The following is a 62,480-nucleotide window of genomic DNA, read 5'->3' on the forward strand; positions in this document are numbered from 1 at the left end:
TTGAATAAAAGCAGCGTGCAGTCAAGGCCGAGGGTTACAGTGATTTCCGAGCAGCTGAGAGGCGTTGTGAGGCAAGACGCAGAGTGGGACGGCCCCCTGCCAGACGGCTGCACCAATCGTGTCCATCGGATAGGGATTAAGTGTCACACTGAGCTCCCCTCTCACACTCCGGACCACATCATAACTTTTGCGAAGTGGAAAGGCGTCACTCCTCCCTCGTTTAACGTTAGACACGGCAGCAGAAGCGACGAGGACGCGGCACGGCCAAATGGAGAAATCCAAAAACTTTCGCATTGACGCGCTTTTAGCAGTCGATACGCCAAAAGTGCAGACCTCTCCGCTTGCGCTGGTCACTTCTCTGTCCTCCTCCTCTTCCATTTCGTCGTCCGGAAGTGTAACAGCTCGGGACTTGACCACCAGTGCCGAGTCTTTGCGCACCGAGACGCCGTCTCCGCCAAGGATTTCCTCTTGCGGCTTGATTCCTAAACCGGGTTTCCTGAATAGCCCGCACAGCATGGTTGGATTACATCCGCAGAGTACCGCAGGGATCCCGCCACAGGCTCTCTATGGCCATCCTATGTATACCTACTCCGCAGCAGCTCTCACAGGCCAACACCCTGCCCTGTCCTATTCCTATCCACACGGGTCCCATCACCACCACACCAGCGATCCCATAAAACTCACAGCCAGCACCTTCCAGCTGGACCACTGGCTCCGGGTCTCCACGGCAGGCATGATGCTCCCCAAAATGTCTGACTTTAATTGTGAGTACAAAATAGCATGGCACTGCTTGTAGCCTACATTATTACGGTCAAAATCTCTGATGTGATGATGCTACCCTGAATGTCTGATTTTAATTGTACTTTATTCCCCTGTTATTACATTACAAAGTCACATTAGAGGCTTTATAGTCATGACCAAATCTAAAAAATATGTATATGATGACAACCAAAATGTGAAATTTTGGGAAATGAATTGTCACTGTTAGACATTGCCAAACACAGACCGGCATGATATTATTTTATATATTTAATCGTTTATTTTTTGTCTAAAATTGTGTCTGTGGTGTAGATTTTATGTGCACAGCTTGAAGCCTATTATTGTCTCTTATTTGTCTGAAATAGGGGGAAAACTGTCAGAGTGATGTTTTTTCTGAGAGGAACTAAAATGGACAGATAATGGACAGTGGGAAAGTGGCAGAGGAGTGTGAAACCCACAGTCGACATACTATTTGCTCTCCAGATACTGCCTTTTTGTTTCTGTTCGTTTTAACAGATTTGTTCAAAACGAAGCGGCAAATAGCTTCTTTAAGGGCATATTTAGGATACTTTGTTGCTTAGGTATGACACATGGAAAAATAATTATAGCCTACAAAAGAAGACTGTTATTGGGAATATTATTTTCCCTTGGACTTGAATTTTGAAAAAGTTTATACTTTATAAAACACCTGCGAAACAGACGTTTTATCTTGTTTTCTTTATTATTAAAATGGGCCCATATTCTTCAACCTAAAAAAAGATATGTTAGGAAACAGGGGGGATAGGCCTAATTTAAAATCTGGTTGCAGGACATGGAGAATTGATGCTGGTTTCGTTTTCAGCTCAGGCGCAGTCCAACCTGCTTGGGAAGTGCAGGAGACCTAGAACTGCATTCACAAGTCAGCAGCTGCTGGAGCTGGAGCATCAGTTCAAACTGAACAAGTATCTGTCAAGACCAAAGCGCTTTGAAGTGGCCACATCCCTTATGCTGACGGAAACTCAGGTAATACTGCATGTTTGCATAAAGCCCTCTTATTGATTCTGCTACATAAAGTTTTCAACACGCGCGCGCACTGTCCATTTTAAAAGTTTGATCTCGTTCATGTTCAGTTAAAACAAGTGAGAAAATAGAGACTGAGATAAATTCCACAATTCCACTTGTTTCCAATGCAGTTAGTTGTGTCAGGAATTTTCAGGAAACAATGTCAGTAAAATCAAAATTAAGGATGATCAGTGACATCTACGAAATGACACTGGAGTCAGGAAAATCAGGCTAAACTTTTTTCCATTTTCCCACTTGATAGTCAAAAGGATTTTAAAACTCTATATTAAAAATATGATCAATATATTTGCAGCATTGTAGCAGTGGGAGTGTGTGAGTGTGACTGTTACACCAGTGGTCAGTGTCAGGTGGTTAATGACCTTTACGCAGCCCTTGCGCATGGCCCGTAGCCATTTCGCCAATTTCTTTGTATGTTTGGATAAATTAAACATGGGATTTCTTTATTTTCAGGTTAAAATCTGGTTCCAGAACAGACGCATGAAGTGGAAGAGAAGTAAGAAGGCCAAGGAGCAGGCCGCCCAGGAGGCCGAGAAGCAGAAAGGCACCAAGAACGGCCAAGAGAAATCTGACGGACTCGAACAGACGGATTATCACAATAAGACGGACTCCAAAAACGGCAGAATAAGAGACTTCAGGGACAGTGACGATGATGAAGGCGATAACTTCCTGTACAACTCGTCAGACTGCTCGTCAGACGACGAGAGGAATCACACCAGTGACATAAGTCCACAGCCTTGAAACACAAGAAAGGGAAAGGGGGTATATTCTCCATCAGTGGTGACCATGGGGATTTTCTCTAAAATGCAGTTGCATGTAATCCAACCTCTACATGGAATTAATCGTATTTTTTGTAATGATCTAAAAAGGAAAACAGGCTATAGGTCAAGAATAGTTCTGGGTGTATGATTGTGTGATCATCGTGCCATACCAAAACAAGCAATAAAGCAGGTTTAAGTTTTATAATGTATCATTCAACAGTAGCCTATATCTGTGACATTGGTGACATTGCATGGTTTATATGCAAATGCTGTAAACTGGCTCAGGACACTGCAATCCTTCTCGCTGTGATGGTTAAGATTATCTCCAATAATATTTTCAATGTTACTGTATGACCATTATAGCCTACTATAAATAGTCAGCTCCACACTCCCATTTGTCTTAGGCCTATTTTGTTGAACTCTTGTGGTGTTATATCGGTAGCCTATAATTGTGTCATATCACGCTGAAAAAAAAAATGTCATGTTTATTTTTCTATGCTGTATTTATAAAATGGTTATAACAGTGCATGATAAATTATTGTCCGGCGTCTCTATTGGTGCAGACGATGTGAAATAAAATGTTTTTTTTTAATATAAAATCCAGGAGTTATTTTCAGTGTCATTCGGCATATAACGCTCTAGTGTTTCAGCTTTGATCCGAACAGAGGGCTGTGTTTTTCTCCTTGCTCTGACAGGTCGGGTCATGGGAATTACTGTTAATAGCGCTGTCGGATCTGTGCAAACGTGCAGTGAGAGCAAACAACAAGCAGGGAGTCAGACGATGGAAACATTTCACACCACACTAGCAATGGGCTCGTATTAATAAACCTTTGAAACGGGTTGTCAATCGACCGCTTGTCTGCTCAAGCACTATTTTCAGGGGTTGAAATCATTTAATTCAGCTGACACTAAATGCAAATCTGCAAGACGACTTTTAGGGCGATTTTAGTCGACATTATTTAAATGTTAGGCTATTTTAGAGGCAAAATTATTGAAAACCGAAAAAATGGCTGCTAGTAGGGTTATGAGTTGTTTTTCTGTGTGGATTGATACTGGATTATTTACTGTTCTGCCGTCGCATGTATTAATTGACGGATGGGATCCAGGTTTTAGTCCATATATGGGCATACACCGGAAAAATTCACCCTTTAAAAGATGTTTATTTCAAAATCAGGCAGATCATAAGCAATCTTGAGGCACGCATGTGAGGATGAGAGATACCAAAGTTTCACGTTTGATTTTAAAATGAAAGACATCGGCAATGGTGATTCCCAGTGTTTTTAGACATGCATTACCATGAGGCTATAAAGTCACAGTGTAACCTAACTCTAAGGTGAATTTCCTCAAATGCAAAACAAACATCCCATTAGTTGCACTTCCTATCTCTGACACACAACATTTGTATGAATCAGAGCAGGCATTTATCAGTTCATACAATTTGGCCATCTTTCAGTTTATAAGCTTTTGATTAAGTCTGCTTATGGTAGTGATTGGCAGTACAGGCTCACTTCTACAAGTCATTTGCACACAGAGATGGGACCGGTGACACAGACTGGAAGCACAGTCCACAAAATGGCCTGATAAGCTGAGACTTATTGTTCATTATGGACTTTTTTTTTTTTTTTTTTTTTTTTTTTTTGTGGTTTCCCACAGTCATCAGCGTTTAACTATTGCAGACTGAATATACGCCGTTTGTCACAGAATTACTGACAAATCTGTTGGTTATCTCAGTTGTTTGCTTTACCTCAGCAGACTAAATCAAAGTTCAGTTGAGGGTCAAGCCCAGCCAGAGCAGAGCAGGTGAGGCTGATGGCACCTGTCTGGTTCACATGCTGACTGAGGGCCATGATCTCATGATTTCAACTCACATATTCTATCTTTTGTCTCACTCACTCTATAACTGGATGCTTTTTGACTCAAATTATATAACATATACTCAAGCCCATGCAGCATGTATTTCACTGCCCTTGTGATGGAGAGATCTCTCATTTTTCATCAATACAAATACAGAATCTAGAAACAGAGGTGAGGCTTGTAGTGTATAATGATGTACGTCTCCTCTGGCTGACCTTTGTGGCCGATCCTTGCCCTCTGACCGCTCTCCACCCTCAGATTGATGCAAGCTGCACAAATGCAGCTAATTAATAAGAGCAAGTATCAAATGTAACAGAATGACTCTGCTATGCTAACCATGCAGGCGGACACTGGTGTCAGCTAGCACACAGAATAGCCTGGACTCAAAGCCCTGGGTCATTTCATTGTAGCATGTAAACAACCGTGAACAGCACCAACCCCTATTCTCTTTGCTCTTGTTTACACTGCGCTCACAGTAGCCACCTGGAAAAAACACAAAATATGATGAAATGATAACAACACACCAATAATTACTGATCAACCATGTTTAGGCCAGAGAAGTCTTCATTATCACATGGTTTAGTCTGTGTCAGAGCATAAATATGCTCAGCAAGGCTTAGATGAATGGTCCCAGGTATGTGAACTGTGCTGAATTAACTATTGCTGTACACTGCCTCCAAGAGGGCGGTTTCTGAAAAGCACAAAGCGCAGCACGAGACACTTCAAAGAAATAAGAAAGGCCTTAGGACAAAACAATTTCCCTCCACAAAGAGTCAAATGACTAGGCAAAAAGTCTGAGATTTATTGCTGCCTTTATGACAACAACTTCAATACTGAAAAAATGTGTCATTTATTTGTTACAGTTAAAGCCTTTTTATGATACATGTACAATACTTTTCAGCATTTGATCCCTGAAAAATGTACAAATATACAAATACCAGCATGGCAGATGTATTTGGCATATTTGAAACAGAATTATCACTGTCATTAAACTGTCTTACCGATTTTGTCATTAATTATTATTACACAATAATGAAACCCTTGCACCAATATGCATTGCATTTAACCTCATCTAAATATAAAATAATATACATAGTGATGAGTCTGGTATTTCTTTGAAGGCATCTGTGCGATCTTCCAGATTTGAAAATCTCCATAACAAATGTATCAATGACGTTCAAAACATTTTTTTCTTCTCCAAGTAAACAGTAGACTTGTGTTCTTTGTATTCACAGTCATTTCACTCCAACAAGCCTTCTCTTGTTCCACAGTTTTGTTTCATAGTATTTCTTCTGGGGTGTGAGTGTGTGTGTTTTTTTTTTACAGTTTGAGCTTGGCCTCTTTGGCCTCCATGGCTCTGGTGGCGACCTGGGCGCGCTCGGACAGCAGCGCTGCTTGCTCAGCTGCTCCCTGCGCCTGGGCATTCTTCAGCAGGAAGTGGCTGATGAAAAGCTTCAAGCCCTCCCTCAGCATTCCTAGCTTGGGAATTCCTGAAATCCTGGTGGATGAGAGACAATGAGGGACATTGATTCCAGATTTTCACATGGTGGCAAGCGCTAAGGAGGAGTGGTTTTACAAGAAGTGGGCTAATAGACCAGAGGTTAACATTTGTGAAAAATGAAAGAGGAGAAAAGGTGGAAGACACTGTGTTAACTCTGTGTTTCAATGTTTAAGCTCCAAAGCCTGGGTACTAAGCATACCCAGGGCCAGGCCATATGGACAAAATCACATATCATGAAATATTTACCATGGTACTGATACTGTAACAACACAGCACTGAACTATTGGCACATTAATAAGATACACACACAACAGATTTTTAATAAACAATCATTAATAATGTGGATAATGTGAATAATGTGGATCCATTTCATATTTACTATCTGCATATTTCATATTGTTAGATGTTTATTATTATTATTATTATTTACTGTATATAGTCTTTATTGTATATATTTTTGCATTTATTCTATTAAATTTTATTTAATTTAATTTTATTTCATGTTTCCATTGCTACTGTAATGTAAGAATTTCCCAGTTTGGGATCAATAAAGTACATCTATCTATCTATCTATCTATCTATCTATATGATGACCAGGTTCAGAATATTGCATCCCTTTAAGTAATGCAGCCTTGAAAGCCAAAAAGCAGGAAAAGACAACATTTATGACACATTAAGACATTGCAATATCCAAAATTCCTAACAATTTATAGCTTCATATCATAATATCAATATAATAATATACTGTCCAGCCCTATACTAACCTTCCAAATATGCTGGCTAAGTCCTCGGGCTCGGTTTCCTTTAGTAGTTTGGTCAGCACCTGGCGCAAGAAACGCACCTTGGGCTTATCCAGTTCCCCAAACTCTATTACCTGCACAGAGAAAAGCAGATGCAAACTGAGGAGACTGCAACTGAATGTTCTTCATTATTTAATCAAATTAATAGCATCAAACATAAATGTCAGACAGTGAGTGCTACCTGGTGAAATCACAGGTCACTTACTTTGAGTATGGAGAGAGAGTGGCACTTCCTCTGGAGGAAGCGGGTAACAAGCTGCACCAGGTTGCTGAAGGTGCTGCTGGGAAGAGTTGACAGTTCCTTGAACTTGTCCCACAGGCTGAACTGGAACGTCATCTAGGGAAGTACAGAGTGGGATCAAGGGACTGTTTTGTTGCTAATACACAAAATATATAATATCAACTTGAATGTTACAACACTGAATGGCATTTCACATTGATTATTCTCAAGAAGGGAAGCAAAAACAACAGCAATTAACGTCTCTACGCAGGTAGCCCTCTCATCCAGGTCCAGTTTACATGTGAAAGGCAAACATTCCCACCAGCTCTTTCATGAGGACAATGGTTATCAGTTTCTGATATAGACCACTGGCCTACATGGCAGCGAAGGAGGAAGTGGTGGTGGTGTCACCCCCCATTGTTTGTAGTCACAGTTTGAGTCAAATAACATTGGAGGTGAGAGGTGTGAGAGACTCTCACACTGCAGAGGTGAACTGCAGGCCACAGGCAGGTCACACACAGTTTAAGAAGCTGGGTGGTCACATGCAACACGAGGCTGGCATGATGAAATGTACTGCAACTTGGCTTTTCTAACTTAAAATAGCACAATCAGTATTTATTGAATTTGCGTCAAATGTGCAACATTTATGGAAACGATAATAAAATCACTGCCTTTACTCTGTTTATGAGAATTATTTGATTTGGCTGTTTACATACGGATGCTGAGGAAAAAGCTTATTCTATCAAAATTCTTGTTTAATGCAATCTTGCACACTATGATTACTGACTCAATAGATCAGCTGACTCCATCACCACATGCTATATGTAACTTTCTCTGTCATTGTTCCCATGTAACTGCACCTTTCAGTGCAGAGAACTGAGGGGCATAATGACTTGATTTAAATTACCAAGAAACAAACAAGAAAACTCAGTTAGCCATAGTTACAAGTGAGCGTGTTATAGATACAGACAACAAGATGTTCCACTTTGATAAGCAATTTTTTTAAATTGCAAATTTGGTATAATGATTTTTAAAAGAGGTTTATATAAAAATGCACTATGTCGTAATTAAATGAACTTGAGTAGTTGCACATGTCTGTCTTTATTATAAAATACTTAAATAACTTGTATGAGGTGAGAAAATCTAACGAGACTGCAACAAGTCTGAGTAGTGTGATGTTTTAAGTAGCCCAAAGTTACACAGGATATTTTATTTGTAAATCCCTGCCATGGTTTACCAAGTGTTTAGTATTTTTTTTCTAACTCTTTAAGACTTTCAGGATAACAGCATAATGTATTGTTTAGATATATCAAGCAATCATTCAGGACAGTAAGTATTTATTGCATGCACTGAAATTGTTGTGGCGCTCCTGTAAACTTTTATGGGATGGGGGATCGTGTATTTCAGTGAATGATACTGTATTGATGAGCCAGGACTAAAGTAAAGTTTGTATTGGCAAGATTGAGAGGATAGTTTTTTTTAATATTTTTGGAATTGTCTTTACGGTCATTAGAGAGGTTTAAATGGAGAAAGACAAGAAAGACTAGGTAATAAGGGGGTGATATAAATACAGGTCCTGGGCCAGGTGTGAACTCGGGATGTTGCAATAACATGGCGTCTGCCTTAGACCACTGAGCCGCTACCATGGCCAGGAAAGCAGTTATTTTTTAAATTTTTAGTCATATAAATGAGCAGCTTTTACTTGAAGACATTCAATGTGTCCAAATTTATGAACTTTTTTTGCACAATCTGGTACAAAAGAGGGCAATGGAAAAAGAGGAGCAGAGATGAGAGAAAGTAGAAGACTGATGATATAATACAGGCCTCTACCATATATAATGTCATATAAATATATCTCAATTCTAGGTTTCTAGGGGAAACCCTGTGTGATGCTAATTTATTGTTGACATGTTTCCGGTTTGCTGCTGGGAGTACCTGGAAGCGGCGATCGTGGGAGCAGAATTTCTCTCCCAGGACAGCGTAGAAAGGATTGAAGGTTTTCTCCTGCAGACAGCAGTCCATCAGAACATGGACAATCTCTCTCTCCTGCTGGTCCTTCAGGCCCATCCTTCACACCGAGCAACACAGAGAAGATCTTTAGTTTGCATCGACGCATTGCTATTGGAATATGTGGAATCAAAACATTGCTTTGAATAAATCACCATGCTTTATTGCCCTCTTCCTGTCTTTTGGGTGAACAAATTAATTATACAGAGGTTACATCCATTTAAACTTGACAGAACAAACCTTAAGAGCTTCTCAAAGGCGTCCAGGTAGTCCTCGCTGGTCATAATCACACAGAAGATGTTTCTCCTGACCTCTGTGTTCATCCTCTGTTTCCTGGCCAGGTCCAACACTTTAGCACTGAACTGAAGGGACACCAAAAGGAATAAAATCAAACAATGACATCAGTAAGACGTCAAAAGGTGGTATTATGAGTAAGAATAATACCATAGACTCATAATAGATATCAACTACTGATAATGAATTGGCAAATGCAGTGTACAAAGTGTGCTGTCTACAAAAAGATTTGGACTTTGGAGGGAAAAAAAAAGTTAAAACAGTAGATATAGGGATGTGTCCTCAGCATTATATTTGTCTATTGGGAGTACTCTAAGGATGATTTATGTAAAGTGGCAACCAATTTCAGTGCAAGTAGGTTTCAACACAGGCATGTGTGAAAATTACTAAAGAAAATTATTATTTTTTTTAATATACTATTATGTAATATACTAATATATAATTTTCTGAGCTATTTATCAATTCACTTAAGGAAAAACCCTCTTTATTTATTTATTTATTTATTTTTTTTTTTTTTAAATTGCACACTGCTGGGAGTTTGAAACAGGCTGTATAGCAGACAAAATGGCACACAAGCTTCATCAGTGTCTGCAATGCTAATGTCCTCTGTGGCTCCAGTGCTGTACCTTTCCCTCAGTGGTGCTCTGTTGTGAGGTCGTGTTCTCTTGGTTGCTGATCATGGGCGCTCCGCTCCAGGAGGAGCCGACGATCCACCAGCGGCCCACCTGATCCGCTGCCAGCAGATTCTCCAGAGAGACCCTCAGTTTCAAGTCACTTCCTCCCGCACTCTGGTGGATCTGAGTTACACATTCACCAGGAATTAGTCACACATGCAATTTTTAGGCAATTACATACCTTACCATATTAGGTAAAACATGTGATAATGATAGGAACACAGAATAAGCAACCCCAAAGAAGCATACGACTGTGTCATACAGTCATAATTCACAACAGTTAAAAATGGTCATTTTAAAGGGGCTAGCTCTACTACGATGGACCCTGAGTCTGCAAGGGTGTGACTCTGGGGCCCCCTGGTGGTACAGAGCGAAACTTCCTTTTATTCACTCCAAGGGCAGGGGGAAAAAAGTTACTTGGAGATAAAATATCATGCCATGCCCAGTATTGAATCAACAAACCTCTCTAGTAACATAACTCTGATAAAGAGATCCAAGTTATATATATATATATATATATATATATATATATATATATATATATATATATATATATATATATATATATATATATATATATATATATATTTTTTAAAAAAAAAAAAAAAAAAAAAAAAACACTTACCAGAGTTCTTTGCAGCTTCCTCAGTCTCTCCACGGGCTCTGGATCATAGCCTGGAATCTTCCGCATATCATTATTTTTCAAAGCCAGCATGGTTTCCAACATGAAACGCACCTGTGGACATGTTTGCATGTGATCTAAAGTGAGATTATCCTCCAAAACTGATAGAGTGTATTGAGATTTAAATTACACAATGCAGATTATATGTTGCACTAGTTAAGAACATTTCCTAAATTACCCCAAAAATCCCTGTATTTGCATAAGTTATCAGTGCCATACCCTGGTTTGATCCTTAAACTGTGATCCCACTTCATTGGCTTTGCGCTGGGCGTCAGAAATGAGCTCCTTGAGAGCCAGAGCGTCGTCTTTCCGCAGGCCGAAGCCAACATTCCTCAGCACAAACAAAACCATCTCGATGTCCTTTTCTGTAAAAGCTGCCACCATCAGCTTTAGGATGTCAAAGATGAGGAGGGAATGCACCACCTGGAAGTTATAAAGGTGAGCCACAATGGCCACCAGGTTGTCACACTCTTTGCTCTCCCCTGGGTTCTTGTACACCTCGGCAAACCTTCGCACAACAGTTTCCAGGAAATGGGCTCCAACCTGCAATTTGATAAAATGTGAACATTTCAGATCTATGTTGCATTTGGAAATATGCAGGTTAATATATAGAGGAAAATGAAGAGGAAGAAGAGGAATAAACATGAAATATAACATTTACTTTAGGGTTAGAATGTATGGTCCTATAATGTGGTGTACAAACACTGGCACAATAATAACATAAAATATAAGCAAAAATATGATTTACCTTAGAAATTCTTTGACTGAGACTTTAATTTATGAGATGTGTGTGTGTGTGTGTGTGTGTGTGTGTGTGTGTGTGTGTGTGTGTGTTGGGGGGGGTCACAGGATGACAACATGACAGAGAGATAACAATGGTAATGCATCTTAGGCATAGGGAACTAAGGTGTTAGATGTCACTTTCAAACTGATTATAAAGGGAATTATCTTACAGAGGACATGGTGAGTGAGAAAGCAGCCAATCACCTTTATACCTACAGGTAATGAATAATCCAAAGGCTAATGCACCACTCCCAGGCTACTATTTATATCTCACACAAAGGCTGGTGAAACCAAAAGCCTCGTCTCCTGTCACTCTTATCAGTAAAGAGGAAGGTGAACAGAGAGTCCCCAAAGAGTAAGGACCTCTAGAACACAACCTCTGCTTTTAAACTGTAACAACACTGATTTGCTTTGAGTTTTTACTCACTGATGGAGCCAAAAAATGTTCAATTGTCCAGCGCCTTTCATGATTACATGGGATTGTCTTAGGAGTATGTTTCGTCAACCGCATTCTTTGAAAGTCTACACGCAAACTCAGGTTGTGGAGAAGATTAAATGTGAATGTACCTCCAGTCCCACTGCATGATGGAGGATGCTGACCAGCAGGACGTGCTCCATCAGTAGCCTGTCAGGCATCAGGGTCGGGGTGACGCAGGCGGCTAGGAGCAGCTCTGTCAGGGTGTCGTTCATGTCCTTCCTGCTGGTGCTCATGTACAGATCCTCTAGCTGACCCGTGATGAACGCCATGTTGGGCTCGCTCAGCCTAAAAAAGACAGAAAACGGCTGAAATGATCACACTAAGGCAAAACGCTTGAGCATCTCTATATAAACTTAATGGGAAAAGATCTTAAAGAGAGTGGAGTCAAAGCTGAGTGTCCGAGTGGGGAATGAGTTCATGGTGCCGGATTCAAGATGTTACTGATGCATGACGTACACAGCTGTTGGGTTTACCTGTTCACCAGGCCTTTCACATTCCTCTTCAGCTTTTCAAGCTCGGCTTTGCGTTTATCATCTCCAGTGGCACGCAGGTGTGGCGGCACATACTTGCCTGTAGTAGATGTGACCTAAACGTTGGCAGATGAAAATTGCAATTTGTTAAAATGTTAAGCTGCTTAAGCATGAAAGATAAGCATACAAAGTGTTAATTCTGCTATGATCTCTTCAAAGTTATGAACTCACAGTCTCGCTCTTTGAGTTGCCAGCGTCTGTTTGTGATTCTGCTCCTCCTTCACTTTCATCACCCGAGTCTGCTGCATCACTCTCATCCAGCTCATCCTCGTCCTCCTCCATTCCCTCTTCCTCATCATCAACCATTTCGTCATCATCCTCACCCTCATCATCCTCATCAACCTCATTTTCCTCATCTGTTAAACCCAGGTCTTCATCACCACTTTCATTTGCAAACTCATCGCCTGATTCCTCCTCTTCACCCGACATTTGAGTGTCGCTTCTGTCAAGCCTCTTTAAGTTCTCTTTGGCCGTGTCCATGTCATCATCACTGTCATACACTCCCACAGCTGACGACCCCGAGTCAAGCACACCGAGGATGTAATCGAGCCCATCCGCTGCAAAAGACTGCGGTAGAGTCTTCTTGTTTTTCCTTTTGTTTAACCCCAGGCACCGCTCTAGCTTTTTTATTTCTCTGTCTTCTGCTTCGTTTGCCTCCAAAAGAGCCATTTTTCTAGTTTCTTGGAGCTTAGTTGTTTTCTTTCCTTTCTTGGAAGCTGGCTGTGTTTTAGGATTCTCTGATTTCTCTGGAGCAACTTTGCTTTGCTTTGTTTTCGTCTGTTCTCTTTTTGCTTCATCCTTCACCTTCCTCCTCTGTTGCTGTGGTTTATCAGCTGGTACTCCCGAGTTTTCACCAGCACCGTGGAGTAAATCGAGATTCTTTTTGCCCTCATAGTGACGTTTCATTTTTGCCTTTTTCAGATGTCGCTTTTCTTTACGCAACTCTTTTCTGCTTTTCTTTTTGACAAACCTCAGCCCACGCTCATCCTCCCCTGCATCACAGCCACCGTTGCTTTGAACGAAGTCATCCACTGACAACCTGTACTTCTGCAATTTTCCACTGTCCTTTTTCCTTTTGGTGCTCTTCCACTTTCCTTGACCCTTCATCTTTATAAACTAAATCAAAAATGCTGAGACAGGTAATACGATTGAGGCACACTTAACTAGCATGGGCTAATTAACTTCAACTAGTTAGGATCATGTCGCAATCTACGGCCAATCCGCTTATCTAACAAGCTACAAGTGGAGCTGTAGCAAGTTAGAAACAACCGAAAACAGCTGGTTATTATAAACAGATGAATACCAACATTATTTCACGCTGCACACGTTACCTCCATGAGGTTAGGATTGTTGATATGACCCAAAACCACGTGACAGACTCCTTCCAGGGCGCGGTGAGAGTCGTCACGCACTGATGACGCAGTTTATTTGGGGGCGTTTTTTTTAAGCGGTCTTCTCTCTCGATGTAAACTGTCTGCAAACCAGTCAGCGTCAACTCAGCGGAGGGCAGACTCAAGACTTGTTGTTCCTGCCATCCGCACAGGCTAGCATGTAGTGAGTCTGTAGTTTCGCATTTGCAATATGAAGAATGGAAGAAGACGATGTTACCATCAGAGAGCAGAATTTCCACAGCCAAGTGCGAGAGTACATCGTAAGTAGCTAAGGCTAGCTAGCTAACGACGTCCTGTATCGTTACTGCTTAGTAACGTTAGCTAGCATGAGGACGCGGCAGAAGTTATGAACCTCGACCCTTACTGTTGCGGTGCATCCGATATTACAACAAAATTAACGAGCTAACTTATCCACCGCATCTCGTTAAGTGTAAAAAAACAGGAATATGAGAATAACTTGTTTTTTGTTTACGGCTGGCTAGGTTAGCTTCATAAATAACGTCAGCTAACGTTCACGTTGTTTGGTTTGATTAAGTCCGCTGTGCTGACCAACCATGGGCTTTTGTTTTGTTATCATTAAACGAGAGATAACGACCTTCATTTGTCATAACTTATTTGTCATAATGTGTGCCCTGATGTCCACTTGGTTAATACTTTGAGAAGTGTGTGCATTAACATTATATACACTAATAACTGTCTCTTTTGTTTGGGTCTTCTTGATGAATAATGAGAACTGCACAGTGTCACAATATTGAAAGCTATTAGATTTCTCGCAAGCAAGTAAGCTCAACATCTCTGCTTTAGCTTGCACATTTTGTCTGAAGTATCTCATGTCAACACTCATTGTCTGAACAAACCCCTATGCTCTACTAAATATGATCCTAATTTGACTGTATCGTTTAAGTCTAATGCCTCTGCAGTTTGTGCCCCAAATACTGCAGAAATAGTCTTGTTGTTAAGTTGCTGTCATGTGGTTCTTATTGCAAGCCATGGTCAGCTAAGAATAATGTTTATCAGTTATTAGTAAACAGCATTACCCTGTGACAAGTTCACACCTTCTCTGTTTTTGATTTGTTGTCATAATTGAATCCATTTGTTAATATTATCTTGCATGCAGGATGCCTGTTGTATGACCATATCAAGTGGCATGAATATCCACTTGACTAGACCCGAGTTGACCCTCTCTCTTGGAGGAAATCCTATTACAGTGTCCAGGCATGTCCAGCCTGAGTTCATATTAACGTGTGAAATACTGTTGCCAAGATTGTCGGAATGCATGCAAACAACTTACATTAACTCTGACTTGTTAGTAGCCATCTGCTCTTGTTATTTCTCAGTGCTCATATTAGAGTGTACATTTGGCTCATTGATCAAAACATCTTCACCATGATAATGGAAATAGAGTAACAACTGGTATGTCCATTACAAAACTTGGTAGTCAGCCTGCTCATAATGTAGTTTTATCTCTCCCCAGACAGTAGGGTCTTTGTGTCTGTTCCAGTTTATCAGCAAAGTGCACCTGATTCTGTGTGCTCCTCTTTGTAGTCATGATAATGCTCAAGCCATTGCCACTCACAGCTTTGTAGCCTGTAAAGACATCTGCTCTACCTCTCAGTTGGGGGAGGACTACTGGGTGTATAATGAGCCAAACTATGTGTTGCTGCTGTTTGTCAGATAAGACTGCTTGCCCCTCAGATTGACTTGAGGAGGTTTAGGGTTTCTTCCTCGCCTGTACCACACGCTTTGATGCAGTTTTTCTCTCAGAAATCTGTGGTGTCTGGCTGAGTCATCTCATCCTCACAGCTAGGCCATGAGTTGTGTAATGTTGAGAGTGTGCAGATTGCTGAAGTGGGAGCTTCTAACATTAGTTACGTCCTGGTCACTGTCACTGTAGAAGAGGGGAATGTGGAATGTGATCTTTCTGTTAGTCTGTCCAACTTGTGTGGAGGCCACAGTTACCTAATAAATTCCATGCAGCGGTTATTTCAGGACCACTTTGCATGCAACCTTGGCCTAATTAGTGTGATCAGAGTTTGGAAAACAAATATGATTTGCTTACTTTGCTGTCCCTACATCAAATATATGGGTCATGCTGAACATTGCAGGTGTTCCCTGATTTAAAATGACTTTTTTGCACATAACAAGCTTAGACTAAACTTCCAGTTCGGTCACTTATTAATTAGGCTTTCAGGCCAAGTACAGTACTATTTGGCCAGTGAATATTTACATACACATACTAATCAATAATGTATTGTGCAAATTATTAATACAAATTATGCAATTTTGTTCAGTCAGATCAGTCAATCTTGTGCTTGTGCACTTTGCTCAGCTGCATTTTGTGCTCTATTCTGCATGCACAAGAAATTCAAATACTCAGATGAGCAAGTTTTTGCAGTTTTCAGACTGGCTGAAAAACATTCTTACAGTGTGTGCCAGGTTGGTTGACCAGTTGGAGGGGGGGTTCGACCGAGATTGTATTTGTGCCTCAGTCCCCTAACACATACCCCTTCCAGCTCCTGGTGTTGGGTGGCAAATGCCTTCACAGATGATAAGATACATGGAAGTAGCCCAGATGCATTTCACGTTGCAAAATAATAATATGTTTAGTAGTGCATCTGTTTAACTAAACACTGGTTTTTGGCTTGACTTTTTAATATGTTTGTGTATGGCTCATCTTTACTGTTATTTATGGAATATGTAGGCCTTGCCCAAAATGACATTATTTCAATATATCCTATTTTTTGGCAGTGATGTCCTAATAACATTTGGAGGTGTTTGAACACAGTCCTGAGAACAAACACAAGCACATGGTAGTGTGCATATATATATTTTTAAATGTATATATAATTTATGTCCATTTTATTTATAAGGTAAGTTAGAGTTTCAAAATAAGCACAGCTGTGTTTGACATAGTCTTGTGTCTATCATAGTTCTGCTTGATTCACCCAGTTGTGGATTTGACCAAAGAAATTCTCCCAGTGTATGCCTTGTTGGAACTGCATCTCGTTCATTATAAATATGCTTTTCTGTAGAGGAAAAAAAATTATCTAGCCCTATAAACTGAGTGCAAATGTTTTTGTTTGTCTTTGTTTGTCAAAAAAGTCTGATATTAAATACTTGCCTTCATCAGTTATCAGCAAGTCTTGATAGATAACAGCATGGTTAAAAGATGAGTAATAAATCATTACTCATAAGTAGGCTGATTTTGTAACAAGACCAAGGCAGCATACCTGACAGGTCTTCAAAACCCACCAGCTGAACGTCCATCACGTCTGCTGTGTGGGCTCAGCACTATATGTAAGGCTGCATGTGGACTACACTGACGTCTTGAATTTAACCTGGCTGGCCCTGTCAAATGATTATTAATGCACAAGTGTTTTGGTTTGGGCAGGTAGACGACAAGAAGACGGAAATATGCTTGAAATCTGCCATCTAATTTGCTGAATCATCTGCTGTCATGATAAAGCCCTTTTTTGAGATTGTTACTTTGCTTTGCTCTTTCAGATTTGCTTCCTACTGTTCGCAGTACTCTACATCGTGTCGTACTGCATCATAACCAGATACAAGAGGAAAAGTGGTAAGTGCTTCTGTAAATTATGAATTGAACTCTGGCCCTGTGGAAACACAAAACGTTTTGCGCCTCAGCGAGACTGTGATATTTCTCAAAAGCTTCTGTAACATTTACACACTCAAATTGTATCTACATGGGTCATATTTTCTCAGCAAACATTGCGGAAATTCGTCTGTCTTTCCGTCCACGCCGTGTTTGCTCAGAAACAGCCCTTCATTGTATTTAGACAGAAAGCACAGTGTGGTCAAGTAGGCTTTAAATGTGTGTTCAAAACCACACCCATCTCTGTTGTACGCAAGAAGAATCCACTCACAGTCAGCTCTGCATCAGCATAAACTGTATCTGCATCAAATTGTTTTCATGGCTATGGAAAAATGTGCAAAGTTTGTCACAGCGGTTACCCTATATAGGGTACTTCTGACATGACCTGCGTCACGGTCACTGAGGGCTGAAAATCAGAAATTCAAGTCAGAGGTATGTGCATAGTCTGAGATTCGGTGACAGATAAAAGAAAGTTATACGCCCTATTTTCTGTTTGACTTCTTTCACACAGCAGTTAATCACCAGTAGACAGACACTACTGCAGAACAAAAGCTGACTGAATTATAAAAACAACAAGAAAAAAATAGATGGAAAACAAAGAGGCCCAGTCAGGTATTATGAACTGCATCCCATTTTCCCTGGACAAATATAGTATGTCCAGGTCATCTGGGCTTCCCTAATCTCATTTTAAAAGTGGACCATTTTGCACCAGAAAGCCTCTGTGGAGTGTTGCACATTGGAAATCTAGGCTGCTCTTGTCCTTGCACCCCAGTGATTTGGTAGCTTAATCCTCTGACTTGCAGTAAAGAGGAATTATGAAAAAAAAACAAAAAAAAAACAGCATTGCACACATTAGCAGTCCAACTTTTACTGTGTTGAGCATTAAAATGGCACACTGAAGATAGCATTTAGGCCTATAGTCACTAATATTTCACTGATCTTTTTTAGAAATTGCTCTAATGTTTTATATTTGGTCTTATCTGTCATATTAAGATCTGTAGTTTGTGTTTAAAAATTAAAATGTGTCCAATGCTGCATCTCTCTGAATAACAGATTAAATAAGACATGAAGTACTAAATTTGGACTTGGTAAGGGGGCCGCATATGGCTCATATTGCTATTTTTACACTCTCATTACTCAGTGTCCTGTGACTGAAGTGGTTTGATTTCCCTTCTAGATGACCATGAGGATGAAGATGCTGTTGTCAATAGAATATCGTAAGTGAAGTGGATTTCAATCAGTTCTCCTTTGAAGCACAGAATGACAAAGATGATTGTGGCGAATATCACACATTGCTCAGTTTTGAATTAAACGCTGCACTCGGACTCAGGTTGCCTTTTGTAGCCACATGCGCCCTGCCTGCCCAATGATATGCCTCTTTAGGTCCAGCTGAGCGGAATGATAGGGCCAAGCCAAGCAGTGGAAAACATTTCAGATGAATGAGCTTCTTCAGTGATGTGGTGAAGTGGTGACCCTGCTGTCCCGCTGAGGATCACTGAGCAGATGGTGAACTCCTCTGGGCCCAATCTGGAAACCCGTTACCTCTGAATCTCAATGAACTGCAGCTTCTAGTTTAGGGGTCTACCAATATTGATTTTTCAGGACCAATACTCATACCAATTATTAGTAATCCAGGACACCGATAACTGATATTTAGGGCTGATATTCATTTGTAGTTAATGTGAAAAATTTACAGAATTAGACACCCCAACAGAAATCTTGCTTTGAATGAACAAATTTAAAAATTGCTTTAAAAAAAAAAAAAAAAAGACTAGTAAACTATAGTCCTAATGATTAATACTACATATTTAAAGGTCGGGTCAGTGATGCTGCATCAGATTTATTGTGTTTAACCATGCCTCAGGCTTCTTTCACAAACATTTAAATCCAGTAAAACTGAAATGAAAATTATAACTCTTTTGTCCTTAAGGCAGGTAAATAAGGGCAGCATGCTACAACTTTTTGTCTTTCTGTGAAGAGGAAATGAAAACTGTAACCATATTATCAGTAACGTTGCCCCTCCCACTCACTTTTGTTTGGCGTCTTTCAGACTTCAAATTGACCATCATGTAAATCAAAATTATGATACTTATTGAAAGACTCTGAATATCAGCCCTGATAATTGTCCAGGACCAATAATCGGTCACTTCCACCCTGACAGGCCAGGACTGGGGTGGGGATTGACTAACTGGAAGGGTGATGGGGAGGGGAGGGTGACACTCAGTGAAAGGGCCATATGCTACACTGCATCAGTGTTTTTAAGTGGTTGGTGACACCAAATAACTTGATTCCCCCTTTGGTTTTGCTTATTAATTCTTGTCACACTCTATGCCTGTAAGGACACTTCATTAATATGACATGTAATCCAAAACTAATCCTCAAGTAACCAAGTAATTGCTTGTAAAATATAATCGGATTTCCAAAATGCTACATGCATTTGTGCTATTACTTTGTAGTGAGACTGTTAAGTAGAATTAATAGAGGATAGAAAAGGTCTTCCTTAACAATTACTAAACAATTTGTCAGAAGAGTGTCCCCCTTTTTACTAACATTGTTGTTTTCTGTTTGTTCATGTATTTGATTTTTTTTTTTTACAGTGTGTCTTAATACTTGACTGAGTCTGTCTGTGGTTCCCTTTGCAGATTGTACCTGTGCACCTTCACCCTGGCAGTGTCAGGTGGTGCCGTCTTCCTCCTGCCTTTCTCTATCATTAGCAATGAGATCCTCCTCTCCTTCCCCAAAAACTATTACATTCAGTGGCTCAATGGCTCCCTCATTCATGGTTAGTAGCTCACACAGGTCATATTTGTATTTACTCCCCCCCCCTTCTTTCTGTGTGAGATTTCTTGCCAGCTGTCTTTTTACTGTGAAATATTTCTCTTAATCGAAGAAAATAAACACTTATAATACACGAATAACAAAGACAAGATGCACAGTTAACATTTTAGAATAACAACAGAATCAATAGCGGTATTAATTTACATGTTATCCTAAATGCAATGGACTCAGCTGATGTCAGACAAATGTTTGGTCAAGAAATAGGCCTATTCTGAAACCTAGTATATTCTAAGGTAGGTCATAGTAGTCTATACTACAGGCAGGGATTTCTGCATCAACTGGATAGATAAAGTGTATGATTATCACCAGTGTGGAAAACTACTACCAGCCAAATGCTTTGGGCTGTGACTGATAAGTATATTTGTTCTATCAGCCATGCTGGCAAGTAACCAACCATCATACTGAGGTTTGTTTCCAAAAATAAAACAGTGATTAAAGTGAAACTGCCTGCTGGATTAAAAAAAAAAAATCACCAGCTACATTTGTAGGTAGTTGGGAAAAAGTGTTTTTCTCTCCCTGTCTTTAATACATTTAATCATGTGAGATGTCTAGGTTTGTACAATTTTGTGGCAACACATCGCCAGCACATAAAATAAAACATGCTAGTAGCTCAGTAAAGCATGTGTACATGTAGTTGATGCATGGTTGTGAAGGCTCTTGGATGTACCAGACATGGCAGCTTACAGCCACCAGGGGGCATAAGAGTCCATAACTTAAACTGGTCAGATCAAGGACTATGTTGTTACCTCTGTGAAACAACCAATGTTTGATGACATTCTAGTGAAACCACATAAATAGTAAAAACAAAAAAAGTTTTTAGAATCTAATACTCACTAACCACTCTGCCGAAAGAAATAATCCAAAAATAGTAATTAGTTAGATGTTGTGTAAAATTTGACTTGTAAATTCTTGCTGTATGCATGTTTGTATTTGCATACTGTCATGTGCATGACTTCCACAGGGCTGTGGAACCTGGTGTCGCTGTTCTCCAACCTCTGCCTCTTTGTCCTGATGCCCTTCGCATATTTCTTCTTGGAGTCTGAGGGATTTGCTGGATCAAAAAAGGTAACAATCCTTAAGTTTTAAATTCTCTTTAATGCCTATCTTTCCTGCTGCCTGCCGTATATTTTGAGCTGTTTTGCAGCTATTCTGTTTGTATTTATTTTTGTATCTATGTTGAGTTAGGATACCTAGTAACCAGGTAAAGAACAGGGATATGTTTTAAAAATTAATTTGTCAATTTTCTGAGGTTCCAAAGTCTGGAAGAAATGCCAATAATCAAGAGAAGGATTGATAAAACCCTGCAAATACACAATTGCTAGTGTTCATTAGTGATGTCATCAGCCTTTAGGTAAAGGTAACAATCAATCGTCTGAATAAATTGAAAACGTTTAGAAACTGAGGCCCACACATGTATGAAACTTTTAAAATGGAAAATGTGTAGTCCTGTTTATTTCCAGTGTCTTTGTCCATCTATTGGTGTATTTGTTGGTCCATCTACGAGAGAGTTTGCTTCTCAACAGCCAAAGCAGCAGCAGCAGGTGCCTTGTCCTTGCCCTCTTTCTGACTCACGCCACTGACCGTAACTGCCACCGCAGAAAGCTCATTAACCATGAAAGTCTGAATCTGGTCTTCGCCCAGCGCCACATCCTGACAAACCCTTCCAATAAGGCCATAGGCTGCAAACGCTTCAACACCGCTGCATCGGCCCCACTGATTTAAGGCCTGATCCCCTGCCACCCCCTCCCCAGCCCCCTAAAATAAAACTTCAAAAGGACAGGCTAATAATCGAGTTGTAAGGCTCAGCGAACTTCCTCGTTTAATTGATTACCCCCAAAAAGAGGCTGGGGGCCCGTGTTCTGAAAGTCCATAAAGTCGCAACAACATGACAGCACAATAGAGCCTCGCAAAATGGAGGGGGAAAGATTTACTTTTAATACACCTCTATCCTGTGTCACAGTTTGAAGCCTCTCTGGTTTATGTCCCTCCTGGCAATAGCACATAAAAATTAGTCTGTACTGTAGTTTACAGCCAGTTCTTTATTTCCCCAGCCCACTAATTTGTTTCGGTTGGATTTCTTCAGTAGAGGGCAGACCTTGATCGGTAGGAAGTAGGAGGACAAGGGCCTCTGTCACGTTATGCTTTTTGTTCTTTTCATTTCAACGCAACTGTTTCTTGCTACTGATCATCCATAAATATGCTCAGAGGAAGTACTGTTCAGTGTTGAGCTGCACTTCCAGGTATATTTTGTGTGCGCGCAAAGGAAGGGGTGGAGGTGACACTGTTATTTTGCCCCACCAAAACAGTGTCCTGGAGAGTCAATCAAGGGGCTGACCACAAGAGGAATGTAAAACACTGATTTAAGTTTTTATAATGTGATATTATCCCTTTCCCAATAATAGCAGTATAAGACCAAATGTCATGGGGTTTTATGTGGCATTTTATCCTCCTGGGCTGATGTTAAGGCACCGAGCGGTCCTTTTGACTGCGGAAATGAAGTGAATGATGAATTTAACTGGTAACGCTGTAAGTCAGCCTTTTCATGTGGCTGTGTTTACTTTTGACGATGTACTAAAAGACGCCACCAGAATAAAGATGGAAATGTGGATGTTTTTTTTTGTTGTTGTGAATGTTAACAGTTCAGCTCCTCAGAGGCTCTGTTGCCTGAGTGATTAATAGTTTAACAAATTGTCCAAATTGTGGATGAATCAGAGTGACTTAGGGTCTTGATGTCAGATGTTATGATCTAGCTTTATTTGCTGGTGTAAAATGTCTCCCACTTACTGCTGTGCTCTCAAATCTTTGCAGAAGAGCGGCATCACTGAGGGAGCTGAGAACGTTTTGAGAAAAGTTTTAGGTTTTAAATCATCCCAGAGTTTAGAGTTTTGGCTCCTTTTTCTGTTTTAGAAATCCATTTGGTTTGGTGTATTTATTATATTCAAGTTATCCCTCACAATAATTATGCCACGGCACTAGGATAGCTAAACGTTTATTTTTGGGCCTTATTGTATTGGCCCCAAATATGTAGCCTACTTTTGGTCTTTAGCTGTTCAAGTAAAGACAGTTGGAACTTTAGATGAGCCCCAGCACCACCAGTAGATGGCATTGTAATGATGAGAGCCATCTGTGTCATCATTATTGGGATGATCATCATGTTCTGACAAAGACTGACTGTGAAGACATCAACACAACCCTCTGCTCAGCCTTCTATTTGTATCAAAGGGATTAAATCTGCTCAGTTGCTATACTTGAAGAGTGTAATATCTTGAGGCTATATTTACTCAAGGACATAGTGTAGCATAACTTGATGAAGGTGAGGCTGTAAAAGTTTTGAAAACTTCTTACTGACATATTTTCTTAACCCTAATCATAAGAATTTTATATCTGTACCTTAGCAGCATGTTTTCAATGCTACTACTGAAATCTTTACAATCTATATTTATTATGGTCACAAGTATCGTGAAAGCCAATCGGTTAAGATCTCCAGCTGGTCTTGTTTTTAGATTTATCCTGATCGAAGTAAGTTTTAGATAAAGTGTGCAAATAATTAAAAGTGGGTTTAATTGCAAGTATGCTTTTAGTGAATAGTCTTCTGGTCTTACCCACAGAATTGAAATGTGTTTGATCCTGAAACGAGTTGGAACGAGTCTGACCCCCTGACTGACCCAGCAAAGGGCCAACAAGTTTCATCTGGTAGTTAAAGAAACTCCTCATCAATCTCATCCTTAAGCCCTAACCCGCCGATGATGAGAAGTGTGTTTATTGTGGAGGGAAGGGGCGGTGGGGGTGTGGAGGAGGAGAAAACGTCTCGCCGAGCAAACCCGCGTGGTGTTACTAAGATACTCTTCTTTGTTGGAGCTCCACAATGGGAGCCTGGATATTTATTTCAAATCTCCTGCACATGCAGACATTTTTCCCAGGCCTTCTCTCAGGCAGGGCCAGCCGGAGAATATAAAGTGGTGTTTACATACCTTCCTTTAAGGTCATAATGTCTCCCTAAAGCTGCCTGTTACAATGTCCGTTACCATGGCAACATATTAGTTAGAGCTGGGAATTTTAAAAAAGAAAAAGCGAGCTGCTTAGGATTTACCCCCTCCTCTCTTGACTGTTTTTCCAAACTAAGTGATCAGTTTTAAGATTAGCAGGTCCTGGACCATTTCCTGCTGGTGATTTTTAAAGCCAAATATCCTGCATCATACTTAACAATATATGTGACTCCACAGATTTGAGTGTAATCTGAATTACTACAAGTCCTACTCTTGTACATCATTTGAAACAGGGCAGTCTGTTACACAAAGGCTTGCGATACTTGGATGTAATCTTGTGCTTGACAAATCCCAGGTGACAGTCAGTTCTTCTTTGAAGACTTATCAGTCTGACACCTTGTTGTAATCAGAACAAGCTGCTGTCACTGTAGGATGGCAAATAAAGCTTGGCAAACAATAAAAGTACTGAAGCTGCTTCATTTAATTTCTACTGTTTTCTGCCTCATAGCTGGTAAATCGGCCATGGAAGCAGCAGAAGGGCTCATTTCAAAGAGTTTAGTTTACATCCTAAAAGCCGTGTCAGTGAATGATTTTTTACGGCAGTGTGTTTTCATTATTATTTTTTTTTCTTGTCAAATTTCCTCCTCTTTATTTCAGCGATACGACGTGATGCTGATCATTTCCCATGTGCTCTGCTATTGGGGTTTTATTAAGAAGTCTTATTAAGAGTCTTTAGAAGTTTATTCTGCAGCTCTACAGGGGAGTGTCCCTCTCCTCTGCTTTCTGTCTTAGACACGGCCATGGCACTGTCGCCGGCTGGTTGAGGGATACACTAATAAGGTCCCCGGGCATCTGGCGTGTCTCTAGCAAAGAGGGCAGTCCTTTTGCTGGGGAGCGAGAAGGAACTTGCCCCCTCCCTCACTTACACCCTTGGCCCTCGTCCCACACGCCCCTGACAGTTAGCAGAAGGATGATCCGTGGGACGATCTCTGCCACCACCCGCTGACGTGCTAAGGATTGATGGTGGGCGCTAGGGAGCTCCTTTGCCTATCGAAACCAGTTCTCTTTGTCTGTCTCTCTGTCATTGATTCCCCATGTCTCCTTTTCACTTTCTCCCTCTCTTTACTCCATAACCACCAGCACAGCCCTGCACCTTCCCCAAATGTGCTCTTCCTTGCACTGCTGAATGCTACCACTGCACAATGGCATTCAGCTTCCAGAGGTGAATTCTGTGGGATTCATCGAAGTCAAAGCATTAATCAGAGACAGAGTGGCAGATTGTGCCTTGGTTGTTCTACAGCACAAGCTAGAAGAAATCTTTTGGTCTGTTCTCAGGCCTGCTATGGTTGTTGAGTGGTTTAGGAGTTGATTCACTTCGAGAACCATGTGTGCATATGTGAACCTGAGTGCATACATGTTTGTATCATACCATGTATGAAATGGTTACTTTTCTCTCCGGTCCTCACACTCATTTCTTGGAAGGCTCTCCAGTCTTGTACTAGCATAGCTGCAGCTAACCAGCCCTACACTCAACGTCGGTGTGAGGATCGGGGGATGCTGAATATTTCAGAGCTGCTATATTTAGAGGTAGTTACACATTTAGAATGGCAAGAATAGAAACTTTCAGCGGGCGCTCTGGATGCCAAGGCACAGGTCTTTTTTCTCTTTTTTTCTTAACCAGGAGACAGTTTTATCTGTGATCAGTGATGATGGCTTGATTTGATTTGCCTATTTTTAAACCCTAATTATTTCACATTGTTTGAGTGTTGCAGAGAACATTTGGCCTTGCTTACCTTTGGGATTTAGAACAAAGGCCTTCATAGTTTTTTTGTGCCTTTTTTGTGCAATATTAAGTAAGGACAAGCAAATAAAATATTTTGGATATGCAAAATCATGCATGCAGAAGGGCTGATGAAACCAATCAGGGCATTTCAGTTCAGAGCCCTGTTTCTCTTGCACAGCGTTAAACCATGTCTGACACAGTGGATTGTTCCTCCAACAGGGCAGGAACCAGGGATGATAGTAAGAGAGGTGACAAGCATTGCCTTTGCCCTAAATGATCTGAATGGGTAATGATTTGAGTCTTATAAATGATTGAGAGCTCCATTCCAAAGGGAATACACCTTCAGCATGGCATGGACGGCTTGTTAAGGTGGACTGACTTGCTTGAGCGGGCGCACGTCCTGCCTGTGGGTCCTTGTTGTCCTGATGCATCCTTAAGAGAGCGCGTGTGGGACATGACTGAAGTCCCTGAAAGCATTCCTCTCTCACCTCTCTCACCTCCGGGGACTGAGATGTGCTCAGACGTTGACTCCTCTCCACCACCATTCTCTCTTTCACTTTCTTTTTATTTCTCTCTCCCATTCCCCATCTCCCCCTTTCACCCTCATTTTATTCAGCGGTGTTCAGTTTTTCCCACTGCTCAGTTGAGTCGGGCAGCATCCACCTAGTGTGCTAGAGCTACAGAAGAGCATAAGGCTCTCAATACATTTAATGCTGGGCTATATTTTTCTCTGTGTTGCTGTTAGAATTTTATTGTTAATGGCAAAAGCAACTCATGCATCCCCCATTCCCTATCATGTTATCACTATGATGGATTCATTCTTTATATTTTTTCCCAAGACATATTTATAGGCTGTTTTTTCCTGCTGAATACATGCACTCTGTAGTGAAGTCCTGCTAACACCCTCTTAAACATCACCTGTCAAGTAGCTGCAGTGTCCAGCGTGGCCACACTGGGGCACTCCAGACCCTGCCCACTTTCTTTTCTGCTGTGCTAGAAAATTCTACACTCTGAGGCTCCTCCAGCATTATGCTGTAGAGGAGGCGAGAGGCAAGTATAGAACAAGTGAGGGCTCAGTAATAGCAATGGGATGCTATGGGAGGTTTTTACTGCTCAACATTTTAGGCATTTGATTGATATGCTCATCCAGAGTGATTGACAATGAATGAAAAAGGAGAATAAGCTTGAATTTCTTGATTACTGAAATTACGACCAGTCAGTTGTAAGGCATGCATTTGCAGAGTTATAGTTACCTGGCATTACCTGTGACAAAATGCTCCTGTGACTCTAAAATGATCATGCATATTAGAGAGACTTGGACAATAAATAAATAAGAGCTAAGAAGTGAAGATTGTGAAGAAGTGAAGTTGCAAAGAAGACACAGCATTTGTTCAAAAGTGAACAAAATTGTAATGTAAATGTTGATGCTTTGAATGACAAGTATACAAGAAATAATGGTCTTTTAACTGTGTCAGGGAACCAACACCTTTTTATGAATTGTATAAAACCTGAGCCCTGTCCGAGTTCATCTACGGGACCAAAACCATTTCCATCCAATAAAGAGTGCTTTGTGTATCAAAGGGGGGGCTTTCAAAGAGAAACCTCCTTCATGTATCTGTTAGCAAATACTGAACAGCAACCGCACAGCCATTATGTTAGCTGGCAACAAATTGCTCATATGTACCCAATTTAACCAGCACTCCCAAAAGCAGAGACCGCTTGTTAGCTCGTGCCTGGTAACCTAGCTGACATGTGTATGAGAATGCCTATCTATCTTACAGTGCTAGACGACTAGGCTCTCCAGCAGGGGGGAAATGGAATGTGTGTGAACAGGTAGAGGAGGACTTTATTAACCACTCAGTGGTTTGTGACCCGGAAAACCCAAATTACCCCAAAACCCTCTCGTCTCCTTGGCCCGGGACACGGCCGTGTTAAGGCACCTCCTAATCTGCCCCAGATGGCAGGCCTGCTCTCGATCGTAGACAGTAGCTAACCCAAGTCAGGCTTCATGCTCCTTACAGCAGCCCCCTCCCTTTTTTAATTTCACCTCTTCCACTACCGGGCCCCGTTAGACCCACTTTATAGACCACAATATATATGTATAAAAGAGCTGTTTTACACAGGAATCTGTGGGGGCATTTATGTCATGTTTGTGTGCTGTGAATGGAGGTGATGCTATTTATTATTGGCGAGGCAGGATGCCAGAGAGGGCAGGTTAAGCAATAAGAAACTCATGCTGAATATTCTGTAAGCGTGCGTGACACCCAGGAACTTGATTTCTTTCTTCTGTGTTCCCTTTTTTTCTGACAGGGCATTAAGGCGCGTATTCTCGAGACCTTTGTGATGCTTTTCCTGCTGGCTTTGCTGATCCTGGGCATCGTGTGGGTGGCATCAGCACTCATTGACAATGATGCAGCCAGTATGGAGTCACTCTATGGTAAGTCTTCAGAGGATTCTGGCTCATTTGTATGTGTGACTTTTTTTAAATTATATTTTGGAATGTTAATTATTTTATTTATTTTGTATATTTTACTACTATGTTTATTTTTCTCTAGATCTCTGGGAATTCTACCTACCGTACCTCTACTCCTGTATATCTCTGATGGGTGGACTGCTTTTGCTAAGTGAGACTTTTCATTCAACCTCATATACAAGCAAATTGAATTTGTTTTGCAGCATGAAATTGACTTATTGCAGTGAAACAACCAAGCTCGTGTCTGATCACTCTGTTCTTTTGTCTTCTATCTAGTGTGTACTCCTGTTGGCCTGTCTAGGATGTTCACTGTGATGGGCCAGTTACTAGTGAAGCCAACAGTGAGTAATCATAAGGATAACGATTAAGTGTTTTTACATGTTTTGGACAGTAGTAAAACGATTTATTCTATATTTGGAAACGTTTGACACCACCGACGCTCTCTTTGAAAGTCTAGAGTGCTGGGGTTTAATAGACATCCTCGCAGACTTCCAGCCACTTTGCTCATTGATTCTGAAAGATGTCTGTCTCAGTCACCCATTTACATGCACAACAGAGAACTACAAATACGTCACCAACTCATCCTCCCATCTGCCATCTCTCCAGTCCCACTTTAGGCCTAATTATAACCCATTTCATCTCTTCCCCCTCTCCTCCCTCCCCCTCAGATCCTGGAGGACCTGGATGAGCAGATTTACTGCATCCATTTGCAGGAGGAAGCCCTTCAGAGGAGATTAAACGGTACGTCTGTGGGAGACGTGTTGGCACATTATAGGGGAGGGGAGGGGGTGACTGCCCTATTGGGTGTGATGGAGCGCGCCACACTGGAATCAATTAGCATTGACAAAGCAGCCAGGCGCACACAGACACAGACACAGACATAGACACATGCACATACACAGAGACACAAGGAATAACCCGCAAAATTGAGGCTAGCCTTTCCTTTACCTCTGTCTTGCTCTCATAAGTTGCTGCTAAAGGCCAAAGCAGCTGCCACGGCAGGAGCCGTATTTTGTTTTTGGCAAGTTTTTAAGGGTCCATTTAAGACCCTTCAGTGCCACTGTCACTGCTGGCAAAATGATTGCCGGGGTAATAGGATGCAACTGAAGTCTCATTTACAAAAGATTTTGGCTGAACGCTGCGGACCCAGCCAAAGTCACAGAACAGGTTCGGTGACGGTTGGATAGAGATCAGGAGCTTTGGGCTGTTGTCTGGACTTGGGCGTAAAGGGAAAGAGGTTAAGTTTGAGACTGGTGAAGATGTTATTTTTCAACCTGCATTTCCTTTTCATCTGGTGCCCTATGTGTCCCCAAATTCCTTCCTTGACGGTGAATAATCTCACAAAGGAGGAAGTATTTGGGCCAAGAGCCAAAACGTACTTTAATATTAACTCAAGCACGCAACCAAGTGTACAGATGTGAGTAAATGAAGAGGATGAGCGTCCTTTCAAACCAGGGAGGTAAGGGAGATCCTTCCTGATAGCGCATGTTTTCAAACGCTACGCCGGGCACCTCCATAGACTGCCACCTAAGCGTATGGTTTCCTAGGGCTCACGCCAAACTGCTTTGCTTTGAACACTGTGATAGAATAATTGTAATCTGTTCCTTATCATCTCCGAGAGTGTTTGATCTTTACAAGTCACTGTGAGGCGAAAAACAATAACAGTGGTCAAAATCTCTGCCAGTGCACTGAGGCCAAGCTGTACTCCATGTTTGCCTGGTGAGAAGGTGGTTACAAGGGGAAGAGGGTGATGTTGATTGGTGGAAGCTTAAAAGTTGTGCTTATCAGGCATGCCAAGAATGTGTTTTTTTTTTTTTTTTTTTTTTTGCACATATACACATACATAAGAACTCACACTCAAGCCCACACCCTCACACATAGGTGAAACTGGAAGATGGGGTGGTTTTCCTCTGATCTTCTGAGAGGTTTGAGTGAGACGCAGTTCAGGAATAGTTCACAGGAAACACTCCAGAGTCAAGCAATGTCCTCTTGCTTCAGCTGTGTCCACTCTGCACCCAGCACCCTCTAGCAGATTAGCCCTATCCTGTTATCTTGTTTGTGTTTGCAGATTTGGACTATTGAGCTGCATCAGTTGATGTCTCTACATTTATTTACAGTACTGGTCCCTCCATTGGCCTTCCCTCTCCATGCAAATTCCATTCGTAATGACTTTGTGGATTCAGATTTATTGTTGCGGATCAGCAGTTTGTGGCTTAATCTGGCTGACTGGCCATGTGTTTGTTTACTCTCTCAGGAGTACGGTAGTGAACTCAATACATGAAATGTAGGGAGACGCGTAGTGGCACGCCCGTGGCGCTATCACCATAGGCTGGGGCTGCACAATATATCATTTCAGCATCGACACCGCAGTGTGCGCATGTGCAGTAGTCATATTACCGGATGCATGATGTCCAGTAAGCCAAAGGCACGGAGCTGGTTAAAAAGTCAGTGTCACGGAGCTGGTCTGTGCCTTAATGTAAGAAACACTTGATGTGCAAACTTGTAATATCCTGTACTTGCATCATGCCAGCATATAGATAGATCTGTTTGTTGCTAGAGTATGAGAGTTTTACCATCCTCAGCTGTGCCAGGAGGCCTGTGTATCTCCTACCATGCAGATAAACTATGTGAACATGGGTATGGTTACAAATGGGAGATTACATGTAAATAACACAACTGTGACATACAAGTCCATTTGTAAAGTTCATTAAGAAATATATGTTGTTTTTTCCAAATATCTTGCCACCTGTTCTCTCTCCACTTGTACATATTGGTGTCAGAATCACATACCTGAAACTGAAGTGGAGGAGTCAAGAGTCCAAGCTGATTTCTGGAGGGGTGGCAGAGGCCTGAACCAAGTGTGGTGGAAGTAGGAGCAGGGTTTTGTTTTTGTTCAAACAGGATAGACTTTCAACGTGCCCTATGATGACAGTAATGGTTGTTAATTGTATATCTGTACATGAATAACACACTGCATGTATCTTTTAGGCAAATCTGTATTTTTGTTTTCATATCACAGTGAATATATTGCGGAAAAAAAAGATATCACAACTTCACAACAATTTTCCAACATTGTGCTGGCCTACTATAATCAGTCAATGCTTAACATATACATGGGAAACAAGCCTCTCATATTTGATGTAAACCGTGCTGCATACATTCACAAGTGTTATGCATTGAGGCAGAAGTTTGCAAACTTTTTTCTAGACAGGTGAGTTCATTTGTTGCTAGATGACAAAGTCATTGTATAGAATCAAATATACTGGATGACTTAATGGCTGAGCCGACTAAGGTGTATGTGTAACGTAATGTATTTGACAGAGGTGGATACGTTTTGTTAAGCGTAATCCTTCCGCCTTCTCTTTGAGTTTTCATTGTTTGCCAGCAGAAATGGCTTTAGATGTACACTTAGAAGCCTTTAAGTTTAAATTGGTAATATGCATATCTTGCAAAGCTGGCCTGGTCTCCCTGACTTAAATGGGATAATTGCAATACCTTCAGTTACAAAATAAATTCCTGCATCTCTCCTCCACCTGACCGACAGTTCAGACTAATGGTGGTGTGATAGTGAAGGGAATATTTCCTCCTGGTTCACATTTGATCCCTTAGTACCACTTTCTGACCAGATGCACCCTTTCTTAGCTACACTGCATGCTCTTCCAAATTAATCCTTCAAGGAGGATAATATGCTATATTCTGAACATACAAACATGGATCCAGAAACAGCCAGATCTCAAGCCAGGAAACTATCTTGAGCATGAATGTGCTACTGAAGAACCTGCATGAACTGAATGATACTGTCAACTCAGCATGGATCGAGATCCCTGTGGAAAGTGTCCAGCACCTTGTTGAATCCATGCCATAGAGGCAAAAGGGGTTCTCACCTTGTACTTGGCTGGGTTTGCCTAATAAAATGGCTTCTGAATGTATAGTTGCAATAGATAACAAAGGAGTCTGAAACCAACTTTTTATTTTTTTCACATACTATGAAAATTAAAACCACAGAACTGCATCATCATGCTTTGTAAAAAAAAATATTACCATTTTGATGTGTCACCACCATTGTTTTGGACAGCTAACTAACATTTGATAATTTTGCTAAGATTTTCTCAGAAACATTTAAGCTAGCAGTAGGTTTCTGCTCAATAATCATTTTGACTGGTCTGCAGTCTGAAAGCAGATTGCAGACACGCCCACTCGGAGTGTCCTAACAAACACAAGCAATTATGGGAGTCGGACTGTGATTGCTGTAACCGTGTGAACTTATATGCATATTTTGTGGATTTTTCTGGCAGCTTGATTTCTACACGTTCGCTGAACCCTGGCGTGGTCTACCTGCATTTTTCAGGTGGTCGGGTACCCTGTAATTAGCTGAGAAGGGATCCTAACAGTATGATCTTGTATCAAAATTATGCGAGTATGCTGCAGCACAGTCAGTCTGGGCCACATACACACATGCACGGGCACACACACTTGTCCACACTGCCCTCTCCAGACCCTGATCTGCTGTGCTGCTGTCAGTCTTGGCTTGGCTGGCTCCCGGGCCCCTCTGTTCTGATAGCAGAGTGCCTGTCCAGATGCTATGCGGCACAATGACCTTGCCAGTGCCTCTGTTGTCTCAGCATGGTGTTTAGCATAATTGTGGATGACGTAATTCTTCAACTGTGGTGAAGGTTGGAGAGGATACGTTGAATTATTCTAGGCCTTCCTGGCTGCCAGAAGCCACACTCAGCAACTCTACCTCGCTGTAACTCTGTCAGTCTTTTACTTGGCACTGCCAGTAATAGAATAAGAAATATATATTTAGCTTCTGATCAGAGTGATGTCAGTTTAGACGCCATCGAAATTCTTGCCGTGTTTTTTGTCCCATCCTGTCTTAAACAAGTGATGATATTGTTCTTTGTATTTTGTTACTTCACCTTATTATTCATTGTTATTATGTGCCTTATATTTATTTGATCAATGATTTATCTGTCCCGGGTGACGGGTAAGGCTGTGTTTGGATATGTTTTGCAGATAAGTGATAGATTAGTTCGCTTGTGGCTGAGCAGATTTGGCTTCCCTGAGGGCGTGTGCTCAGTTTGTCTCTGGAGAGAAAGAGCTGTTGAACTACCCATGACATTTCCTGTTGTGTTGTGACTGCGTTTGCTTGGAGGGTTCAAACTTTCCCCTGCTTAGATCCTGGGACAGGTACCTGCGAGGGCACAGACGAAGCTGTTAAGTCTCTCTCGCTGTGCTTCTCTCTCTCTCCCTTTTGCCTACTTAAACCCATCCAGACAGGGCGTGTCATAATAACAGAGGGGAGAGAACGGTTTGATCAAAGTGATTGGTCCTTCACTCCTGTAACAAAGATGAAAGATGGTATTTTTATTGCACGCTAGTAACGGTGTAACACTGAACTAATTGGTCTTGATCTGCCAATCACCCCAGGGGATGCAAATGGATACTCTTCCACTTTGGCTCCGATGGGCCTCTACATCAGTGTGTCAAGGCTGGAAGGAAAACAGAGTAAAACAGATAAATTAGCCTTAAATGAGCTGGCCTTGTGGTTTTCCTGGAGAATCCCTTGCTGTCTTCTCCAACCCGCTCAACCAGTTGTGGCATGTGCGAGACAGCTCCTGACACAGAAGATTATTTTTACTTGTTCGAGATCACATTGTTATGCTCTGAGTAGGATTACCTGTTTTGATGGGATTTCTTAATAAAGATAAGTCAAATGCCATATACTGAGGTAATACAAATACAGTGAGAAGTTAACATCCTCTTAATTGTAGAGTTAGGACAACACTTTCCACTTTTCCTGGAAAAAGTATTTGACATATGAGAGATGACTGAAAACACTGTAGATACAACCACCATATGACTGACCATGAGCTGTTTTGCTGTGACGATCATATTTTGATGTTTTCCAACTGAATTGACATGTTTCTGAAAGTGGCCTGGCAGATGTCTGGCACATGTTAGGCCAATAAGTGGTGCTTGAGTATGTTAAGCGTTAAAATAACAACTCCTGCCATTTAAAGTAAAACAAAGGATAAGACATATCAATGGTTTTTCTCTTCAGGATCATCCTCACATGCTTACACTCGAGGAGGCTCTGTTAACCAGCTCAACAAAGAATTGGACAACATCAGAAATCAAAGAAATAAATTGGGTAAGTATTTGTATTAAGTGATAGGCCTGATATATTTCGTCTCAGGACCTTGAATTGCCATCGAAATGTATGCCAAGAGGTTTGCTTTTTAGATATTGCTGACATGCGGGCCCTTTCTCCTCCTCTGCCTTAATTCCTTAATTTGGACTTGGACCAGAAAAGCCTGATAATTTTCCATCCATTTTAGGATATTATAAATGAGGTGCAGTGTGCACGCTACGCCTGAGCCTTTTGGGGACCAGGGTGGGGGAGGAGTGTACAAAGGCACTTAGGATATTGGACAAGATGCAAACTTTATATTGTAGCCAGCCTTTTAGTGATGTCATTAATTTAGAAGGATGGTGCATATAAAGTGCACTTGGCAAACTTCTCGGGCAGGAAGGCTGGGTGCTTTGAAAACTGGGAGAGCTAGCGAGGTTAGGAACAGAGAGAGAAAGTCAAGGAGGCAAGGACTTGAGGGCAGTGAGATGCTTCCTGTCATAGCACTATAGATGTCCATAAGAGACTGACTGACTTTCAAAAAAATGACATAAACTAGAAATCTGTCAATTCGTTTGGCTCAGAAAAAGGAGTCACGTTATCCGTGGCATTTCTTCTCTCCCCTCATCCCACCACAGCAAAAATATAAATCACAATATTAATTTTGCCACGTTTCTTTTTATCTAGGTCTTATTATTGTTTTCACTAAAGTACTGATAAGCGTGACTAATTAAAGAGGAAGAGCGTAATTTATGAAGGTTGTGAAATCCATATTACCTGGAGGGGGGTGGTGCGGAGGTGGTGATGAGAGGGGAGGTTGTGTTTGGTACACACACTCACGATATGTTTTACCCAACTAAGTTGTACAAACTCTATAAATAAAGCCCCAAGGCTTGAGGTTTCAGTAGTTGCCTTTGATCAATATATTAATTAACCAATGTTTGAAACTGGTGTGCAAGATGGAGATTAGCTCATGATTGATTGCAGACGCTGAATCTTTGTATTAAGTTGTGAAGGCTGTTTTACGTCCCATCCTCCCGTCTCTTTACATGAATGACCTTAATATTGTCTCGCTGTCTCGCCCAGAGAGGAGAAAGAAAGCATCAGGCTGGGAGAAGAACTTGCTGTATCCCATAGTGATGCTGATACTGCTTGCAGGAACGGTGAGTGCTGAAACTGACCTATCATTAAGCCCATGGTGTTTACCCATGGTGTATACAGCCTGGCTGGTGGCCATAAGGACTAACAGAGTGCACCTCAAATCCCATCCTCTCACTGTGTACCAAGCTTCTGGGTGGGGATCTACTTTTGTTTAATGGCTGTTTAAGAGAATGCTCAATAGCCACCTGCAACAACTATGATTTTGGATAGATTATAGAGTGTGGAAATCCTATTTATGCCATATGATATTGTTTAGATAAGGCTGAAAGGCCACGTGCAGGAGCCACGGCACGTGCATCAGACAACTACCATAATGTTTGGGAGGCTAAATGTTCAAACTGTGTGTAGTTATTATGCATTACCACGCTGTATGTGAATTGGCGGAGCACCGACAATAAGACTTGATCATGATTCTTTATACATTGAGGTCTTTGATCAATAGTGTGTTTATAAGTTATAATATCGTTTGTAACCATATATTTTTCCTCCTCTCTATCTGTAGACAATCTCAGTTTTAATGGTGGCATTGAATATCCTCTACCTTCTAGTGGATGAGACTGCCATGCCCAAGGGATCCACAGTAAGCTTCCTGAACATTTGCTCTAAAACATGAGTACATTTTACCCTCACACACACAAAAAAATGCACACACAAACACACACCCAGAATGTAAACTGCAAATGAGCTTGCCTATCAGACCTGCCATGTTCCCGGCGGGGACATAAATCAAATTCCGGATATGCTCAGGTGCATGTCGGAAGAAAAGGCCCGGCCAGATGTTAATCAGGCCCCAACCTCATCCCCCTGCTTTTGTTTGGGAAGCTCATTGAAAGTCATTTCACAGCAGTGTGCAGATTAAATGAGCGAGCTACGTGTCTGAAGTCCACGGTGGGTGAATAAGCTGCTTTTCCTCCCTACTGCAAAGGCAGACCGGGCCAGGTGAAGGGCTCTCACTGTGAGGCAGACTGCCGGAGTGTGGAATGGCTCTAAGAGATTCTCATCTCTGTCTAACATGCAATGTGTTTTAAGCTCTCCTTATCTCATCTGATCTGTAGTGACAGAGGTGCGTATGTGCGTGTGCTTGCAAGTGTGTGTGTGTCTGTGTGTGCGCCTGTGGTTGCATTCTTGTCTGAGAAGGGGCAACATAATGTATCCTATTTCTCCCTCATTTCGTTTTCACGTCTCGCAGGCAACTAACTGAGCTGCCCTCAACATTCCAATTATTTTATCGAGGAGGGATATTTTCTTTGGCATGACGCATCGCAGAAAATCCCCCAAATTACACTTGTCATGCAACTTGAAGCTGTCCTCCCTGACAGTGTGGCCCCACTAAATGGTTTATGCGTTTGTTGAGCTGGATGGATGCCACACCTCTGATCTCACAGCACTACGAGGAATGAGGTGGTGGTGGGGGGTGTTGTCCTCCAAGACGATCAATACTCATATGATATCCATCTAATCGCACCCCCCCACCCCACCCCACCCCACCCCCAACTCCATCTCTGAGCTCTCAGACTGTCTACCCTGCAGCACAGAAATGCCCTAACAGCTATACGCTGTCTGTGCACTTTGTAGTCAAACGGGGGGAAGGTACATGGGAGTTCTGAGGGAGACGAGGGCAGAGGGTAGAAAGTGATGTAAATAAGTCAAGAGAGTGGGGGGTTAAGGACTGGACATGGTAATGCAGGCAAAAAAAAGGAGACTCCGACTGTGGGAAAGTCAAATGAGGCCCCGATATGCTGATGGAGGTTGGGGTGGGGGGTGTTAGAGGGGAGCACAATGGAAGTGCCCTGTCAGTGTTTGTCTTCCCTCCCTACTAAGCATCCCAACACAGCTCTTCAGCATACTGAGCAGCACCCCACTTAGCTTTACAGAGCCAAGGAGGGAGGCGGAGAAGGACGATGAGGAGGAAGGAGAGACGAAGAATAAGGAGCAGGTGGATGGAAATGAAAAGGATGCAGGAGAGAAGAAGAAAAAGGAGGAGAAGGATGGCTGTGTCAAAGGACACAGTGATTTTACAGCTTGATGAACAGACAATAAGGAACCAATAAAAGTGTTAGTGCAGGCTCTTCTGTGTGGCCACCACCACACTTGACGCTGCATTTTGTAAAGCGGACAATTAGCTGCAATTGCATAATAGAATCTGCAAACTTTCCCTCACGCACACCTTTGCTGTGACCGCAGGTGTGCCGAGGAACCACAATTTGTATTTGTATTTGCTTAGGGGCAAAATAATTCAGATTCGGATTCAGGAAAAAAGTGGGCATGGCTTAAACTGGGAGTAATTTATCATTATTATTATTATTATTATTATTATTATTTTAACCTTTGGAGTTTAACCACAGATAAATATAAAATAACACTCCTGCTTATTAAAATTATATAGTTCCTGGAAACCCACTCAGACAAGGAATATAAGAATATTCACATTTTTTGTGCACCATGACTGTTATTGTCTATTGTCTTTTGGTCTATCTCCATCTGCTATGAGGGAAAAGATATAGTTCCTGGGTTGCTACTTCAGATTGAAGGATTGGATGTCAAAGACAGCCAAAGTACGACTATTCTTTGCAAGTAAACTCAGATTGTGAAGAAATTGCATGTATTATTTAAAGCCGAACTTAAAGAAAAATGTTTAGAGGTTTAGAAATTATTCGGCAGAAAGCCCTTATTAATCACTTGCAGTATATGGATTCACATATGGGTGCATCCCTAGCTGTGACCTTTGAACTTTTGGCCCGTGGTACTTTATTCCTTGTCAGTTCACACATTTGCTCAAATGATGCAGAACGATTAAAGTTATTCCACTCACTTCAGTGTGGGGCAAAGGACACGACTCACCTGAAGGGGAATGGTCGGGGCCAAAGACGTGGTTCTCTTGAGTGTGTGAGCGTGTGTGTATGTGTGTGTGCCAGCTGACAGCCTCACCCATGCACAGGTGTTGCACGGCGCTAATCCTAGAAGCAACAAACACCAACCGTGCGTCTGCTGAATGAGCTGCGGCAGGCAGCAAAGACGAATCCCCCTCCACAGACACACCATTACCCCCCACCCCACCCCACCACCACCCATCTACACCCACCCCGACGTCCCCCCCACCCCGCCCCACACACACACACACACACACACACACACACACACACACACACACACACACACTCACACTCCCTCCACCACCCTTCCTGCCACTGGAATGAAAAGGAGTAAGAGTTGAAAGAAGGCATAATGTGGAAGAAAGCTGTCCTGTTCGTGCGCGTACACAATCTTAATGTGTGCCCTCCCTCCCGCCATTAATAAATGACATCAGATGTTTGTCTGCTAATTGAGAGAGAGAGAGAGAGAGAAGAGAGAAAGAGAGGAGAGACAGAGAGAGAGAGAGAGAGAGAGGGAGAGAGCTGCAGCACAGCTCTGCTGTAAGCTCCCACAGATGACAGTTGCATAAAAAGGCATGAAACAACCTGCCAGGCTTTCCTTTTTTCCCCTCTTGTGCTTTCTCTCCTCCCATTAACGTCTATACAATGTAAAATAGCAGTCGAGTTTTATGTATATGTGTTGTGTGGAATGGTCACTTCTTATTTGCTGATAAAACACAACATATAGCGCTGTAGATTCCCCATACCAACCACTGATCCTTTTGATAACAGTGTGATTATTTTGAACAACCCTGGTGTCGACAAAAGCAAATATTTATCATTTGGCGACACAGATGCTCAGTATGTGCGGTGTATGTAGATGTATGTCTTTCCTGCTCCAGTTTCAAAAGGGCTAAGGGGGGAGGTGGGGGTGTTTGCTGAAGTATTTGTTTTGTTGTTTTTATGTTATTGGCACGCTTTCAGCCTGTGCACTCTTCTTACCGTAAGCAATGTGCAGTTTTTGTTTGAACACCTGTTCACATATTGTATGATCGACAGTGATTTGAAAAGAGCCTCTTTCATCTTGTTCCATTCATTACTTAGCCAATTTGATTCTGTCTGTCTCAAGTGGGGAAATTCTTCATGCACCAAGTACTTACATTGCAGGATTTCTGTAATTGCATGTGTGTGCAGAATCGCCTGCAGTGCTGTCGTTTTCCACTCTCTCTTTTTTTATTTGTGATGTGTTTATGTAAGATTGATGTGTGATGATACTGAATAACCTATTTTTTTTTCTCTGTACCTCTGTCTTCCAGGATCGAGGCATCGGGAACACCTCGCTGTCCACATTTGGTGTGGCTCAGGCGGTGCTAGAGATCATTCTCATGTTGTATCCTTTCAGTGACCCCCATGCTCCCCCATCTTTGTCCATGGCTGGAGTCGGCATGCTCCATGTCCAAGAGCGACATTCCCAAGCCAGCTTTGTTTACCCAGGCCATAGTTCAGCCAGGCACCTTCCGGAAGACAGGCTCTGGTGTTTCGTCACCTTTTATCATAGCTGAAAAGGTGCAGACTCAGGACACTTAGAAAGATGTCTCAATGAATCTACTTTGGTCCAATCAGAGAAGCATTTTTGGTCCTTGATTGATTTGCCAAACAGCTACTTGATGGTGTCCTCAGTTGTCGGCTTCTACAGCCTACGCGTCTTTGAAGGCCTCACTCCCAGGAAGGATGACACGACCATGACAACGGTAAAGATGAGTTGGAAGCACTGGGATCGGGTGGTTGGGTTGGGAGTAAGATTGGTTGTCCTTAGGTGGTGATGTGTTTAGGAACCCTTGCATTTCATCTCTTAACTGCCCCCCCCCCCCCCCCCCCCCCCCCCCCCCCCACTCCGACATGTTCGTCAGAGCTCCTGAATGGCTTAAGTTGATCTGTCCAATATTTGTTTGTGGGTTGCGTAAACACAGACGCGGTGCAAGCCCTTTTCTTGTACATCAGAGGGAGAGCGGGGTTTTGGCGAGAGGAGGAGGGGTGGAGGATGTGTGCTCTGTTTGGCCAGTGGTGGCACCCATTCACTTGGTAATGAGTTTGGTAGTGGTGAGGCTTGTTAACTAGCCATGACGCCTCAGTGAAAGGACTTGAAAGGACAATGAGGAGAACCTGGTAATGAGCAGCTTCAGAGGTACTAATTGTACTATATGTGGAACCCATTTAACCTCAAGTGGGGTGTGTATTCGGGGATAGTATGCACACACACATGTACATATATATGTATGTACTATAGGTACCTTTTCCCACCCACTGATTTTTTTTTTTCTCACTAGCCACTGTACATTATCTACTTTAGTGATTTGAACCATGTTTGCAATCCACAAATAATCTGTCTGCTCTGATTTGTAGATCATTGGTTGCTGTGTGTCAATCCTGGTGCTCAGTTCAGCGCTGCCAGTGATGTCCAGAACACTTGGTGAGTTCAGTTCTGTCCCTGTTTGTCTGTGTGTGTGCGTGTGTGTGTGTGTGTGTAGACTTCATGATTCACGCCTAGCCAAGAAGAATACAGTACATGTTCAAGTAAGTTTAAGTCAAGTTTGAGAGAGGTGACAACCTAAACACACATGACCAGAATGAGTAAATGCCCCCCTCCTCCATCCCAGACCATTAAGGTCAGCAAGTTGAATTCCTGTATAGTTTCCCATAGTGATTTTAGAAAGGAGTGCAGGGAGAAAGGGTAAAAATGACAGGAGTAGCACCATCACAATGGCACTAATAAACATGCAGAGTGCAGAGCACAGCTGTTCAAATAGCATTTCTGTGTGTGTGTGTGTGTGTGTGTGTGTGTGTGTGTTTGCGCGCGCGCGCACGTGTGTGTGTGTGTGTGCGCACGAAGGAGAGAGGCCGACAGAGTGGGAGAATGGGACGGAGCGAGCATACAGTGACTCATTGGGAGCTTTACAAAATATCAACAGGTTCTGCTTTGTGACACTGAATAGATGAAAAGCAATAAATGCATGAGGCATATTTGAAGAGAAAAGGCCTCCCAGCAATAGAAAAAAGATTTGTGGAGAGTTGAGTCTGTGACGAAATGAGATGTTAAGAGACAAGAAAAGGTTTTGTGCACTGATGCAAGAGGTGTGTTGTCTGTGTGTGTGTGTGTGTGTGTGTGTGTGTGTCAGTGTGGGACTTTTAGCAGCCAATTGTGCTAAAAGTTTAGGTTTAACTTTTTATCGGTTTAATAATGTAGGGACAACTAATGTGTTACACCCACCACGCCCTCCTACATATCATTACTTACACATCATTACTGCAGCTTAACAGACCAGCTTCCATATTGGTGATGGTTGTTTTGGAGGCCAACTTTTTCATATATAGTCCAGATGTTTTGGATGCCATGATGTTTAAGCACATGGGACAAAGTAGTAGTATTGAATTCAGTTCTCTGACTACATTTTGTTATATACTAATCTTATATGAATGAAATTTAGAATCATTTAGCAAAAATGTACTTTTTCCCTCTCTGGTTATGCCACCAGTCAACAACACATAGCCCCAATGTTAGTGTTAATCTTCTGAAATTGCCATAATTTTACAACCACCAATTCACATTAGCTTATAATTATAAGCTGTCTTTGTTATATGGGCCAAGTAACAATAATAGTAATAGTCCAGTTACTTGTAAATATTTGGAATCAAATGTAGTGATCATTTCATAGCATTTAGCCCCATTGACTGCCATACATTTCACTCTGCTTTGCAAGTGTTCAGTACTGCCCCCAATGTCCAAAAGGCTGTGGTGCATTTTTTTTCCTACCTCACTAGTGGCCTTGGCAGAGCTTTCCTTCTCCATAGGCTTTGCAAAATGTATCAGTTCATGTGTGTTTTGTGTTCCATTCTAATGATACAATGCATTTGCCCATGCAAAGCCCATATAGAGAGAAAACCCAACCAAGGCCATGACTGCTGTGAGACAGTTAATTAATGCAATACCACGTAGTCTCATCCCTCTTGAATTTGTCCACAGGTTTCCACACACCATGCTGGATTCCCTTGAACTCTGACATTGGAGTTTTGATATTTTAAATTTATGACAAGCAACGTTTGTTTTTTAATTGGATTAGGGGGGTGGCAAGGCCTTTTTTTTTTTTTTTTAACCACATGCGCCCCCCAAGATCTGCTATTGGGAGGAAAGACAGGGCACACCTCTAAGAGTGTGATTGATTGCGTTGAGACATACATTTCATTTGATACTGCAGTGTTGCTGGGATGAGGATATGCTGCAGTCTTGTCTGTGTGAGGCTTATATTCACCAAATGTGTCATTTCTGTTCAAGAGGTGCATACAGCGGGGATTGACACAGAATATGGGAATATAGGACATAATGTGTAAAAAAGGTCACTAGCCAGAATTCAACCTGTGTTTTGAGGACGTACCATGTGCCTTTCACCCCTTTCACACTGATGATTTTAAAATATCTAATGGCCTGAGAAAGCCAGTGTTGCCTCACTAGCAGGATCAGACATAGTTGCAGAAGGAGACAACTAGTATAATCACTATACCATGTCTAACAAATGTGCAATTGATATCAATCTCCCATATTTGTAGTGTTTATGTAAACTTGTCTGAAGCTATGATACAATAATAAACTGGATAGTTCTGAGTCCCCATTCGGATTGGCTGAGTCACATTCAGAGTCATTGTACAGTACCCAATAAATGTAACTGTGTAACAGATGATTGAAACTTTAACATGCTAGATGTGACACTTGATCACATTATTTAGCTAGTGTACAAGAGCTGTATTGCTTGGCAGAGGAAAAACATATACAGAATTAAGGGGTGTCACAATATACTGGTATTGACAATAACAGTGATATAAAAAAAAATGTAATATCATGTTAATAATACACATATACATGCACACACCTGACAAAAATTAGCTGTGATCTTCACAACACAATAAACGTTTAGTGAAATCTGATATCGTGGCAGCCCTGTACAATTAAAAACAAAGATTGTGTTGTTTCTTTTAATATGTGGTATATTACTACTGTTTTCAAAAGCAAGAATAGATAATAGGCCATGATTTTGGCAATTTTAGAAATGATAATAGGGTGGTTAGTAGCTTAACATTAAGTGTGACCTGCATACAGAGAAAAGGATCAGACTGCTATGCACTGTAGCACTGAGGTTTCCGACACGAGCTTCGAAGAGACATGTTCTCATGGCCAGCAGCATGCTAATGTCTTCAACTCTGCTATCTCTGACATTTCAAATGCCAAGCATCTTTTTTACCTCCAATTAGATTTCCTCAAATAACCAAACCAAGATCAAAACCTTTGGCATTAGAAATGAATTTAGTCAGACCACAGTGGCAAGGGTGTATCGACTGGGGTCTCCATCATCTCTCTCCCTGTCTCTTCACAGGCAATTCTGTTAAAGGCCCTTGATGCTTGCAAACTGCTCGCTGCGGCTGTAAATACATCTCTCCTGACACAGAATCGATTGCCCAATCTAATTGACGAGCAGAGGTTGTGAAGATGTTACTGGAGAAATATAGAATGTCCAGAGACCAGGGAGTTTGCAGCATATCACATTTGAATATGATTTCTGCATCTAGATGACTTAAATAGAAGATCGGTTTGGTATTGAGACATGAAATATTGATGCGGCAATTTCCCGAGCACAAGTTTTGTTCGTCACATGTCAAATACAGAACATTACTGCACAGGCAAGGGTAATTAACAGTGACATTGAATGCATAAATGCACATCAGGTTATTGAAAGCCCAATCATCTCCCTACATTACTGTGTATTGTTACTGGACAGTATACTTGGCTTGTCCTCATGGAATTCTCTGGAAGGATGTAGCATCAGCTGGACTGGCCGGCTGAAATGGATAAATAGGAAAAACAATAGGGTGTTGATAGCTTTCCAGGCAGCATGTGATCAGTTGTGACAGATGGTTTGAAATTGGTCTAGCCGAGACCCCAGCATGGAGTAAAGAGGAGTCTGCAGGAGAAACCTCCAGTAGCGGATCAGAACCACTGCTTTGTCTCTGTCTGCAGGTCCTGGGAGAGAGACAGAGTCCACCTGCATGCCGCCTTTGCTTCTATACTTAGTTTCAGCCCCCCGCCCCCTCCGTTTTCTACCGGGAGGAGTCCTCACAATACTGCTAACCTAGACACAGTCAAGCGGTGAAATAAGCATAAGCTATGCAGCACATTTTAAGTGGAATGTGTTAGTGTTTGTTTACATAGAGTCAAAAGTCAGCACATTTCTGTCTACCTCCATCAAATATTACTCAAATGTTCACTAAAGATTTGATGTTTTTTTTTTTTTTTTTTTGTAATGTCCGATGTATTTAGAATGTTTCAAGTCAAGTCCTAAGAAATTAGAGCAAAGGGAGAAAAGCTATGGTTCCTTGGCTGGGAATATCAAGTGCAGAGTGCTTTAAGAAGGAGGATTCTCATCACTGACGGGGTCAAAATCTGCCAGGAATTGCACAAGCCCTCGGCTCAGCGGAAACCTACAAGATTGTGCTTGTTTATTGTTTGAATTAGATATGTAGTTAGCTCAGTGGTTGACTCAGGTGGATGTGTGTACAGGTGACTGAGGTTCCATTGAAGATTGCGGCGTCTTGGCTTGGGCGTGGCTTTCTTTTTTTTCCCCCTCACCACCTTGTTTTGCACGCTAAGAAAATGAGCTATACTGTCTGATGAGACCACAAACAGAAACTTTTTGCTGTGAAAAGACAGGGGCGTGATCCTCCTTACCCAGAAAGTAAGACAACTCTTTTTAAAGTAATTTACATAAAGGGTCACACTGTTCAGGATTTGTCTTCATCTATTTTCAGCCAGGCATCTTCTGAGATTCTGCCTGCAATGTACATCAAATGGTTTTTGGCATGTAAGCCCTTCTTTCAGTTTGGCCTTTCTTGCTTGTTGAAAGAGACGGGCCATTGAAGAGAGACACTTTTCGAAGTGCCTCAACTGCAGACAGAGCAGACATTCCTAAATTGGCCCATTTGCTGCAGCCCTATGCTTTTGTAGGGAGGGAAGAGGTTTTGCTTATGAACACAATGCTTGTCTTGTCAAGGGGAACTTGGAAAAACGAACGTCTTTGTCTGCCTGGAGTTTCTTCTGAAAAATCTTGATTATTTTCTGTAATTTGCAATGATTTGGACTGTGCTCTTGTTTCTCAGTTCTGTTATTGTGCATTAAGTCTTGTGACACCTTTTTAGTGGGGCTCATAACATAGAATCCCAAACTGAGCTCCTAGTGACAGTTTATAATAGTCTTAAGTGAGAAATTAAATGTTTCTTGAGGAGTCTCAGTGCTGGAAATGGCAACCACCTCAAATGCATTGTTGCTATTAATCGTTGTGATAAATAGGTACTGCTTGAGCTGTGTGTCTGAAATACTTCCCAATTTATTTTTGTCTGACTGATCTCTCTGCCCTTCACAGGCATCACCAGGTTTGATCTCTTGGGAGACTTTGGGAGATTTAATTGGCTGGGAAACTTCTACATTGTCCTTTCATACAACCTGCTGTTTGCAGTCGTGACAACACTCTGTCTTGTGAGAAAATTCACCTCAGCAGTACGAGAGGAGCTCCTAAAGGCCTTAGGTAACTATCAGTTTATCTGTTCATGTATTCATGTGGATTAAGGTCCACATATTAGCAAGAAGTTGGTTCAAACCAGCAGGTATGATAAAGATTTCCGTGTAAACGATCCCTCGGTGTATCAAGAAATCCTGAATTGTGAAAGTGACATTGGTGTCTGACAAATACTACAGCCTCTGAGATATTGGAGCCCCTGTAGAATAAAAAGCAATCACATAAGCCCTGCATCTAGTAATAAAACTTGGGCCACCCAGTTCCATCCTAATTTTGAATCCACTAAGATTGGGTCTGAAACACTGGCAGCAATATCCTACTCTGTGGCTTTGGAGGGAGATAGAGTTTATTTATGTCGGACACTGGGACCTGGAGTGACAAAATGGAGGAAATTGCAGCAAGATGCAGTGTGCTGTGGGACTGACATGTGACAGTGAGGATGGGGCTAGTCTCAAAGGCTTGTTGTGACAGACCCTGGATGTTTGATACACAGGGTGGGATCAGTTTGAAAATGTCAGACAGAGGCACTGAGGGGAAAAAAAGCACATCAATACCTCCGTCTAAGTGAAAGTCTGAGGCTTTTTTAATGAGATTTCTCTCCCTTATCTCCCCCTGCCCAGGTCTGGATAAATTGCAACTGTCAAACAGCCCCACGGACCCTGAGTCTGGGAAGCTCTCGGCCAACGGGCATCAGAAAACTCTGTGAAAGGGACGATAGATCAAGACACATGCACACACACACACACACACACACACACACACACACACACACACTCACACACACATGCACACACACATGTACACCTCAGCGCAGCCAAAGGGAGATTTCGACAGTCTTGCCTGACTGCTGAAAGGTGAAAGGGATTGGAAGGGACTTAATAAACCCAGGCAATGTCTGACGGATGCTGCAAATGGAGGCTGAGAGCAATTTAGCTTCATGACATTCCATCCTCTGCGTCTCGGATGGAAGCTGGGACAGAGCCAGGGATGAGACTGAGGAGTGAAATAGACTGGCATCACTGCAGTGACCTTGATGTTGACCTCAACCGTGACTGTGACTTTAAACTACCCATCTCTTGCTTCAGGGGCACTCTAACCCCAGCATCACCTGTTATGCCCCTGCAGCCTCCTCACCACTGCATTAGACAAAAGCTAGAGGGTGCAGCAGGTGAAAAAAATCACCTTCTGCGGTTGCTGAAGAGCTAGGTTCTGATTTGTTTTGTCTTTATTAAGTCTTAACATCCCATTATAAGGTTACACTTTCTTTCTACACAACTTGCTCCTCTTCTGTAGTCACTATAGGTACAAGGCACCAAAACCATAGCCAGAGGCAAAGGGTAAATTTTAATGTTAGTATCTCCATGTTAATTGGTGTCAGTAACACAAGAACATTCATCGAGCATTCGCAGTTTATGGTCCGTACTTGCTGGTCTTTGATTGTTGTCATGTGAACGGATATAGGCATGTAGTAAGGTGTCAGTTTGTCATTATTTAGTTGTGATTCTGATTTAAGCTCAAAATGTGAAGATAGCAAGTTATGCTTTGTTCAGCATGAAAGTCATTTACTCACACTCATCACAGCCAGTATATATAACACCACCACATTAGTACAATATAGATTGTATGCAATTGCATTGTTTTTCTTACTGATAGGCCTCTGATTTTAGCACTTGTGCTATCATTTGTTCTTTTATTTGGCTTTACTGAAGTGCGCTTTAACTTCATGGATGATGTCATTACTTTGTTTGAAGTAGGCTACGAACTCTTTTTAGGTGCTCTAGATTAGACTTAGGCTACTCTACAGATGGGAAATTAGAGTGGCTTTTCAAAGGAGTACATTTTGGTTCCAAAGAGCAGACTGCTTTTGTGCATTTGGAGCCGACGCTGTGGTTGTATTTACTGAAGATTTTATTATGCACACGGTGAAAAAATGTCATCATAGTTTTGATCTTCACAAAAATTAATTAATACGCAATTTTAAATTCACAGGGCACAGAAAATTTGTCAAATCTTTGTCATTTTTGTAAATGCTGTATTTACATGTACATAATGTATTATGTTTCATACCTCTTTTGCATTATTTGGTTGTAAATAGTGGGCTCTCATTCAGGCCATCAAGGGTCTGACTCGCTAAGCAATTTGCACCTCTTTTTGTACATATGGTTGACAATACCTAAAGCTAATGCAAACATGAACCTGTCTTTACATTCATAATGCATGAGTGGAAAATGTGCAGCTGGTACAAAAACTTGGTGACATGGGCCCGTATGTTGTGTTGCTGTGTAATCTTCTGGACTGTGATGTTCTCCGTCTTCAGAACCACCTTTAATGCCTTATAGGACGAGCATCTTGCAGGCTTTGTGTTAAGGTCGTTTCTTGTTCTGTGTCGTGCGTTTTTGCGTGTGTGCCATTACACACGCACCTTGTGCGTCTCAAGACAATTCCACTGTGATCCCCTGTATGTCACCGAATCTGCAGTCAAAAGCCAGCCAGATAAAACAAACTGTTTTGCCATGGATAAACTCTATTGTGAACCCACAGCGAGCTCTTACAGGAGTCTCCATTTTGAGACTCATTCATCACCTGAAATACCCAAGCACTTGGTAGGATACAGTTGATGGCCATAATAATGTACAGATATTTCTATGGTGGTATAGATGTAATGTGTTTTCATGGTGTCTAATGTGACATGATGACGACCACAACGTAGAAAAGGAAAAATTTGTTTTATACATGCATTTGAAACTTTTGTTTCTTTTGACAGGGAATGTTTTACATCGATTCTGTTCACAAAAAAAAGGAAGGGCGGCCTCTCATTGGTGGTTGATGTATTACAAAGACTGGAGTGAAAATAAAATTCACAGTAGTCCTAACTCTCAAAAAAAAAAAAAATTAAAATAATAATAATTTTGAAGCCATCCTCTCAGAGCTAGTTGTGCAACTGGATATCGGCCCTAAGTATGTTTGATAAAGAGCAAATTCATGTTTACAAGAAACAGTTACCACACCAAAACCAAAAAAGCAGGTTTGAATATTGTAGTCTTCATAAAGAACGGCCTTGTTGAGCACTTCAGGGTGATGTTGTTGAAACTCAACTGTCTGGTAGATTTTCTGGTGCAGTCTTCCAAGTCATGTTCTGTAAAATTTTAATGCCGATAATATGATAAAGACATAAAAATGAGGATAGCTGTATTGTGGATGAACTACAGTAATTGATAAAAACCCATGACTACCTTTTTATAGTTGTGCTTCCATCCATTCCTAACACCGTCATCCACTCAGCTACTGGCAGTGGTAACACTGAACTCGGCGGGGTCCTCGATATCTGGCAGGGACGTTTGCGCGCACTCCGATCAGCAGAGCGCACAGTTTGTCACAACCCTAATAAAGCGTCACAATCATAGTTTTCACCCCAGCTTCTGAGGTGAGGACCAACGGGGCCTGTTTCCATTCAATCGAGCATTTCTGGTTGCCTTTACAGAACATCTCTGTCTTGTATGGGGTTTCAAAACGTTGAGAGTTGGCCTGTACTCTTGAGTTAAGCAGCTTTTTTTTCTGTCTGTACGTCACTTGGTCTCTGCATGTAATTACTGGCATATGTTTTGTGAATGTATTTTTTTACAGTTGATTTCTGAGGTTGCTATACATATGTTTTGTTCTTTTTGATGTTGGTTTGTTTGCAAATAAAAGTAGAAAAAAAAATGCCTTGTGTACGTGATTTTATTTACAAGTTCAGTCATTGCTTTAATCCATCCGGGATGTTGATCAATTTTGATTTATAGACGGGGTGAGCTTGCTTGAGTCTAGTTTGCATAAAGTACACCATGGAAATAATTTGTGCCTGATAATAGTATTTTAGTTACATGGGTTGAATGTAAACTAACTACACTGGCTCAAGCCAATGCCAATACTGCTTTGACATACTAGCAACATTTGTTAATCTAAAATCTTTTAATCACCTACTGTGCTACATTTATTTAATGACTATATTTACTAGTTACTTTGCAAAATGCACAAACTTTGATAATCTACATCAATAAATCAAAACATCCTGAAAATAGTTCTACCTGAGTCACAAAAGTCTTTTGGAGTATTCAGATCTGCACATGGGACAGGTGGGTCTGCTGTCTACATGGAGGGCCTCGAAGGTCTCTAGACAGGGCTGGTGGAAAAGGTGGGAACAAGACAGCAGAAGGGTTCGTCTGGATCCCTGTTGCTTGGTTCCAGTGCTGGGGCGGCAGAGTGCGGTGAGGCAGATGGGACAGTCCTGGACGTCTCTCAGCAAAACCTGTTTAAAGTGGAAACATAGTTAGTGATGGGACTAGCTTAGTGCCGTTGTCCAACTGGCAGGCGGGTCCTAAGGATGATCATATTGGTCTATCCGTCTGTTCAACACTTTTCCCAAATACACACATCTTGAAATCTATTGAGCAGATTAGAATGAGATTTGGTGAGCACGTTCATGCTCCTCAGAGGATGGACCCTGTCTGTTTGGGTGACCTTTCTCTTAAAGGCTCAGCCAAAATGCCAGCTACGCACACAAGATATCACAAAATGTACTCAGTGGATTGCAGTGATATTTGGTGAGTGCACTCTAACCCATACGCTCACATAGGAAATGATTTTGCACTGGGCGGTCTCGTTTCTGGCTTGGTCCAATTCAGTGACCTCATGACCTTTTCTCTAGCACCACCCTCAGGCCAAAATGTGCCAACCCAATTCTCCCATTACTTGCATTTCCTTAACATGCAACATAACATGCACCTCCAACGGTGGGCCCGTGCAAGTTGAAGACCCTCCAGGCCGTAGAGCTCAATTTAGGAAGATGGAATCGTAACAATAGAAATTTATATTGGGTTCATTTGCCCTGTGGACAAGGAAATTTCAACAATTTTCTGCAGGAACTCTGGACTAAGTCTTTTGGCTACTACCTGACAAGGTTGCACAGACATGCATGGGGTCTATAATGCTTATCAGCCATCTTTATAAAACATGAAGCAGGACTCCATGCAGCCCCACCAATGATTAACTACAAGACAGCTTCCTTTTTTAGAGACAATCAACAGGCCCCGCCATTAAATGTTTCATAACACACTGCTTTATAGCGTTTGCACCAATGAAAAGGTGCAAGGTATGTGTTGAAAACATGTTCACCGTTTGATTCCCCATGTCAAGGTTGAGCCGCCCCTGCCCTGCGCACAACCTTTTCACACCAGATGAGAAAAAACAGGACATCTCCTCTCCACACACACACCCCACCCCCTCTATGGAAAAATGGTACTGGCTGCAATGAAAGCATTGTGTGCAACAATGGAGCCCTATGGAACCGCAAATCTAGATGTCTTTTCAATTCCTCCGCAGTAGTCGAGGCGATGAAAAGCCTGCCGTGCATTATCAGACTGGGTCATGTTTTTTGTAAACAGAGGATTATTAGCCTACCGCTGCCATTCATTTGGTAAAGTGAATGATCACCTCTGGAGAGATGTGTACTTTCTATATAACAGCTGTGATGCCGTCGTCCCTGTGCAAGCGTTAACATGTCAGGCGAGGGGGCAAGGCTGGGAGCAGAATGAAACCGGGATTAGATGTTTCAGGCCTTCTGCGATGATACAGGTGGTATTTGGTTCAGTGCGGCATGTCTTGTTCCCAACCTGGCTCTGTATTCTGTCCAAGTCGCTCTCTTGAGAGTCGGAGACGTGCTTTCTCTCCAGCTGGTGGAACACTCGTCTGCTTGATGACAAGGAGCGGTCGATATCACTCAGAAAAGCCTCCACATCGGTGTGACAGTATCGGACAAAGCTGTCATTCAATTCCTGCAACTAATTAGAAAAACCATTTTAGTGGCACAAAAGAGGCATGTTTCATTCAGATGCACAATAGAGTCGTGTTTTCTATGAAGGCTAATTGTGTGTGTGTATTGTAATGGCTGAAGCACGCTGACAGGGTGCAGTTGTTAAACAGCCAGATCAATACAGTCACGTCTCCCACTAACATGGAGAATTAATGGAAACCAGTAAAAAAGGGAGACGGTGCTGGGAAACATGGAAACACACACACACGCACACATCTCCCTCATGCACACACACACACACACCTTGTGTTCTCACAATCTCTCGCACACATGCACTTCTTTTCTCTCTCTCTCTTTCTGTCTCTCTCTCTCTCTCTCGCTCTCTCCGTCTCACACATACACACACACATGCGCACACACAAATACACACCCCATCCCTTAGCCTGTCACAGTGACATCAGAATTGCTTTACAGCTAGGCTTTTATCACTAATTAAACAACTGTTAACCATTCGGATGGAGGGTTTTATGAGCCTGGCTGACTTTTCTACAGTAAGGCAAACAACACAGCCTCTGGTGAACTTTGCCTTCTTTCATAGTAGGTGCGGACAGGAGAGGAGACAGAGGAGGAAGAGGTGGCGGAGTGCAGAGGCGTTATCTTGTGGCAATCCATCTAGATATCGGCAGTTATCCCCTTAATATGTTGACTCAGGGTCGGACCCCCAAAACAGGTAAAAATGGAAAGCTAGCCATCTGGATCAGCTGATAAGATTTCTGAAACTGGCCCGGTATCTCGACAGGTTTTTTTTTTTTTCCTGCTGGGAACACCTGCCAATTCATGGAACAAAGATGCTTTATTGCCTGCAACTGTCATTAGGTCAAAGAGGAAACCAATAAGTTTCTCCATCTAATGCTAAGTCCAGCCCAGCACCGAAACACCTGTTTACGTTACAGTTAGCTGAGCAAACGTCTCACGACGGAGTCAATCAGAGCTCTCAGTGCTGCGCTGCATTATAGCTCTTGAAGATCATCCAAGATATGACACAATCTCAAGACCACCCATGATCACTCACCCATCTTCAACGTGAAGTGCCTGACACTGAGCCTGAGCACATGGGCACGGCCTAATGTGTTAGAACAGAGATAATTGACTCAATAAACACTGTCTCTTTGTTTACATGGCATGCTAAGCCATGGTTTATAGGCAAGATGATGCAGACTGACAGGGGGATGACCCTTCTGCATTTGTCACCCTCGCTTAATCAGCCTCTTTGAACTGCAGCAGCACTCTGCTTGATTGCACTGCTCCGTAGAGAAATACACGAGGCGTGTTTCTAACAGGCCGCTGGACATAGATGTACAGCAGCTATCACTGTCTTTACAGTGAGGTTAAAGACAGCATCATCAGGCGAGTTTATGTGAAAATTTGACCTTGAATTCTTTCTTTTTTTTTTTTTTTTAAATAAAAATCTCTGATGTTTGGACTGTTCAGCCAAGAGAAAGATGACTGGTGTCTTTCCCAGACATCCAAAGTCAACAGGGAGTGACAAAGCCTCAGCAGGGGGAGGGCTGTGTCTCACTAGGTGGCAATGTTCCCTTTTCCACAGAGCCACCGTGAAGGCAACAGCGTCTCAGTGTCAGCCGACCCCATCCCCTGGCTGCTCCGGAGGCCGAGAGTCAAACAAAGCCCACTCTGAAAATTTCCCTCCATTAAGTCCAGTTGTTGCATGATTTAGGGCTTTGAAATGGGACGAGTGAACGGAGCCCGTGATGACAACGAGTGTCAGATATTCAAAGCCCCCTGCCAACCTCACCTCCCCATCTGCTCTCTAACCCAGACACACCGATGGAGGACCGGACCCAAACACACAGAGGAGGGCCCTGCTTTTGTGTCGACCCTGCAGTGTCCAGACTGTTTGACTGAAGCACAAACTCTCTCCACAATTAGTTGACAAACTGTGTATGACGCACACAGCATCAAAGCGGCCTGAGAGGGTGAGAGCAGGTGAAGGTGCATGTGCACGTGTGTGTGTGTGTTTGCGTGTGTATTGGGGTCAGTGGGTCCCTCTGTAGCTGAAACCCATGTCTCAGCTCATGGACGTCGAATGTGATGATCGTCACAGCTTATATTTGACCAGCTAAGAGTCAAGACATGTCAGGGGGAAGACAAAGGATGAAAGTAGACTTGCAGAGAGGGAACTGGAGGTAGGGTGAGTGTGTTCCCAAAATGCATAATTAACCAATGAGGCTCTTTATGGAATACACCGGATGACTTGTGAATATCCATTCTGTGAGAGTTTGAGTCTAAACTCACCTTTGCTTCAAAGAATTTGCGCCGAAGGTCTTTGTCTTTTGGGCAGATGGTCTTCCTTGCATTTCTGTACCACTTTCGAGCAACGTATCCTCGCCAAAATGCTTGAATTCTACACAACAAATCACACAAAAACAACAAAAAATATATTCAATTCAAGGGATTTTATGTCATTTTGGTTCATTTGATATTTAACAGTAAAAAGCAACATGCAAAATGGGAGAGAGAGGTACTTTTTGTGACAAATATCCAAGATTCCAGATTCCAGGACATCGTATTCACCTTAGCCACCTGAGCCATCTAGACACTCTGGAATTTAAGTTTCTGTAGATTTTTGCCCCCAAAATTTGATTTGAAATATATAAAACAAAAAATGCTTTGTCTTTGAGCAAGATGTATGATGTTACTGATTAGTGTAAATCACTAGATGCACACAGTGAGAAAAGCCGTGATGGCGACCAATAACTTTTCATTTCGTTTTCATTCAGCCTTTTTATTATGTTCAAATCTTGCAAAACTAATCACAAGATTTAAAGTCAAATGTTTCACATATACATTTCAATATCCTGGACTTAGTCTCCAATCTGAGATCATAAATTAAGTTCTTTGGGAGACAGTTTGAATCTGAATCAATTTGAAGCAATCTGCCCAGCGACAGTCACGAGTGTGTTTTAGAGTTGAATACATTTACCTGGTGGCACAGCGGTTTCTGAAGTGGCGAGCCCCGTCATAGATCACCCGTGTTTCATACTGCTCCTTCCTGCACATGGCGCAGCACTTCCTCCCAGAATACTTCTCAAAGGCCCGCAGACATGCTCTATGGAAAACATGAGAGCAAGACAGCAGCACCTAAAAAGGACAGTAATACCAGAAACTTAGTTCATGTTAAATTCAGTGGGTACCAAATCAAGAAGCTCCAATCAGTCTGATTTAGAGTTCATAGGTGGACTGACTGAAGTGCTGTGCCTGCTGAGGATGCTGCAGATTTTAGTTTAAACACTCTGGTGGACATAAATGAGAGAACATGCATGTGGATGTTTTGTGCCATGCCTGTGCTCATGAATGCATGCTAAGTCTGTGTATATTTGTATCATATGTACATCTGAATGTGTGGATCTGTAGAGGAAATCAACATGACCCCCACTGCACACGGCGGGGCCTCGACTGCAGACCCCTCTACTTTACTCTACCTGAGAGAGGGGCTCTTTTATCGTCTGAAAGGAGACAGACATGGCTGTGGGGCTTGGCACACAAACCAGTTTGCTCAGATCTCTTGAGGGCAGGGGGGAGGCATATTGATTTCCCATTGTTTTCAGCCTGACCAACACACTCCATCAGTAGTGAAAGAGCCCCCTGCCGTGCACAATTTCCAGGAGCTTGACAAGCCATTAAACCGGGGAGAATTTTCAGTTCTCACTATCAAAGTATTAACCCATAAGGTTACAGCTACACTGTCAGAAAAGTAAAAAGAAAACAGAGGGACTGCTTTCATCTAAACCTACACTCTAATTGACAATTCAAATAATTTGAACTGGATTAATTGGAGCTGGATAACAAATATTTCCATCCGCACAACTGATTCAGTATAACTGCTGGCGTAAGCATTTTGGATTGTCGTATTAATACTTGAATGCAGCACAATAATGTAGCACATAAACGCATTGTGACAATATGAGCTGAGGACTTGCAGGAGAATGCCAAATCAACATAGATTCCCCCTTGTCACTTTCCCTTGTTAGCAGGCACTAATTAACATTTTTTTCCCTGAGTCAAACTAATATTTACACGTGCGTCTATGGCAACTGTGCTTTGTGAGGCCGTCTATTCTAGCCCTGCATTCTTGAGGAGATTGGCATCTTAAAAGGGGATCGGAAAGGTGTAAAAGACTGAATGACCCTCACAGTAACACACTGATTGCTACATCATCGCGTCACAGTTGAGTTCCAAGGCAGTATGGGTAAATTTGTACAGTTGTCTACACAGATTAGAACATACAGGAACTGGAAGGAGGGGGGCCTTTGTGTGTGTGTGTGTATGTGTGTGTGCATATGCGCATGTGTGCTGATGTGTGTGTGTGTGTGTGTGTGTGTACAGGGGTTCCTTGAGGAGAGATGAGGAACATTGAAAACATGCATAAAGAGCTTCCGCAGAGAATACTGTGTTTGGGGAATACCTGAGGCTGAAGGTGAAACTCCTCCCTGCATATTGCACAGGGCTGAGCAGATTCCCCCTGCTCAGTAGACCTAGCCTTGACCCGAGTCCATTCGTCCTCTGTCAGTCTCCTCGGCGGGGGTGTCACCAAACCCATCCTCTGAGCTATGGGAAATGAAGAAAACAAATGATCCACTCATTCACTTAAACTACCAGACATTTGACATTTCCCAGTTTTCCGAGGTGCTCTACCCAGTGTCAGTCGAGGTGGATCTGGATCAAGCACATATTCCTCCTCTTCTTGCCCATCTCGTTCATGGAGACCTTTATCTCCCGCTCTCCTTCTTCCTCGGGTACTTCTGCTGTTTGTGGGTGCTCTTCCACTGCACCTCGCCTTTCGAGGGTCATAGCATAGTGCGTCCAGGCTCCGTGCCATGTGATCTTGCAGGGCAGCTGCCGTGATTGCAATCTCTCTTCTCCTCTGAGACGTCAAGTCCTGTAAAATAGCCCGTATTAATTATACATAACTGGATGTACATGTATGAGGAATAGCCTTGATAACACTGCTATGTTGGACCAAGAGGCAAACGTGGACTTTTTGCTTAACATCAGGATAGAAAGAAGGCAAAAGTCAATAAAAATAAATAAAGAAATAAGGCTAAATAAATTCTGCAGCATACTGTCTAGACCAAATGATGGCACGGTGCAGAGAAAATATTGCATAGCCAAATGGATTAGGCTGAATTGCTAAGGATAATTCACTAATGCAGCAACGGCTGGGCCAGAGAAAACAGGGTACAGTTGACTTTGTGGTTGAGTCTCCAGCCTCAGCAAATGGCTTCATAGCATTTCCCTAAAAGTTGAGGCCTAAACCTTTTTTTCTTTTTCTTTCTTTCTTTCTTTCTTTTTTTTTTTTTTTTTTTACACATAAATAGAACAACACAAAAATTATTTATACCATGACCTAAACCAAATGAGTTTATTATCTCACGACATGCGTTAGTAAACAAAAGAGACACAATCAAAGACACTGTAACATTGTAACACACTGTAGCATTCTAAGTTCTAAGGCTCTGCGTAAAAACCGAATGCACGTATCAGAAAACAAAATCAAACGGTATAAATGTAACAGTGTCACAAAATAGCGCATTGCCATTGATAAACAAAGTAGCAAAGTGGGGGAAAAAAGCAGCTAAAATCAAACCTTCCGCATTGCCATCCTATCAAGACAGTGTTTGTATGGTTACTTAGCAACGAGTCCACCCCCCTCTTCTTCCTCCTCCTCCTCTCCACCACGAGTCCCCATCACCACCACTGGACTGGTTCACCGGACACTCGACACAAAACAGACGGCGCCGCTCCTGACGTCTGATTGGCTGAAACCCGTCCGAGTCCCGCTGTCAAATGCATCGTAAACGCCCACCTGTGACCGCATCACATCTATATGAATATTAATACGCGAAAACCGGAAACCACCGCTCATAACGTCGCCTAGCAGCCTTACTAGAAGAATAAAGTTTAATTATTATTTATTATATACATAAAGGTATAATCACCCCTCCCCTTCCCCACACACACCGTTTTCTTTTTTAAATATAAAAATCAATGTAAAGCACTACCTGTGGTGGTGCTATTTGTTTTAAATGTTTTTAATATTTACCATTGTTTGCAACATTGAAATGTGCTGTCAAATTATTCCATGAAATTTCCAAAAGTTTCCTCTCACAATTACGCATCTTTTAATAGCACATCTTGTCTTGATGATTTAAGATTTTTCTGCATCTTTCCCCTCTCTGTCACTACAGAAAGATAATGCTGTGATCCGTATCTGTGGTGCGTGTGTCTCGCTAATGATTATTTTATTGTAAAAGAGATGTCAGCCAATGACTGGAACCTGACCAAAGAAGGCTAGTGTACGGTGTGTCAAGGTGACTCACCGAGCTGTCGTCAGAGCAGGCGCTGAACAAAGCTAAGCTGCTCATACCTGCGCCGTGAGCTCAGGGATCCCTCCCAGGTCACCCTCACATGGAAAACCATGCACACAAACACATAGGAGTCCCAGCCATCTCTTTTTGTGTGCTCGATGAAAAGTTTGCTTTATTTCTCGCACACGGCGCGGGGGTGTGTGACTTTTAAAATGCTTTGCGAGCCTTGATTGACTTTGATGTGCTCAGACAGAATCAGTGAAAACAGATGGCCGAGGAGAGGGCTAACGGTGAGGCCTGTCAATCCAGGGAGTCCTCTAAGAAAACAAAGTGAAGACCCGGCTCTGGGAGAGGAGGAAACCCCTGCACTTCTCAAGAGGCTGCTGCATTCTTGAGATTAGAGCAAGAAAAACGCAGACCACTGCTGTTAATGCCCCAGACAAAGGCGTGGAACAATTTATTAGTTAAGAATTCAAGCTCGGAGCTCAATCAAAGGGCTGTCGTTCACAATGCCAGACTTGGGGCCTTGGTTTGTTTTTTTAAGTAAATAATCACGCTTAAAAGATATGGCAAAGATGGGGCTCAAGTCCCTCATAAAGCCTGCATTCTTCCAACTGTCATCAGAATGGATTTCAGCGCGCGCTTTTATTTTCAACAGGGACACTGTTTGTCTTTTTCTTTATAAATACCATTTTAAAGAGCTTTTTATTTAACTTTCTTCCCCCTGAACCTCTTTACCGGATCTGTGGTATTTTTTAAAAGAAAACTCGACTTGTTATGCAAAGAGCTGATGACTTAAGCAAAAGGTAGGGAAAAAAATTGTGCTGTGCAGTCAGGAGCTTCGGCACAGAACTCTTTGCTGAACTGCTTTGCAAATTTGCAGCCACGACAGGTTGAAGATGAATAAACTAATAACTATTCATCTGTGTTTAAGGATATATTCTGGATAGGTGATAATAACATAGTAACATTTTGAGAGAGAAAAAAATACTCCTTCTCTCTGATGGTTCTCCAGCTTTAGCCAAATAAACAGCCAGGTAAATTAAAGTTAGACATGCTTTTGAATACACAACACAGCACAATTTATTTTTCTCTCTGGTGCCATGCTAGCTAAGACAGAGCTGCCAAGACTGTAGACAAAAATACACTGATTCATCCAAGGCAGCTACAGAGAATGTCATGAGTGACACAAACACGGCAAGATGGCAATCAATATTTGAGGAAATAAAGCATCTAGACTTGTGAGTAAATGCATAACACTTTCATGACACTGTGTCAGTTCATCTCATAAAACTGGTCAGCATCCATACATCATATACAGTGATATATTGCATTGTTGTCAAATGAGTAATTGCCCTGAGATATAGATGAGAGAGGGCAGTCCATAATGGCTAATTAACAATTATGTCAGCCAGTGAGATGACCAGGAGACCAATTACTTTGATAGGAGACAGTGGAGGGGACAGAAATCAAATTATTTTATGACTTGACCCATAACGCTTCCCTAACATGACTTTAATCACTCCATGGTGAATAGGAGTCCCTCATGGCTATCTGGGAGAGAACCAATCAGGAGTGGAGGACAGAAAGGCTGTATTATTTGCTGTTATCTCCTGCGTCATTGCTGAGTAAGTAAGCTATAAAAGAACACAGCCATCATTACAGCCGTTTGGTTGCTTTTCAGAGAGATGGAGCTCCTAATGATTAGACATGTCCTTTGTAAATGAAATACAAATCACCCCAGGCTTTTGGTTTTACTTCATTTACTAAGTGCTACATTACCTCATACTTTGGACCTAACAATGGATTTCCTATAAATCTCCGGGTAGTTGAAATGACGAAGGGGCTCACATATCACGAAATGTGCCAGTGCTTATTAGCACTTGAGAAGTTATTGATCGGGCATTTTGATTAATGTCTGCTGGGGGCTACGGTGGCATTCGGAGGCCCACGGAGGCCCCCCTGTGCAACTGGCTTGGACTTCTCTCTCTCAATTACCTTCACTTTGTGCTGACTGCCAGCCTGAACTCTGGCAAGAGGACAGCCACTGCAGTGTCCCAATGCCAGGAATAATAGGAACTCACCCTCTGTTTCCTGTTCCTTCTCTATTATTCATACTGAAAAGAAACTTATGCTAAGTAGGAGGATGACATCGGAGAGTTTACTTATTGGATAACTGCAGGATCATTACCAGTGTGGGATGATTGTAGGATAATTAGCAGTGTTATGCAGACATGTAGGGTATGGCCACTCACCCAAGGGCTCCGGACTGGTGGAGGTATAATTTTATGAGCTGCATTTTCAAATCAATACGGTATTTCCTATGAAAGCCAGACATTCTAATCACAATTAAGATGACAACGCTGTGAGATTGTGTACCACCTGTGATACACTTGTCTTGTAACAGGAGAAGTGTCATCCAGGCTGACAATTAACCTATCAGCAAGACACTCAGTGGAGTTCAAGAGTATGGTAACGACATTAGCCATTTGCCAAACCCTCTCAATCACCGGATAATCACATGAGAGATTCCATAAAAGTGTCTGAGATGGTATTTTCTGCCCCATCAAAAAGATGGACAGCCTGGACGATCGCTCAAAATCATCATAATAGTAGCAATTAGGAGTGTCTTAGCCCTCTGGGAAGTTAGTGGACCAAAACCATGGAGGAAAACATGCTCTGCATAAACTAAAGGAAGTCTTTATGCAGGTGGTTTTTTTTTATTATTTATTTATTTTTTTTACAATATGATCTTATCCATGCTGCCATCATCAATAAAATCGAACATATACTCCATGTGCAAAATGGAAGAATCAAGTCTGACAGCACATCATCCCAAAATATATGCATTAATCTGTCACGAGTTCAACACAAATCCAATCTATGTTACTTTTTACCGAGCGGAACATACAGCAATGATTTCAATGTAATGTCAGTGCAGCAGCAACCAATAATTTCTAGTGTGGTTTTGCGGCCATCTTTCTCCATAATGGACAATAATTGAGCAGAATCCATCACTATAGCCAGAAATAGAACTCCATAATGGCCATAAATTGTGCCCTGTGAAGGCATGAGCACAGAAAATCTGACCACCCCCGCTGAGTCTGAGAGGCATTGCAACTTCTACACATTCACTTTCATACTTATATTTGACTCCATGCTGATCCCATACAATACACATCCAGTAGAGTCCAATCATACCTTTTATGCACCTTTTATAAGTGCAGCCGACTGACCTTTGCAAGGAGTTGTGGACAGGATGTATAGCAGCATTTCTGCAGCGTAAAAGTTGCCTGATTGAAAACTTAAATTTGAAACACAACATCAAACCTGTGAAATGTGATTTCCTGATACCAAGCAAATACTTTTTTGATGATATTCCTTAACAGAACACAGTTAAAGGTTTGATGTTGAATGAACTACTAAGCAGTGTTTGGCTGTGGAAGTTTACTGACAAATTCATCAACCTCCTCAAATAAAGGGTACTGTAGTTTTTTTTTTTTTTTTTTTTAATTAAATTTCTTGCATCTCAAAATGTCAATAGTAGGGGAGGGGTAGCCTCAATTGACAAGAAAAGAACCTTTCGATAAAATTCAAAAATTTCCATCTAGTAATCATGTATGCTCATGCACAAACATAGCACATGGATAAGTTCTGCTGGAGACTGTCGGCATCTGATGCACAAGTAACTTAGGTGAGGATAAATTTTTTGCTGCTATTGCTCCTCTGTAAGCATTGTGTCGAGATCACTCACCATGTTCTGTTAAGGACGTTGTAAACAGGTGTATTTCCCTGATTGATGGCTGTATACATAATTGAAATCAGTAGTAAGTGTAAGAGAAATGGTGAAATTGTTTCTGGACAAAATGTCTTTTATGGGGAAAAAAAGCAGAAAAGATGAGAATTAGGAAGACCAAATTTATCTGAGAAGGTGAAAATGTTTTCATTGAAATAGAGATCCATAATGCTTGAGATGGCTTTATTAGATCAGGCGAGAAAGGCTTTGTCAGAGTGTGATGGCTTAAATAGATGGTTATGATACACCGGCGCCAAGG

The 62,480-nt window shown here is 41.9% G+C and overlaps 4 protein-coding genes across 5 annotated transcripts; 2 read left to right on the forward strand and 2 right to left on the reverse strand.

The window, feature by feature from the left end:
- The first annotated feature begins 268 nt into the window (after positions 1 to 268).
- mnx1 (motor neuron and pancreas homeobox 1) lies at positions 269 to 2,559 on the forward strand. The gene is made up of 3 exons (XM_030079643.1): positions 269 to 764; positions 1,601 to 1,761; positions 2,272 to 2,559. Exons 1-3 carry the CDS (start codon positions 269 to 271, stop codon positions 2,557 to 2,559), a joined length of 945 nt encoding a protein of 314 aa, XP_029935503.1.
- Positions 2,560 to 5,206: 2,647 nt separating this feature from the next.
- On the reverse strand, positions 5,207 to 13,509 carry nom1 (nucleolar protein with MIF4G domain 1). Its single transcript, XM_030078946.1, has 11 exons — positions 12,574 to 13,509; positions 12,346 to 12,458; positions 11,962 to 12,157; positions 10,831 to 11,154; positions 10,555 to 10,665; positions 9,882 to 10,052; positions 9,202 to 9,323; positions 8,890 to 9,022; positions 6,940 to 7,071; positions 6,699 to 6,808; positions 5,207 to 5,931 (listed from the first exon to the last, which is right to left on the reverse strand). Exons 1-11 carry the CDS (start codon positions 13,507 to 13,509, stop codon positions 5,754 to 5,756), a joined length of 2,526 nt encoding a protein of 841 aa, XP_029934806.1. The 3' UTR covers positions 5,207 to 5,753.
- Positions 6,068 to 49,174, forward strand: lmbr1 (limb development membrane protein 1). 2 transcript variants are annotated; one of them, XM_030078949.1, is made up of 18 exons: positions 6,068 to 6,081; positions 13,920 to 14,053; positions 17,298 to 17,370; positions 18,584 to 18,623; positions 20,049 to 20,188; positions 21,206 to 21,309; positions 28,324 to 28,450; positions 28,569 to 28,637; positions 28,763 to 28,827; positions 29,155 to 29,227; positions 34,551 to 34,640; positions 35,706 to 35,782; positions 36,283 to 36,360; positions 39,949 to 40,022; positions 40,293 to 40,383; positions 41,036 to 41,102; positions 46,096 to 46,257; positions 46,869 to 49,174. In XM_030078949.1, exons 2-18 carry the CDS (start codon positions 13,991 to 13,993, stop codon positions 46,952 to 46,954), a joined length of 1,479 nt encoding a protein of 492 aa, XP_029934809.1. In that variant the 5' UTR covers positions 6,068 to 6,081; positions 13,920 to 13,990; the 3' UTR covers positions 46,955 to 49,174. The 2 variants fall into 2 exon arrangements, with proteins under 2 accessions (XP_029934809.1, XP_029934807.1); XM_030078947.1 differs by lacking the exon at positions 6,068 to 6,081 and having other exon boundaries at positions 13,846 to 14,053.
- Positions 49,175 to 50,320: 1,146 nt separating this feature from the next.
- rnf32 (ring finger protein 32) lies at positions 50,321 to 57,002 on the reverse strand (the record flags this gene model as incomplete). The annotated part of the gene is made up of 6 exons (XM_030079943.1): positions 50,321 to 50,536; positions 51,900 to 52,067; positions 54,353 to 54,461; positions 55,041 to 55,198; positions 56,523 to 56,665; positions 56,753 to 57,002. Coding segments are annotated over 6 exons (1,044 nt in total), but the record flags the coding sequence as incomplete, so codon positions are not given.
- Positions 57,003 to 62,480: the final 5,478 nt, after the last annotated feature.

This window comes from Myripristis murdjan, chromosome 20 (assembly GCF_902150065.1).
Source record: "Myripristis murdjan chromosome 20, fMyrMur1.1, whole genome shotgun sequence".
NCBI lineage: Eukaryota > Metazoa > Chordata > Actinopteri > Holocentriformes > Holocentridae > Myripristis > Myripristis murdjan.

Bases quoted from the DNA above. Each gene is read 5' to 3' on its own strand.
- mnx1 (XM_030079643.1), top strand. From the start codon at position 269: ATGGAGAAATCCAAAAACTTTCGCATTGACGCGCTTTTAGCAGTCGAT. The intron at 765-1,600 runs GTGAGTACAAAA...TTTCGTTTTCAG, and splicing joins CAAAATGTCTGACTTTAATT to CTCAGGCGCAGTCCAACCTG. The intron at 1,762-2,271 runs GTAATACTGCAT...CTTTATTTTCAG, and splicing joins TTATGCTGACGGAAACTCAG to GTTAAAATCTGGTTCCAGAA.
- nom1 (XM_030078946.1), bottom strand. From the start codon at position 13,509: ATGAAGGGTCAAGGAAAGTGGAAGAGCACCAAAAGGAAAAAGGACAGT. The intron at 10,666-10,830 runs GTATGGCACTGA...ACATGTCCACAG, and splicing joins AGTTTAAGGATCAAACCAGG to GTGCGTTTCATGTTGGAAAC. The intron at 9,324-9,881 runs GTACAGCACTGG...GTGTCCCTTCAG, and splicing joins AGAGCACCACTGAGGGAAAG to TTCAGTGCTAAAGTGTTGGA.
- lmbr1 (XM_030078949.1), top strand. From the start codon at position 13,991: ATGGAAGAAGACGATGTTACCATCAGAGAGCAGAATTTCCACAGCCAA. The intron at 28,451-28,568 runs GTAAGTCTTCAG...ATTTTTCTCTAG, and splicing joins CAGTATGGAGTCACTCTATG to ATCTCTGGGAATTCTACCTA. The intron at 46,258-46,868 runs GTAACTATCAGT...CCCCCTGCCCAG, and splicing joins GGAGCTCCTAAAGGCCTTAG to GTCTGGATAAATTGCAACTG.